This window comes from Canis lupus, chromosome 3 (genome assembly GCF_048164855.1).
Source record: "Canis lupus baileyi chromosome 3, mCanLup2.hap1, whole genome shotgun sequence".
NCBI lineage: Eukaryota > Metazoa > Chordata > Mammalia > Carnivora > Canidae > Canis > Canis lupus.
The window spans coordinates 23,021,686-23,093,774 of NC_132840.1; the positions used below are offsets into that span (position 1 = coordinate 23,021,686).

Consider the following 72,089-nt stretch of genomic DNA (forward strand, 5'->3'; position numbering starts at 1 on the left):
CTCCCCACCCCATTCCTCCTTGTTGACAGGATTCTGGTTTTATTTGGCTTGGCAGTGGACCCAACTAAAAATATGCAGTTTCCCAGACTCCTTTGCAGTAGAGAGTGGTCAGGTGACGCTGTGGCAGCCAGGGAGACGGAGGTGACCTGCCCAAAAAGGCCCTTCCAGAGTGACAGGACGGCACGCCTCTCTGCGGTGTGGGGCCGAGGCTCACAGGGGTGGTGTGCACCTGGTGACCGAGAGCCCAAGAGATGGGGGGACCCAGGGCCCCTGCCCAGACTGCCCGCCTCCAGCCCCTCAGGCCTCAGACAACCCGCTCTGCGGCTGCCAACCACCGTGGTTCCAACCGGTGTGCCATCTGAATGTGAGGAGCTGCCCCTCAACCCCTGCTTCCAGGAAGGGTCACCTGAGGCAGACGGGCCATCTCCATGGCAACCACTCCCGCCCAGGCCAGGACCCCCTCCCCCTCACCTGTCTGAGAAGATCCTTGGCCAGGCCACCCAGGTCACCACATTCTTACTCTTACTTGGGGTATGGAAAGGCAGGCTGCCTCTACTTACTAAAATAAATGTATTATTTATTTGTTTATTTTATATTTATTTCCTTGGCGAAACCAGTTTCCCAAGACATCCATGCGACACCCAGACTTGCCGTCTCCTCCTGGATTGTGACCGAGGGGATCCCCTCTCAGGAGGGGCCTGGTGCCTCTGTCGGTGAACCAGAGAGGCCAGACTCGCCCACCTGCTTGTGGGCAGAGGTGCTGAAGCTAACACAGTCACCCGCCCTGGCCTCCATGCTCTGACCCAGGTCGCAGACCACAGCTGCCCCCACAGGGAGGCCCTGCGCCCCTCACCAGGCTGAGCCCTCATATGTCTGTGCAGATGCCCAAAACCCCTTCCTCCACAAGCCCGTTGCCCTGTCTGACACTCCCCCCGAAGCCTGTGGCTGCCCACACAGGGCCGTCCTCCCGATGGACTGCGGGCCACTGCAGACACGACGACGCTTGTTGTCCACGGCCATAAACTGGAGCTGCCCATGCACCCCACACAGAGAAGCTGCTCCATAAAGAGCTGCTGCTGGGGACGGGTGCCGGCTGAATGAAGGAGGGAGGGGAGTAGAGTCACAGGGGGCTTGGGTTTCCAGCACGGGCAGGGCAGAGCTTCGTCTTGCTGCGTGGACGTGTTTTTCTCTCACGACACCATGTCCTTCTATCTTGTACCTCAGGGTAAACATGACGGTGAGAGTCTTAGCACATGGTCCCTCTGCCACATGGGAGAGATGGCTAACCCACAGTGACCCCGGAGCTGAACGAAGAATACGCTCTTGCATGTAACCGCCCAAAAGGAGTAGAGGAAGAAGGAAATATCTCGATAGTTACCCTGAGCTCTTCACCCACTTCAGTGGGGTCTTGAAGAGATGAGGGGACCTGCTCGTTGGAGAGGGAAACGGCAGTCCTGGGGCAGGACCAGTTTGTGCAAAGGCCCTGAGGCACAGGACAGTATGGAGCCTCTGAGGAGTGGCAAGCCGTGAGCATGGCTGACACCTCGAGGGCAGATGTGTCAGGCAACGGAGAGAGGACAGCAGAGTCTGGACCGCATATCCCACTCACAATATTGACAACAGTCATTGGCAGCTATGTTCTGTTTGCCTGACATGGTCACCTCAGTTCCCACATCACCCCCTGAGGTAGGTCCTACTGTCATCCCCACAGGACAGCAGCCATTCGGAAACAGCTGAGCTGAAACCCTGTCTCGCTCAGTCTGGCTGCACAACCTGCTCTCAACGGCCACGTTAGACCACGAGAGCGGCTCCTTGCCCTGTAACTGTGTAACAGTCAGCTTTCAAGACACCCAAGCCGCAGGACAACAGCACAAAGCGTCGTGACACACGAGGACAGCATTTATGCCGGTGTGTCTGGGGTGGTCCGTGGGGCTACCTGCTGACAGGGCCTGACTTACATGTCTGGGAGTTCCACGGTTCCAAGTGGGGCAACCAGGCTCTGCATTGCCGTGGCCTTCCTCCGTCCTCAGGCCAGCATGGGCATTTCTCACACTGGCAGCAGGGTGCCGGAGCACAGCTGGAAACAGGTAAACGCTTCTCCAAACTTCTGCTTGTGTGATGTTTGCTAATACCCCACTGGCCAAAGCAAGTCAGATGGCAAAACCCAGATCCAGCGTGACAAGGAAATCCACCCGCCTTCTGGCAGAAGGAGCTACAGATCCTCAGCAAAGGGCTTGGACCAAGGGAGGGGTGAAGACCTCAGACCACTTATGCATCCCACCTGCTGTAGGTGAGGAGGGCGGGGCGAGGGCACAGGAAGTGTTGGAGCAGGAGAGGAGCAGGCCTCACTGAGTCAGTCCTTCCCTGAGTGTAGGAAGGAGACTTGTCTGGGTCTGCAGCACATGTCAGTGGGACAGCTGCAACCCTTGACCAAACCTGACTTCAAGAACCCCTGCTCCTTGTGTTTGACACCTGGGTGGGTCACTAGATCCCAACCAAGGAAAACAAAAACTTCACTGAGTACTTGAAACAGAACAAATTCGATACTTGGAACTGGTTTCTGTGGAGATGGAAAAGCCCAGAAGCCCACGAGTGGAGCTCAGGGCATAAGCAGGCCCAGGAAGCTGCTAGCAACCCTTGACAGGGGATGGATGGGAAGAGCCAGGGTTGACAAGGGCCTGTCCTTGGAGGCAGCACCCTTGCCAAATCCACTGCAGCTCCTCCCTCCTCCCCCACCCCTGCTGCCTCCCCACACTGCCTCACTGTCGGACCAGCCAGAAGCAGGGATGCGGGAGCCTGTTCCGGGCAGCCTCTCAGCCCCTGAAGCACAGGGCGAACAAGGAAGGGAGAAGGGGGGGGACACGAGGGCAAAAGGCTGGCAGACGGCCAGCCTCGGGCCATCTGCCCCTCCCTGGAATGGGGGCCTCTGTCTCCTATGTGTTCCAGGGCAGCGCTTCTCCAGTGGCCAGGACTTGCACATAAACCTGGGTCTGATCTGAAGGTCTAGGTGGGGCCTGAGACTGTATTTCTAACTGACACTGTTGGTCTGTGGGCCATGCTTCCCATGGCAAGGCACTAGCCTGGGAGCACTGCCAGGATGTGCAAACACCTTCACGGAGACCATGGCCCGGCTCTCCCACCTGTGAGGCTTTGAGGCAGGAACAGCAGAGAAAACCAAGACCCAGCAAGTCCAAGGGACTTACCCAGGGTGCCCAGCTGGTAGGTGGCCAAGATGTGATGCCAGGCAGCCCCTCTGCCCACTCATTTTGGGGCTCCAGCGACTGCCCCAGAGACAGTTGTGATGTGATCCTTTATCCAGCACATTTTATGGGTCCAGACTTTGCATTCACAATCTCAAATCCTCACAACCTGAAAAAGGAAGATTGCTAGCTCCATTTTATGTAAGAGGAAATAGAGGCTCTGAAAGTTTAAGGAATTCACCAGAGGTCAGAGCCCCATGCAAGCCCCAATGTCCTGCTCTAAAACCTCTGTTCCAGGCATCACAGCTCCATGCCTCTGAAATCTTCCTGCTCAACAAATACTGATTTAGCAGTATCTGAGGGCCTGCTTAAGTACGTGGGGTCTGTGATCCCACTGGCCTGGATTCAAGCCCACAGATCTCCCCATCCCTCCACAGCAGCTTTGCCCCTAGAGTTCCACTCGACCTCCCCAGGACTCAGTTTCCTCAACTGTCAAGTGGGGACAATGGCATTCCCTACCCTGTCCACCTGCTGGGATTCAGCATCCAGTTATCCCAGGCGGTACCTGGCATGTGGCCAACTCTGGATTAACACCCACCCTTGTAAGTCTGCAACAATCCCAATGCTTAGATTCTAAGCAGAGGAGACAGTCAACTTGCAAACCGAGAAACAGGAATTTGTTAAATGACTGAATGTCCAATGTTAGGACTCCAACAAAGTGGGGCACTGGGTCGTCAGGGAGAGTAGGACGGCATTGTCCAACTCCCTGTCCAGGACGGGTCTGTGGCCACATCTGCTCATGCGATGGAGCTGGGCACTCCAGAGAGCTCCTGGTCTGTGGACAGGCGACAGCTCCCATTGGGAACGTGCTCTATCTCAGTCACCAGCAAGCCCGACCACAAACAGGAGCAACACCTGCATGCCCAGACCCTCTCTCCAGGAGAGGGTCAGCACAGAATGTCACGACCTAGGGGCAGCTCCTGCTGGACGCCTCCTGTTCAGAGGCAGCAATGGGAAAACTGCTGAAAAGGTGACCCCCAAAGGCTCGTTTGTCCAAACCACGCAGAGACGCTGGGCGAGAGCATTTCCAAGAGACAGGCAGGGATTTGAGTTTCTAGCATGTTTCTGCACAAAGGACCTCAGCCTTCTTTCTCCTGACATGTAGCTTAAACATATCAGCTGAGCCCGGTATGGAATCCCTATGACTCTCCATCTTCTTCTGAGACAACTCTCTGGGGGGAACGAGGAGGAGGTAAACGCATGGTGTCCTGGGGGCTTTATTCCCTCTGCTGACGGCTCTCTCCACTGACGTTGAAGACTGGATGTTAAGTGGGTCTTCTGGTTTGTTTGGGTAGATTTTTCTCTTTTCTTTTACCTTTTAACTAAAACACAACACAAAATAAGATCTCTGATTGCATTCAGCTCTTAAGAGAGAAGTTAAGCTTCCCCACCTCTACTGGCAGAGATCAAATGTGACTTTCTCAAAAAAAAAAAAAAAAGAAAGAAAAGAAAAGAAAAAGGAAAGTTTACAAATATGGGACTGAGACCCAGCAACAGTGCACCATCACTCGTAGGCAGTGACTGCCTGAGGTGCTTGCTGGCAACACAGGCCTCAGGGTTTCTGTAAGCTCACGTGCAGAGATGGTACCCAGTCCATTTTCTACCCTTCCATCAAAATAAAACAGTAAAGAATAAAGCATTTTTAAAAAGTACTTAAAAAGTAAAAAATAAAAACAATACTAGCCCAGAAAAGAAGAAGCAATAATCTTTGTATCAACTGAGGTCCCATCAGTCTGGTTGGCAAATTGAAACATAAAAATATTTTAGGCTGAAAAATTGGACAAATAGTCTGGTTGAATTCATTTTCTAAAAAAAAAATAAAAATAAAAAAATCTTGCCCCAAAGAAGTTTATTCATATACACAAAGTCTGAAAGTGCTTTTCCTTGCCGGGTTTTTGAAGCCTAAAATATTTTCAACTAAATGAGAAAATGTTTGCTGTTGAACAGCCCAGTAGAGCTGTCACAAACGTGATTTCTGAAAATAAACAAGATGGTAAGAAGGTTGGCTGGAGCAGAAATGTAAGTCAACATTAGTAGTTGGTGTCATTAAATTATCCTTAAGGGATAAGGTGCCAAGTGACACAACATTTTTCATGTTAATTCTAATCTGATCACCTCTCTGGGTCTGCACAAATCTGAACAGATCTCTCTCCAGAATCACTAACTGTATTTTCTTCAGTGTCCACATATCAAATAGCTCTCTCTGTTCTGCTAGCAGACCAAAGTATTTGGGATACACGAGTTCATATGTTCATATTTTCTCTGTATCAACTTACAAAGGTTCACTGGATACAAATGTGGCTCGATAAACAGAGTTTATTTTTTATGGTTGGTATTTTGCTCAAGAAAATTAGAACTAAGTTTCAGGAAGATTTATTTTCATTTTAACTATTGTTAGCTGGCCACTGTCACTTAATACTTAAATGACTTTCTTCCCAAAGGGCAAAATCTTTAAAGCAGAACAGAATTTATTTAAACAGCTGGATTTCTTGCACGATCATCGTATTAATACATAGACTTACAAGCAGTGGGTAACTTGCACAGTTTGTAAATATATACAGGTTAAAAAAAAAAAAAACCAACCCGGCATGTCATTCAATTAAATTTTTAAAGAACAATACATGATTAACCACCAGTAACACGATGAAGGTGTCATACTACCCTAAATGAACATACTTCTATGCCTTAAACAGCGTTTCACACTAGGAGTCCAATGAATTCCCTTGCCATCTTTTTATTTTTCAAACACAAATGATAACATCATTTTTAGGAAAAGAAATAAGCTCTCCTGTTGATGCTGTTAAGTTACAATTTGTTTCAAGTAGGTGTCAATGTGCCCGCTATTTCTTTTCAAATTAAACAATGTGCAAATTATTACCTAAAACAAACTAAGGAATCAGGCTATCCCGTGAAGAACCAAAACACCGAAACCATCCAAAATTGTCTTCATTTTAATTTTCACATTACATATGTTGGAAAATGTGCTTGTCAGGTTTAGGGATTCTCTCTAGCAGGAGATGGTGACAGAAAAATGTTTGTTTGTTCTTGAACTAAAGTGGAAACTTTTCTCTGTGGAAGAAGAGTAGCCGGCCAGCCTGAGATGGAAGAGGAGGTTGAGAAGCTCTAAGAATCTGGTAGCACCATTTCAGCAGGTGCTGATAGCGGAAAACCCACAGTCCAGGGTGGATATTCCCGCACGTATTCCTCACATCAAATGGAAAGCCTTTTTTGAGAAGGTGAGACTCTGACCGTATCACCAACGGTACATGCCTGATTTTACTTGTCCATTTGCACGCATATAAAATTCCTCACAATGTTATGGCACGTACACTTCTTGTGAATATTACAGGAGTATCGTTAAGGGTATCATTTTTTCCCCTAAAACATAAACAGGCGATAGATCTGATTTTGAGATAGCTGCTAAGCTTCTTCCATTTTTATCTTGAACGTTTCCAGGAAATAGTTCTCTGAACGTAGGCTGAGCACTGTCTTAGACCATTTCAGGAGGCCGAGGCTTTTGCTAATTAACATGTGGCTTAAATACCTCAAATACTCTTTGACTGCTTGGCACGTTGCAAGTGAGGCCTCAAAAACTTTTTATTTCTTACGTTCATCACTGGCTGGTCGGGCTCCGGGAGAAGGGAAGGGGGACCTGACCAGGGACCTGCCCTGATTTCGGGCTGAACCTCAGCTTTTTCCCCACCCCCACCCCTGCGGGCCACTCCAGAAGTAACATCGCCATCTGCTGGGCAGCAAGGGAAGCTGTGTAAGGCCGCCAAGCTTTCTGCTCCAGCAATCCCAACTAGAAAGCTTGCAAAATATGTCGAAGTCGCGCAGCGCCATAGCCCCACGGCCAGGAGGATGAGGACAGGATACTCTAGGCAGACGCACAGGACAGCGCCGCAGCCTTTCGGCACACCTCTGGTCTGCAGCAATTTCAAAAATTCTCTAGCCCATCGCCCTGCGCTGCAACCCCCAAATTGAGGAGGTGAAGGAAGATGAGAGCATTGCTATGTTTAATCTGAGAGTTTTAGATTAATTATGAATTTCTGGGGTGAAGGTTTACTTTTCCAGTGGTCAGCACCCACCTTTCCCTCCCCACACCTCCCCGAGTTGGGGACATAGGGGAGACATACATATGCATACTCGTGCCCCCCTTGGGGTTCTTTAACCTGACAAGGCTCCATGAACACAAGAGCACAAAACTGGGATAATCCAAATATTATTCTGAATCCTTTTTTCAGGCACTTAAGCAAAACAACGACCATTTTTGAAGCTTATATAACTTTTCCTTTAAATATAATCACGTTCCGATTGTACATCTGTACGATGTTGATTTCTGGACTTTCTTATGGAAATAGCAGGCTTGCTTTTCTCCTTCTCCATGCCCCTAACTGATCAGTGGATTTGCCTTGAAATTTGAGCATTAATTGCTTTTAATTAAAGGCAGGGTATTCCTTTCACAAGAGAACTGCATTGCTTTACAATTGTCCACACGCATTAGAATAGTTTCATGGAAAGAAGTCAATTGTGGCCTAGAATATTAACATTTTTTTTACAGTCCTCCCAACATTAGACAAAGACGTTCAGAAGATTTTAAAAAATAAACAATTTATGTTAAATGAGAAATACAATTGAATTTATTATTGCACCCATTTTTAAAAAGAAACATTTTTACCAAACCTAATTTTTCTTTATTACACGTCATAAAATTTTTTAAAGTGTCCTAGGAGCCTAAAATCAGGCTTGCTATTGCATTACAGTCAGGAATTACTTCATTTCATATATATATTCATTTCATATATATATATGGGGGTATAACCAAGGTATTTACATTTTGTAACTTAATTTCTCACTCCATAGAGTTCGAAAGATCTGGACATTATAAAGGCAAACTCATTTTCTGCTGGAATGAAATGAGAAAATGAAAATTTAAAAATTCATTTTATGAGGTAAATTCAGTAGGGACTCACTGTTCGCCCTGAAATAAACCAGCCTGCTTCTGTTGGCTTTCACCATCTTTCGGAGCCTTAAAATGAGAACTGAAGTCCTCCGTTGGTAAGCACACTCCCCTCCCCTTCCCATCCGAGGTTCCTACAGACATGGTAGGGGCTCCCTTCCTGAAAGTCAGAGTGCTGCTATGGGCTGACGGAGGGGTTCGCAGGGAGCCACACAGAAAGTTAACTGGTTAGAGAAAGATTCGGGAGGCAGGCCAGACGGACAGACAGGGTCAGAGCGAAGCTGGAAGAAAGTTGGGGAGTACTCACAATTTCCAGTGCCTGCTGCTCTGTCTCCTGGTCCCAGTTCCAAAAGGAAATGTGGCTCTTTTGTGCAGGACCAGAAATGAACATCCAGGAAGTTGGCAAAATCACTAGCTAAACAATCAATAGAGGAAACACAACAAAATAAATTGCCAAATTTGGGGGGGTTTTTTTCTCTCCAATAGAGGAAAAGAAAATGAATAACCGGGAGGATGGTGGGAAAGAGCCTATTTTATTTTTCCCTGTGAGACCGGAGAGGGGCCCCGGGCGGGCCTAAGTGTGAACCTGGGTACCCGCTCTCCTGTACCCACATAATGTGGAGGACCATCGGCTGACTCAGTGTTCGGGCTCCCTGCAGACCCTGAGACTCTGTGCGAGTTGTCCGAGTCCCTGCTGCAGATCTGAAATGAGTTTTCCTATGAAAATACACTTAAAACTCAGCGACCCCCACCCCTCACGAATGCCTTCAGTGACAGGAAATGTTAACCATTTTAAGCACTTTTTATTTGCATTTGCTGGGAGGCTGAAGGAGCCAGGGAGAAATGTACTCTTAATGGTTGGTGGCGACAGAGCTGGAGGGGTGAGCCAAGACGTGTGTTTCTGGGTGCGGGGCAAGCATCCTGGGTCCTGAGGTGGCAGGGATGTCGCCTTGAATTCCCACAGAAGGAGAGGGCTTGCATGTTGCAGTGAGTCGTATTCCGAATTCTCCTGTGTTGTTGATAAATGAGAAGGCCGTACCCTTCCACCCTCCCGCCGTCTTGCAATGTTTGTGGGGCCGAGATGTGTTTGTGAGAGTGTTTTCTCCATGGGATCAAAAGGCGGGGGGGGGGGATTTTTTTTCCCCAAATCAACTAAACACCGCAGCTCAGAAACACAAGGAATGTGTACCACATTGTCCTTCAGAAATCCATCTTGAATTTTTTTAAAAGTCCTCGCTTTGATCAAAAGCCGACAGAGAATTACATTTTTCTCCATTCTGTTGCATTTAACATGGCCTCGCATGGGGTGAGTTTAAACAAACAGATGGCCCAAGCATGAATGCTCCTTTCAATGTGAGCAGCTTGGGGTGGGCTGGTCCAAGGGGGTGGGGAATGCAGTGGGGGATTAGTTACTGAGAAGGGGCAAAAGCTGCAGCATTTTGGGGGCAGTTGAGACCAGAAGGAACGCGTGATGAGAACCCCGTATGCTACCTCTGCTTGCTGGGCTTTTGCCCCTTGCAAGTGCACAGGATAATGGGAAATCCTTCTGTGGGAAGGCCAACAGCCTACTTCATTCAAGGGTGTCGAGTGGGGAAAACAAAACAAGACAAAAACCCCTCAAAGTGTATTTCAGGAGACCTCGAGTGCCCGGCGACAGCAGCGGCCCCTTTCCAGGAGAAATCCTGCACCAGAGCCATGCTCTGAGTACCTGGAAAAGCAACGGGAAACTGAGAAAGCCCGGCCCTAGGTTGAGGGGCTTCAAGGGGTGGGCGTGAGCGGGGCCCACTCCCTCCAAGCCCCGTCAGAACAGCTGCTGTGGTTGCTGTGGTCGTCCGTATGTGGACTCTGAGCCCCCAACACATGCCTGACAGGAACCAGGAGGATGCATACAGCTGGGGCACACGGTCGGGGGCACGTGGACACTCTGATGTCACTGCTGAGAGCCACGCAATCGCGTCTTCCCTCTGTCGAAGAACGGAGGTGCTGGCTGATGCTGGTGCTCCCCCTGGCCTCAGAGACCCTCCACACTGCTCCTCCACGAGTGCACAGAGACTGCAGAAGAGGGACCTGGTGTTACAAGGGAGTTGAGTCCCAGCCAATTGTGTGGATGAGGTCTGTTAGCTGCCATCGGGGCCGGGTGGGTGACAAAGAGCAGCTTTCCACTTTGTCTTGTCCTGCAGGCACCGTAAGCATAACCGCCCCTCTGCGCTCCTGCTCTTCTGGGCTTGAGGTGGGCGGCTGGAAAGACGGGAAGAAAGTTACAGGTCGTAGGGAGTAATTTATTAGCGATCATGCACGCCCTCCAGAGTGTTGTTAATTAAGGGCCATGAGTTTCCTGGAAGCTTGAACCAGAGAAGAGAAGCTGGAACTCCCAGTGCAGACACTGACAAGGCCGGCTACCATGAGCATGTGCGGGGGCCTGTGGCCCAAGGACCCCCCAGCCCAGGGGCCACCCCCCACCTCCACCAGCGCCTCTCCCGGCTGTGTCTCCTTCCCCCAGGCTGCCGAGCTGACCTGTGTCCCCGAGCTCGTGGGCTCAGATCCCAGCTCTCCCACCATGTTGGGGCTGACGGGGTGCCACGCCCAAAGCTGGCAGCGTCCTGACAAGCTGGCGAAGGCAAGAGAGCCTGCTGGGGGGTGGGGCGGGGGGAGGCGACAAAAATTGTTCCAGAAGAGGACAGAATCCAGACCCTGGGCCAGAACACTAGCAGCACCCACTTCCCCTTGTACTGGTCCTTCTCTGAAACACAGACAATAAATCAGGGGCGGGAGGCATGTGTGTGTAAAAACAGCGTGAAGACTGCACACACACACACACACACGCACACACGCACACCTTCCACTTGTCACTCATATACTTGAATCCCCGACCATTTCTTCTTACTAAAAGCCTTTTTTTCACATGATTTTATCCCCTACTCACAGAGCTTCCCTGCTTAATGCAAACGGAGGTATTTCCCACAACCCTGGTGCTGGAATGTTCTAAAATGCTAACATCGACACATTTCTGCTTCGTTTTATTACAGAAACATTATTTTATGGCACAGAGTGCGTTGTGTGTGTGAAGAGTAGGCAAAGGAGAGGTTCCCCTACTGAAGGGAGCTGCCCGCCATGCCGCTGCCTCATATAAATCCCGAAAAGTGACAGTCAAGCTGGCAGGAGAATTTGGGAAACTAACAGACAAAATATACAGTGCAGCCCGTGGGCCTCACCTTTACAAGGCAGAGAGAGCTTCTGGAATGGACGGGCCGGGACCTCCGGGGCCGCTCATTAGGCAGTTGATGAATTGGACAGGGGGCCCACTGCCCTCCTGGGGCAGCGAAATGCTGGAAAACCAAGTTTTATTAACCTAATAAAATGAAAAGGAAAAAAAAAAGTCAGGGAAATTTCAGCTGGAAGAATAAATGCAGGAAGCATAGTAAGTTAACCTACTTTTAATATATTTAGAATGATTCTGGCGGACAACAGCAGTTCCCATAAAGACCCTGCGTTCCTGATGCTGGGTTTCAGCTGACTGGCCGGCAGTGAGCCGCGGCAGTCCAGAGACACCCAGCAATGCCCGGTCTTCACATTCTTAGGAATGAATTCTAAATCGGCACTTTTTCATCTTCTTTGACACCAAAGCCAGGGAATACAAGAAGGAAAAATGGCAAAGGGACATCTTTGGGGCAAATACAGGGATTCTGGAGAATAAAGCAGACGCTGCCGGATCCTAGATGGGACAGGAATGTATCAGCATCCAGGAATCTGAGAATGCCCTGCACGCAGAGGAGAAATATAAGAATTAGAGCAAATAAGTTAAGTTCACACGGACGTGACAAGGTGTCCATTACCCCCAAACACCGTCAAGGACCCTCTGCTCTGGAACTGGGGACTGGGAGGGTCTAGTTTAGGAAGAGGCCAGCACCAGGCGGGGCCTCCTACCTTCCCAGAAGATGTGCTCGCGGTGGCGAGTGGCCAGGTCAGTCGGACCTGAGAACACGCTCTGTCCGGGCACTTGGCCTGGCCCCCTCACTCACTTCACTTGAAACTCCAGAAGGCAAGAGAGCTTTATTATCTCTGGAGCCCAGAGGCTCCTCTGTGCTCACGCAGGGTCGGCGCACGGGAAGGAGGACACGTGTCAGCAAGAACGTGCCAAGGAGAGAAAGCTGCCTCCCGCTGGATCCCCGATTAGGTGCACTTCGACTCAGAGCTGGTCTCGCGGCACTGTCCCCTGTGGGGCAACATGTGGACAGCAAATGTTCCATAAGCTAGTGCACCCCAAAATCACCATCCTAAATCCAAGGGGGAGGTATAGCCCAACTCAGTGGGCTGACGCACACTCCCCAAGATCATGCCTTCCTTTTTAAAGATTTTTTTTTTAATTTATTCACGACAGACACAGAGAGAGAGAGGCAGAGAGACAGGCAGAGGGAGAAGCGGGCTCCATGCAGGGAGCCCGACGTGGAACTCGATCCCGGGTCTCCAGGATCACACCCCAGCTGAAGGCGGCGCCAAACCACTAGACCACCGGGCTGCCCCCTTTTTAAATATAAAATATGTGTACACACTAACATTATGTATACATGTGCACAGGAACACCCATGTTGTCCTCACTCCTTTTGGAGCCACATTCCAGCCCCTGGTGGCTCTCCCGTTCCTTGGGAATTTATGCAGCTCTGAAAGTTATAATAGCTCTGTTTCTTTAAAAGTGGCTTTAACATTTTTCGGCTATCGGGAATTTGGGGGACGATGCAACTCTCCTGTGTGATCCTGTGATGGTGCATATGTGACATGGTACATTTGACAGAGCCTCGAGAATGTCCACCACCAGCAGTGACCCTCGTGTAAAATACGGGCTCTCCACGATGATGATGCGTCCACCTTGCACCGAGTGTGCTGTGCCGATGCACGATGTTGGTAATCAGAAAAGAGGCAGGGGCGGGTAGACACAGGCACTTGGCTTGCCACTCGATTTTCCTGTAAATCTAAAACTGCTCAGAAACCTGCAGTCTACCAATAAAAGAACCTCACAGCTGAAGTGACAGAAGGAATTTCCCTTTGCCTGCTCTCTTCCCGTTTGGTATTTCCTGGGACAGGATTTTCAGAAAGTAGAAAAGTTCAGAACAAAACAATCCCACCAAGGCACAGCGATTTTGGCCACCCGTGCGTGGGCCCTTTCAGGAGGGGTCTGATCTCAGGGATGTTTCCCAGGTAGGTTTCAGCGGACAGAGGGGGCGGCCACGGCGACAGGAGCCAGGCTAACTTCATCGGCGTTGCCATTTATCTTTTATTTTTACAGTAACGTCCCATTGCGCTGAGTGTAGTGACAGGATCACTATAAATAAACCAAAATCCTGTTTTCTGTCTGCAGTTGGTTAGATCCAATTCACAGCTGAATGTCAGCCTGTCAGCTGGGATTACCAGAAGGCCTCTGCCCCTGCCCACAGAGGTGAGCGCACCCGCTGAGTCTGCCTGCATGTCCGAAAACCTGGCACAGGTGACAGAGTAGGAAACCACCCTGGGGTGAACCTCCTGCCTCAACGGGGCCTCCCTGCTAGGCTTGGCCAAAAAGACAGGCCCTATCCCTGGGAGACAGACACAGAGGAAAACAAAGAGGGGCCAGCTGTCCACCTGGCGTGCTCACAGGGAGCTGGTATTGGCAGCCGTGACCCCCATAGTGAACGTGGATGCAGCATCCCCCCACCCCCACCCCACCAAGCCTTCTGGCCCCTGCAGCGATGGCTCCCCCTGCAGCGACGGGGACGCCACCAGGTGGCGATGGGACAAACTCAGCTTCCGGCCCTTTGGCTCCTCTGCAGGCTGAGCTTTTCGGGGGGGGGGGGGGGGGTGGGTCTCAGGATCTCAGATACCATGCACGGATGGAGACACCACAAATATGTCCCTGCCACTGGTTTTGGATTTGCGTGTTCCACCGCACCACATGAACGCCAGCATGGGGAACACATCCCATATTTGATGCCCCAAGGAAAGGGGCTCAGAAGACCTAGCAATGAGAACCATAGCCTGTCTCCTGCCCCTGACAGCTGATTCCAAACATCTGGCCCCAGTCCCCCCCTTTTAAAATTATACCTACTCCCTGGGGCTGGGAGGGCAGACGGGTAGGATATCTAGCAGAAAAAACATGCTTTCCCCAGAAGAGCCTCATTAATATTCAATCTTCAGACAGGACAGAGAGGATGAAGCAATGCCCAGGCACCCAGTCCCTCCATCCCCATCCTTCTTCAGAGTGATTTTCTAGACTGAGCCACGGAGGTTTCTATGGTACTGAACAGTAAACTTCTAGTAAACAGCTAGTACGATCATAAACAAGCAGTAATTGTCAGAGTGTTATGGGGGCTCCTTATGTTTATGGGGCTTCCCAGGCCCTGGCCCCTCTCACAGATTAGAGGGCTGAGTCACAGTAGCTGCGCTGCTAGGACGTGGTTGACCTGGGATCTGAAGCTCACAGCCTGGCCTGTCTCCACTTGCCTCCTGTCAACCGGCCACATCAGGGCTGCCTCTTGCTGAGGAACCCCAGAGCAGAGGCAACAAGTTTCACTGTACTCTTGTCTTCACCAGAACTGGCTTAGGAACAGAAAGGCCAAGGGAATGAGCTGGAACCAGAGGGGAAGTATAAAGGTAGGCTCAGTGGGCCCCAAACCCTACGAGGCTGCTCTCCCATACAGCCACTGGGTGTAGGGACCTGCCAGCCCAGGGGACCACCAGCCTTGGGAGCTGTCTCCTGAAGCCACCTTCGCCCACGAAGCCTCAATGAGAAGGTGAACAGGAAATGCCCCAGTACCATACTGATAAGTCATGCCAACAGGCAGGGTAAGATAACAGGCAGGGTAAGCATGCAGCCCTTGGGGTCAAAGGGCTTGGGCTCTTCTAAGTGCTTGGGGCACACTGCTTGACCTGGAGGGGCTTCAGCTTTTTTATCTGCAAAAAGGGATCATAACTAACAGCTGGGCTCCAGGCTTGTGTGACACCAGGAAGAGAGGAGCCACTCGGCCAAAGCCATGCCTCAGCAACAAGCACACCTCCTGGCCTGGTGTCTCTTAATACCTCCCTCTAGCCTGGTCCCTCTGGGACCCCAAAAGGCTTTCATCCTGACAGCACAGTACATGGTCTCTTCAATGGGAAAATGGGTATAAGGAAATGCTTACACTATAAAATGTGTGCAAAATTATGTAAAATAGCCAGATGCTTACCCAAAGCCAAGAAAGAAATACACCAGAATGTCTAACCCTGCCTGGTGGATGATGTTGATAAGATTACTGGTAACTCCTTTCCCTTCTACAATGTTCAGTGTCCTTACTACTTTGGTGATAAAAAAGGCAAAATTGCAAAGGACAAAGAAATATAAATCAGAGGTGAACAGATGTTGTTTGCGTCTGATCCACACTCATCTCCCAAGTCCTTGGTGATGCTGAGGCTCCACGGTCATGCAGTGCAGACCCTCAGAACCCCCGGCCCCTCTAGAAGGGCCCCCTCCCATCCCTGAAGGTCCCTCCTCTACCGTGGCCAGGACACGGGGCCCTGCAAGACCTGCTGGGGAATGCTCCTTGGACTTACACAAGCTGTAACACCTGCTGGACCATCTGCTGAAGCCCCATCTACCCTGCCCAGCCACTGGAACATCCATGTTTTTCCATACCTTCTCTTTCTCTTTCACAATTATCAACAGCGATACAATGAGTATGCTTGCACACAAAGTAGCCTCACTTTGCAGATGAGCACACAGGGAAGGATAAAACCTGAACTACATGCCACACCCCAACTCAAGCTGAAGCCAGAGCCTGGTGGGCCTGGGGGTCTCTGCTGTTTTGCTTTGTTTCATGTGTCTTGGGTGAGGATGAAAAGCTGTGGCACCGGCAGGCAGTGCAGCAGACCCGGCCTCCTCACATTGGGTCCCTCTCCCTCAGCCGCCAGGGCCCCCCGGCAGAGCCGCAAGACTAGAAATAGCTACCACCACAAACAAACAAAAAAGCGAAACAAACAGCATTCCAGCACTGAGAGGGAATTCACAGATGGAAAACCCCAGCCCAGAAAGCCATGATGTGGCATAAAGGGGGTCGTGTGGAGGCTGCAGAACGCACTGGAAGACTTGAGTTGTGTGGGGAGCCAGGCCTGCGCTCTGTCCACTGGTGTGGTCAGAGAAGGCCCAGGATGGGGCTAGCCCCCCAAGGCTGTGAGCAGACAGGAGGAGAGTCCAGGGCTTCGGCCATCAGAACAGAGGCGCCAGAGAGGCATAGAATCTAATTTTGTTCTTGCCCAGTGAACCATTCCCCTCTAGATTATCAGCCAAATAATTTTGATCAACAATAAAAGCGCTTTTCCCGACCATACCTCTGGTTATTCTTCTTTCATTTTATCAGAATATGTCTCTGCCTCTCCCCCAACTTGAAATATTTTTGTTTGCTTCCTCACTCTCCTTGTTGTCCGAGAATTCCCACACACTCTCCCCGACCATCCCAACGCACCTGTGGGCTGAGTACTTCCTCATCACTCTGCTGACCAACTCGCTGTCTAGTGGCAACCTGTGCGCCAAACAGATCCTACCTGCAGGGCCATGCCCTGATCCATCCCACAGCTGCCTCTGGCTAGGCCCTCCATGTCCTGTACTAAGTGGCCTACTCTAGGGTCCGTACATCCTGGTGCTTTCCATTTGTGGGAATTAGAGAGCTCCAAGGTGGACTGCAGGGTCAGATTTTATGTGAACTTCAAATTTCCAAATCACTTGCTAGATATTTTCCCCTCACCAACTTACAGCAATTTTCACAACCACAGCCATGTACAAGTGGCCATGTCTGTCCCCCCCGACCTTAGCCCAAGGGGCTGCCCATTTTTATATTTTTATCCATCTAAACCAACTCCGTATCTTTGTTGCACCTGAGCCCAAAGGAAGCACGTGCTGACTCTGATTAACTCTGGCTCCAGTGCCCTTCCCAGTGAAGTGTGGAGGGTACCAGAGGCCAAATGGGGCTCCTGGGAAAGGAATTTCATCAATCGGTCCCATGTTTATCTGTTCTCCCCATATCTCAGGCCACAGAGGATGGAAGTGGCTGTAGCACTCTTCAGTGTATGCCCTGATCCAGCCCTGTCATCTGCCTCCGGATCCCTGAGCCAATCCATGAGCTGACTCCTGACACACCTGCCCATTTGTGGCCCACTAAGAAGGCAGCTGCAGGCCACAGGAATATACTTATAACACCATATGCTACACACCGGTCAGCAAAAGCAGGCCCAGAGAACTCTGCCTGGTAACAGAAATAGATACTAGTAAACTCATCCCACAGAAGTTCCAGCTGTAATGCACATTAGGAAACCGAGAAGAGATGGGGGTATTACAAAGCCTAAAACAGTCAGAGCTGACCTGGCCTGAGAGATCCAGACAGCTTCCCAGCCGAGGAAGCCACACGGGAAGTGCAAAGTGACACTGAAGGAGTATGTCGAAGGACATGGTGACTATTCAAACCATCGGAGCGTGGTGAGCAGAGCCCCACGTGAGTTCAGGGGGTCGGAGGAAGGGGGCATGGCAGGTCTGAGGACACAACAGAGCAAGCAAAGCAAGTTGGAACAGGTAAGGCTGCAGATGTGGCTAGAAAAGAACTAGGGCAGAGAGCTCGGGGACACTTGTCTCCCCCGACCCCCCGCATATGAGCCATTTTGCACACTATCGCGTTCAAGCCCCAAGCCCAAAACCACCAGAAACATGGCTTCAGACAACCAAGTTAGATTTATTAGCTCGCTGAGCAGGGACAGCACAGCATGAGTAACCAAGAGCAGGTCAAATTAGAGGCAGGGAAGGGCACTTGTAGGGTTGCATGTGGCAAGTTAGTAGCAGGATGGCCTGTGAAGGGAAGGGTCAGGGTTTGTAAGCTACGCAGGTGGCTAAAAGAGCCAGGGGTGGTAGGGTGGGCGGGCGGGGGGGAGGGTATGGCACAGGATCAGATTTGCATTTGGTGGAAGAAGGCCAGGTTATAAATACATTTTTAATTGATGTGTAGATATTCAATTTCCATTTAGCTGTGAAACAAACCTTCCCAAACTTTAATGATTTAAATCGATGATAATCGTTTTGCGCATGAATCTGCAATTTGAGTGACTCACCTCCACAGCATCAGGTGTGGGGCCTGGAAGGCTAGGGGCCCGGGGCTGCTGGTCAGGACATCCACACAGGGCCTCTCCATATGCCAGAGGCCTCCTGACCACACCGCAGCAGATCTAGGCACACATGTCCCAGGAAATAGAACCCAGCAGAAGCAGTGCCACCTCATCTAGTTGACAATCTAAAGATGCGAAACATCATTTTTGCTACAATTCTTTTCACTGAGCCTCTCACAAGGACCAGGCCATGTTCAAAGGGAGGAAAATGAGATCCCATCTTTTGTTTTGAAGCCACAAGTAGAAAAGTAGGAAGAAAGGATACAGAATACCGTGATTTGCCTTTTGAAAAGATGACTGGGTTGCCATGTGGAGCCTGGGCAGGAGAGAGGGGCGCATGCAGGGAGGCCACCAAAGTAGCTGGGATCACAGCCTAAGGTGCAGATGAGGGTGCTCTGGCCTAGGGCTGGAACCTGAGACACACAATGATGAGACTTTCCAGAGCCAAAAGTGAAGAATAATCCCTAGGTTTCTGATGGACTTTACAATCACTTTGCCCTCACCTCCTTTTCCTCCTCTTGGCCCTTTGCATGTTCCATCTTCTCATCCAAGTACCCACTCAGTGTTGCCTCTAGAAGACTTCCCTGGTGCCTTGGCCAGCACAGTCACACCCACTGATCCCACCCATCAGTGATCCTCACCCGGCTCTCATTCTCTTTATGGCACGAACACTTAACCTGAAATTATGTGGTATGTTTGTTTCTTTACCTACTTAATGTCCGTCTCTTCTGCTGCAGCATGAACTCCATAGGACAACAGGGACCTTGTCCATTGCTCATCATATCTCCAGTGTCTTATACCAAGTGCTCAATAAACATTTTCAAAGTCAATGAATGATGGCAGCAGTGATGTTGGGAGTCCCGTCTTCCGAGACAAATAACCCTCCGAGAAGACCACTTTAAGGGAAGAAATGGTGACCCTTTTGGGAACATGTTGAGATTTGAGCTGACTTTGCAGTGCCCATAGGAGTTCAGAATACAGACTGAAGCTCAGAGGAGAGATCCAGGATGCATATGATAAGGAAATAAGGAAAATAAGAGTGTGGGTATAAGGGTTTGCTTGGGGAAAAAGTGCTAAGTATGAAATAAAGCAGGCCTACAAACAATTTTTGAGGAATCCAAACGTCTCTTGGTCAAATAGAGAAGAAATGAGCAAGCAAGGGGAACAGAGCAGATGCAATCAGAGAGCAAGAGTAAGATCAGGGGGTGCATGTCACAAGAGCCAAGAGAGGCAGTGTTCAGGAAGGATGGGGTGGCCACATGCCAAAGGCTGCCTGTGGTCTGAAGGCAGGTGTGAAAATTGTCTCTTTGGATAGCGATGTCTAGGTTGCTGGTGACTTTGGCAAAGTCGCCTGAGTGGGACAGTAGAAGTGGAAGCCAGATTACAATCTGCTAAGGAGCTGAGAGAAGGTTAGTGGATGGAAACAGCAGGTATAGACAACACTCCTGAGAGACATAGCATGAAAGGAGAAAAGAGGAATGATGGTAGTTAAAGGATGGTGTGGGATTAATATGTTTGTTTTTTCTTAATGTGAGAATGGGTCATGCTTATACACCTTTAAAAAAAATAGCCGTTACCTGGAATTTATAATATAGATCTTTATGTGACCACAGTCCACCTTCAAATAATGTTATGTAGATTCTTAGGTAGCTTAAGATTCTTACAAGATGGGACGCCTGCATGGCTCAGCAGTTGAGTGTCCCTGTTGGGTTTTAGAAACGTGAAGACTCCATGAAACTGTGTTTCCACAATTCACTTTGTTTTTTGTTTTTTTGTTTTGTTTTGTTTTGTTTTGTTTTTTTATGATAGTCACACAGAGAGAGAGAGAGGCAGAGACACAGGCAGAGGGAGAAGCAGGCTCCATCCACCGGGAGCCCGACGTGGGATTCGATCCTGGGTCTCCAGGGTCGTGCCCTGGGCCAAAGGCAGGCGCCAAACCGCTGCGCCACCCAGGGATCCCACCACAATTCACTTTGAAGTAGAAAACACCCATCCCATCCAATTACCAACGTGATTTTTTTTTTCCTGTGTCAAAACAGAGAGGAATTTGTCTAGGTTATACTCCAGGTGAGTGGAAGCTGGAAAATCCAGGCAGCTGACAATTCTGTCCAGAACTGCTTCTGACTGGCCCTGATTCTGAGCTTTGCTAGAATGTTCCAAAGGTCATTTCATCATTGTCAGATGCATTCTGGGGCTTACTCAGCCTTCTTCCTTCAAGTATTTAGGTGCCGTGATATCCAGGAGAAATTCAATGCCAGAGTTCAATCCATCTCACTTAAATTGTTAAAACATCTGTTTTGGACTGTAGTGAGAGTTCTTCAAGCCATCCCCTTTGACCGAGGCCGTATTCCATATCACCAACTGCCCTGTCCAGAATACGAAGGCCAGCCAAAAGATCATCTCAAAACTCTCCTGTTGATCTTGACTAGACAATTTCCCAGGTCTACTGCCCTGCTAGGGCAAGGAAACAGGAGTTACCACAGCTCCCTAAATGTCACATTCAGTTGATCAGAGCATAAGTCAGTCACAGGATGTGTTACCATGTGCAACCGTGTTCTCAACATGCAGTCCTCCTAGCCATGACCTACTAGGCTAACCCTCTGAAAGCCTGGGATTCAGGCAGGGTGATGATCTGCAAGTGGGATGCAGTGAAGCAAGGAGCCTTTCACCACTGCTGTGCACGCACCCACCTGATCCTCCAGCAGGTTCCGGGATCAAGCTGGAGCGCTGTAAGAATGAACAGCCAGTGTGCGTGTGGGAACCAGGAAGCACCAGGTGCTGCTGCTAAATAACTGGGTGGATGGCTCGTTAAGGCAAAAGACTGCATTTGAGCAATCTGTGAAACTGACTTTCCTGGTCTGGACGCTGATGTCTAACCCTTACGACTCTCTGAAGTGAGGGTATATCCATTTCCGTTTTGCAGAGGAAGAAACAGAGACTCAGTTATGGGACTCGTTCCAAGTTTCACAGCTACTGGCAAGTGACTGCTGGGATTCAAATCCAAATAGCTTCAGGATCATGACTTCTCCCACCCAAAATGCTGATAAATAATAAATTACAAGCTCCCCACAGGACCAGTGTGGATTCTAAAAACGTGAGATTTAAGGGGGAAATGGACTTAAGATGTTTCTGACTTTCACAAAACTAATTCAACTCTCACAATGGTAATCCTTTTTCCCAAACTTCTCAGCAAAACTTTTTAATCAAGCCCTCGGTAATTAGGGATAGATTACAGATTAGGTGTGAATTGGTATTACACATCTGTGTGGCAATTTAGCAATGTGCATCACAAATTTCAAAAAGATCCATACTAGTTGGTTGAGGGGACCTTATAATTAATTCCCCAGGGGGATCCCTGGGTGGCTCAGCAGTTTGGCTCCTGCCTTTGGCCCGGGGTGTGATCCTGGAGTCCCAGGATCGAGTCCCATGTCGGGCTCCCTGCATGGAGCCTGCTTCTCCCTCTGCCTGTGTCTCCGCCTCTCTCTCTCTTTCTCTCTCTCTCTCTCTCTCTCTCTCTCTGTCTATCATGAATAAATAAATAAAATCTTAAAAAATAATAATTCCCCAAATCAGGACACTTGAGAGCAAAGGGACTGTATGGGCAAACCTACCTGAGATCAGGGACAAGGAACCACCCTGAAGAAATTCATTTGTTCAACCATCATTAACTAATTCATAATTATCAATTGTGTACCTGCTATATGCCAAATAGTCACAGCATGTATACTGAAGGACCATCAGAGCAGTGTCGATTTTAAGAGCAATAATGAGAAAACCACCTAAATGCCCATCACTAGTGATATAGTTAACATTCTGGAAGATCCAGATGATAGAAGACTCTGCAGATATTAAAATTCAAGTTTTCTCATAATGAATCAATAGGAAACATAAAATATTAAATAAATAAATGTATGAAACAACTTATATTTAGCATGATCCTAATTTTATAAGGATATATAAATATTGTGTGTTTGTGCACAAATAGACAAAAATTACAGGCAGTGTATCAAAAGGGTGATGGTAAGTTTCTCAGGATAATAACATTGAGTGATTTCTATTTTATTCTGTGTGGTTTTATTCTTTCTGTATTTTTTAGTCTTCCACTGTGTTTTAGCTGGAGGACCAGGACACAAAGTACCACTGGCTGGGTGGAGAGAGATGCATTTTGCGGTGCACGGGGCAAATGCTTCCACCTCAATCAGGCTTGCATCTGTAGTTTGTGTGTGGCCTTGGACAGGCGATGCCGTGCCTCTGAGCCTCTGTTCCTAACCAACAGACTGGGAACAATGACCGTGCCTTCTCATCGATCTGCTGAGCAGCACCTGTCACCACTCCTCCCCAGCCTGTCCTTGTCCCAGTGTCGCCATCTTGGTCACTGGCTCTCGGATCCAGGCTTTCCATCTCACAGAAGAAACTAAAGCAGAGGGAGCTGATGTCTGCAGTTCCTGCCACATGACAACTGCACGGATGTTCCACTTACTCCAAAAGTGGCATCTTCCTGCCAGCAACAGTGAGCCCTCAGAGCCCCAGGCCTAGACTCCGCTGGGAACTGCCTCTCTTCAGCATCAGTCACATGTCAGAGATCTTTGTTGAGTGGACTTCTGGTTGAAATCCAGTTGTGCAGCCCACTACTTTACTTCTATGATCCAGGGAGGCATAATTTACTTTATTTTTCTCTGCCTTGGTTTCCTTAGATGTAAAGCGAAAATAAAATATGAACCTTCCTTCTGGAGCAGTTGTGTGGATTAAAAAAAATAGTACATGAGAACACTCAGAACCATACCTGGTGTGTGGCACATGTATGACCCGTGTTCACTACCTGTGGCTGGTGCTCCCTCTGTTCATTTGGGGTGCTCGTAAGTCTAAGGAACCCAACTATCATCAGGATGCCCACAGCAAGCAAGTCTAAAACCATGCATTTGTGAATGGAAAAATGCTCCTTTGCAGTTCCCACTCTGATTAGAATTATTTCTTTTTAAAAATTTTTAATGTGCTAAAGCACACATAACATAAAATTTAGCATTAGTGTTATTTAACACATCCACTACATTGTGCAACCATCACCACTACTAAGTTCCAGAACATTTCGTCCCACAAAAGGAGACCTTGTACCCATCAGCAATCACTCCTATTCCCCTCCTCCTGCCCCTGGCAACCACTGATCTGCTTTCTGTCTCTGGGCTTACCTATTCTGGACCTCTCCTATACATGGAATTCTACAATATGTGGCCACTCTGGCTGGCTTTCTTTACTTAGCAAAATGCTTTCAAGGCTCATTTACATCATAGCATTTGACAGCATTCCAATTCTTTTCCTGGCAAAGTAATATTTCATCATACGGATAGATCACATTTTTATATCCACTCACCTATTGATTAACATTTAGATTGTTTCCACCTCTTGCCTATGAGGATTAATACTGCTGTGGACATCATTGTACTCGTTTTTGCTTGAATTCCTGTTTTTGTTTCTCTTGGGTAGATACCCAGGTGGAGAATGATGGGTTGGGGAGTAACTCTGTCTCTAACTTGCTGAGGAGCTTGCAGACTGCACCATTTTACACCCTCACCAGCAATAGATGAGGGTTCTGATTTCTGCACATCAGGACTGTTTCCAGACAAGACCCTTTGTAGGGCAGGCCCTTGTCAAAAGCAGCGTCCAGCCAGTCTCCCTTCCAAAACCTCTGCTCCCCCACAGAAGACTCTGCCTTAATGGACTGTGGCATGGCACCATTTAGAAGAGCCGTGGAAAGGTTCACATGGTCACAGTGTGAAGATATTTCTGACCTGCCTGGCAACACACCTGTGAGGAGAACAGCAAATCCCACCAGCCCCCAGGATGACCAAGTCTCCACACCTCAGCCTCGGGAGCAGCAAACACACAAAGGGCACTGGACACTCCCTGCGAACACATGTGGCTCTGATCAGACATGCTGTGTGCAGTGTCCTGTCCATCTACAACTTCTTATTATTGGGATCCCTGGGTGGCGCAGCAGTTTAGTGCCTGCCTTTGGCCCAGGGCGCGATCCTGGAGACCCGGGATGGAGTCCCGTGTCGGGCTTCCGGTGCATGGAGCCTGCTTCTCCCTCTGCCTGTGTCTCTGCCTCTCTCTCTCTCTCTCTCTCTCTGTGTGTGTGTGTGACTATCATGAATAAATAAATTAAAAATCTTAAAAAAAAACCAACAACTTCTTATTACTGACAAAGCATCCTACCCTCTGAGCTTGCTATGCCTGAATGGAAACAGTAGGTTCGATGGAACTCAGTTTGGGCTCTGTCACAAACTCAGTAGCTCTGTTCTGTGGCAAAATGTGTGAGATGTGTGAAAACAGCAACTCCCTCAGGCCCTGGATCCCCCCCCCCCATCTCAGAAGTGGGTTTTACCAAACTCACAGAAACAGAGAATGGAAAGGTGGCTTGCCAGGAGCTGGGGTGGGGGCTTGAGGGGGTATGCTGGACAAAGGGAAGGGACTTCCTGTTATAAGAGGAGCAAGTTCTGGGGGTTTAGGAAACAGCATGGGGTCTACAGCTAATGATACCACATTGTATAATTGAAAGTCCCCAATGCCGTAGATCTTAAATGTTCTCACCACACACACGTAACTATGTGAGGTGACGGGTGTTAACTAACCTTATTGCGGTGATCACATCACAATACATACACACATACCACATTATCACACTGTAAACTTAAACTCACACAGTGTTGTATGTCAATTATATCTCAATAAAACTGTAAAAAAAATAAAAGTGGGTTTTACAATTCAAAGGAAATCCAGGTTAGCGGTGGAAGTAGATTTCTCCATAACAGGCCAGAAGAGGGCTGCATGGCACACCAAGCTCGAGGTGGGAGTCTGTTAGAAATGCAACCTCTTATGTCTTGCGGGATCAGAATCTGCATCTAAACTTGGCACCCAGGCAGGCCCTGTGCATGACAGTTGGAGAAACACTGTTGAGGAGTATGTGTAGGCTCTGGAGTGATGCTGAACTTGAACCCAGACCCCCTGACCACTTGCTGAGTGAGTACGAGCAGGTTCCTCAATCTCACCAAACTTTCCTTTTCATCCATCTGGTAAAAGGCATCCAGGAGCATTCAATTACTTTGATAACTTTCTGCTTCAGATTAATCTCACGGCATGTGTTTTAGTTCTTATTGCTGCAGAACCAATTACCTCCAAGTTTGCAGCTTACATTGATAAATGGTCCTATATCCCACAGCATTTTCAAATACACCCTGGAGGGCCATAAATTTTTAAATCCTACTCATAATTATCTGAGCCCATCTGACTGTATTTTGCACATAAATAAAATGTTTCACTATGCGTTAAACTTCTCAGGAATGTGACTACTGTGTACATGACAGGGGTGGTATTCTACTTATTGAAAACTTTCTCAGGGCTGATCACCAAGTCAGAAAAACATATCACCAATGGCAAAGTCACCAACACACCTCCAATCCGCATTTGTAGATATTGCTTCCCCAGTGCCATAATGTATAGAGTAAATTTTCATCTCAAACTTAGAGCTGCAATTTTATGAAGCCCATTCAATTTAAGAAAAATGCCTGCCATAGTTCTCATCCAAATTAGTTCTACTTTCTAACTGAAAAAAAAAATGTCTTCCTTATGTCCATTCAAATGTGTTAGTAGATGCCTCCAAACACAATTTTATATTGGAATTTTAATTCTAAGGTGGAAAGAAGACAGGTGATGAGTTAAATAGGAATGAAGAAGGATGGATGGATGGATGGATTGGAGGATGACAGGATGAATGGATGGTTGGATGATGGACTAATGGATCAATGGATAGATGGATAATGGCTGGATGGCTAGATGGATAGGTAGATGATGGATAGATGAATGAATGAATGATGGATGGATGGATGGACAGATGGATAGATGATGGATGGATGGATGGATGGATGGATGGATGGATGGATGGATTGGAAGGTGACGGGATGGATGGATGGATGGTTGGATGATGGATGGATGAATGGATGATGGGTGGATCACTGGATGAATAGATGGATAGATGGACAGATGATAGACTGATGGATGAATAGATAGACAAAGAATATACCTTTACCTTAATCTTGTCATTTGGATAAAAAAGGCTTAGATAAAACATCTTAGGGAAGCTCTCTTTGCTTTTCTCCCCTGAGGACCACCCTTGAAGACCATGTACTCTCAAAGGCCCCTTTTGTCTTAAACCATGAGATAATTTATCATAATATTATTCTATGCTTTTCTTCAATAAAATAGAAGAGCGCTATGAAGGAGGAGGTGAAAAAAAAGAGGAAGGCAGGCCAGCTCAATTCTATGGAAGTTGATTTCTTAAACTGTCCATATTCAAGTAACATCTAGAAACCTTGTGTACCCCTGAGGGAGCTAGAGCTTTCGTATAACATCCTATTATGTGTTTGTAACATCCTGTCCTATGGTATCCCTCATGCTCCACAGGACATACTGGACAAGCCACTGATCCAGTTCAGCCCCATTTGCTATTCTCCAGGACACAGAACCCTCAGACTCCATCTTTCCCTGTGCACACACAGCAATCACCTGAGAGGCAGATGCAGGGCATAGCCTTCTCCCAAGAAGTGCTCAGGCACTGAACTCCTCCTCGGGCCTCCCCACTGAAGAGGGGCTGGGGCCAGGGCAAGGCAGCCAGGGCCAAGGAAGGAAGAGCAGAAGGCTGGTACAGTTGAGGGAAGGATTTGGACAATGATCTCCACCCTCCCAGGTCCATGGCTCTGGAACCCAGGCCTCGTCTTGAGGCCTCTATCTCCAAATATGCAGCCAGTCCCAAATCCTGCTGGCTACAGCGTGGCCTGTCCTGGGATTATCACACCCTCCAGGGTCAGCCGGTCTCCCTGCCAGACTCAGGAGAAGAAAAGACCAGGATCTGTGGGCTCTTGCTACAGAGGATACATAGTGATGCTCCACCATGAGGCCAGGGCACAGGTTTTATTGTGCTCTGGGGCTGCCAGGCTGTCTAAGGTTATGGGTTATGGCCAAGGCTCCCTGCCTTTCACCAGGACCCCCTCGGAAACTAAACAGATGCCTGTGGAGGCTGTTTATGCTGCATGAGAAATAACAATTAGGCAACCGGGAGGAAGAATGGGTGCTTGGAGAAAGTCTGACTGCAAAAGGCCAGAACCAAACAGAGCTCACTAGTAAACTTCACCAGGGAAGGGGGTGGGGAGCAAAGAAAGAATCAGTCAGATTGGTTTTTACGTTGCAAGAGCATTTGCTGAGGGAGGAAGTCAGAATGTGTTTGCATGTGCTCCATTTACGAGAGGAACCTGCACATTTATAGGCCCCTGTACGATGCTTGCCGAATATCGTGGTTTGTTTTGTTTTCCCAGCTACATTATAGATGTGCTTTATTTGGTGGAATATATGGACGTGGTTTATTTGCTGGGGGGTATGGCACCCTCAGACGTGAAGGCTGGGGGACACCTAAGAGATTTATTCGTTCCCTCTGCCCCCCACCGACCTCAGACTGAGGAGCACATAGCTGCCTCCCACCAGCACATCACACCTATGCTGAACCACCAAGTATTTTCTGTTTTTTAAAAAAGATTTTAGTTTGGAAAATAGTTGCAAGTCAAATGGTCTTTCACCTAGATTCACTCTTTAACACATTGGCACCTTAGCGTTCACACACAGCCACATACCCTCACATACACTTGTGCACACACCAAGTGCACACACTCACACACACACACACTCGTGGGCACACCATACGCACACACACTCGTACTCATGTGCACTATACTCACCCCCACACGGCCAAACACCCACACACCCACTCCTATGCACACTACACACCCCACACAGCCACATACTCATACACACTTGAGAGCGCAGTCCTTACTCCCACAAGGCTACACACTCACAGACTCATGCACACAGTGCTCACACACATCCCCACATACACACTTGAACACCCATTACACACCCCTACATGGCTACTCACTCACACGATTGCTGAACCTGGAGAGAGTACTTTGCAGACATCATGACCTCTTGCCGGCTCTACTGTAGTGTGGGGTGAGCACAACGAGAGCCTCTGACAGAACCGTGGCACAACTGTGAAATTCAGAAAGGTGTCACTGACATGCAGCTGCCACGAAGTGCGTGAGGCACTTTCAGATTTCCCACAGTTCCGGCGACCTCCTCTGCAGCAGTGTTTTCCAGCCTGGGGTGACATTCTCCACGCTGTCCCATCCTGTCAGCCTCTTTTACCTGGAGGGAGACACCTCTCTATCTTCCCGCCTCTCATGACATTGGCACTATTGCAGGGTACAAGCCAACTATCTATTCAGAAATATAACTTTTAAAAGTCAGCTACATTTGCATTCCTCGGACTCTGAGCTGAGCCTTGCTCCCTGGTAGAAAGGAGACCTTCCCAATGTGGTTGGGAGTTGTTAAGGACCCATCTGCATCCAGCAAAGACATTCTCTGTATTACCTTAAAGAACTAACCCTATAAGTGGATATGCTGTAGTGCTGAGTGTAAGGGCTTGGTCCTCACCTCCCTGCAGCTGCCACTCATGCCTGCCCTTCAGTACAGGGTGACCCCCAACTCATCAGCTGATGGGAGCTAACCCTTCACTGGAACACCCAGCCATGACTTTGTAAGGACGTGTCTACGCCAGACCTCCTGCATTCTGTCTGAAGTTCTGTCAACTTCAGACTCCTTGTTGCTTCCAAAAGGAGCAATCCTGAGGACTACCCAACCCACTTCCTACCACACAATACAATCCTGAGGTCTTTTGCTCAAGCAGATCCTGCTACCGAGGCAGGATCACACACACTAAGCTTCTGAAGCTCCTGCTTGCTTGGAAACTGGATGAAAACGGGATTCCATGTCCATATTGATCTAGCCTATCTTACTCTTGGGTGTAATCTTGACCTTGTACCTGGTTCATTTTCTGACTCCAGTGACTCAATGCTCATAAAACATGTCAACTCTGTAACCCAGGAGCAGGGTATTTTTTCCATAGAATATCTCCCAGGGTATGAAACAAATATTTAAAACAGAGCTTTTCTGTTGGAGATGAGGAGCCCCCAGCCCACAGGCCCTTTCCTCTGTTCCCTCTGTGACCCTCCATCACTGCCACAGAGTGCCAAGTGCTGCGTGGGAAGAACCCAGCTGAAGAACCTTTTTTCTAGGACACTTTTTTCTAGGATACGCCCATGCGTGGTATAGGACAAGGCATGTTCCAGAGCCCAGAGAGGCCAGCATGTTTTCCCAAGTTCATTTACCTTTACTCTTGCAGATTTACCAACCATTTACAAGAAAAGGCATTTATTAAGCAACCATTCCTCTTGGACCAACCTCAGGGCTCACAGACCCAGAGGAAGGGAACCCAACCTGTGGTGCCACCTCCTGCCCTGTCAGGATTCCCTTCCCTTAACTCCTAGGAAGGAACACCGGGGAAGCAGATGCAGACTGCAGACTGCGGGCCATATTTGCTTGGAATTTGGTTCTTGGTTTTGTTTTTGTTCTGTTTTGTTTTGTTTTAACATACCTCTCTGTGCACTAAAGTCTGTGAAGATGGTGCTCTCTAGGGAAGCTTACAGAAAGCACTTCCCAGGTAGCATGGGTCCCAGGAAAAGCCCAGGTCTGAATGGTGGTCCCAGCACATTACCCTGTAGGCTGCTCCAGAGCTTGGCGAGTAGTCAGGGCCCAGCCCAATACTTCACATGTGACCACAGTCAGAGAGCAGTGGGATGAGGAGATAGAGGGTCTAAGCCCCACAGAGGAAGCAGATGCCACCAGCCTTTTCCCCTTCCCCAGGGACTCAAGCAGAGAACGTGGCACACAATGGCAGCATTTCTATCCTTTTAGCAAGTGCCAAGAGCTCACGAGTCAGACAAATTTGTTCAAGTCTCCGTTCTGCGAATGACTAGTTGTGTGATCTTGGGCAAGTTACCTACCCTCTCTGAGGCTTTGGCTAAATAACACACCCAAGAGCAATCACACAGGTTTCTTGGAAAAGATTAAATGGGATAACATATATAAAAAGCTTAGGAAAGTAACACCCAGCCCTCAATCAGGGTCCACTGGTATTAAAACAATCAGGAACAATCAGGGAGGGGGAAATGCACATGAGAGAGGAACTGCTATGTTTCCGTGATACACTGTATATGCTGGTGTGTTGGTCAGATACACACCATTATGGAACCTCAGCTTTCCAGATCTGGAAGTGTGTTCATACACAGACATTGTGTCCATATGTTCAGATATACACCAGTCACTGGAGCCCCAGCTATCCTAAGATCTAGTAAGGAGTTTTCATCCATAAACACTGTATACACATGTTTGTATCTACATTGCATTACTGAAACCCCAGCTGTTTTTTAATCTAGGAAATACTTTTCATACATATACAGTGAATATATAGGATCAGATCAAATTGTACCATGTGAACCCCCAACTATTCTATGGTTTAGGAAGCTTTCAATTACATAAAATTAACATGAAATGTAAAATATAAATATATTTTAATAGTACAAAATACAAAAATATAAAATTTCTATATGTACAGATCTAATTGTATCATTGATCCTTCCAAGCTGTCTTACAATCCAAGAAGCACTTTTCATATCCACTCACTGTAAATATATGATTGGACACATCCTGCATTGCTGGATATCTCCCCATGTTATCCTATGACCTAGGGAGAACTGTTCATTCGTATATAGTATTTCTATATGTTCAGGACATAAACACACGTGTCATTCCATGTACTTAGGCCCTCTTTAATATCTTTCAACAATATTCCATAGTACAAGTTTTGTGCTCCTTAGCTCACGTTATTCCTAATTATTTTATCTTTTTTGATGCTATCGTCAGAATCATTTTCTTAATTTCATTCTCAGATTTTTCATTGCCACTGTATAAACACAATTGATTTTTGTTTATTGACCTTGCATTCTTACAGCCCTGCCAAACTCTTTATTATTATTAAGGCTGAGCTGAAGATCAAAGGATCCCGTGTTCCAGAATCACCATGTGGAGAAACCCCAACTGATCCACAGTTAAGTGCGCATGAGCAAGAAACAAACCCTCACTGTGTTAGACCCTGAGATGGGAGCTTTCGTGCACAGCAGCTGCCATCACCTTTACTGACACAGCCTCCTGCTCAAATGCTACTTCCTTTCTGGGTAACCCTCTCTAAATTAGGAAACTCCCTTGGTTCTCTCTTTTATTTGTTTCCTTGTTAGCTTTATTAAAAATTGTAATTCTTCAGTGATTTGCGTCATTGATAAAATGTCTTTCTTCTCCTAAAGGAGCTATGTTTACCTCATTCATCACTCTACTGCTTGTGTATAACAAACTAAGCAGGAGCTCAGCAAATATCTATTGAGTTGCATGAATACATGTTTTTCTCCTCTTGTTTGGTCTTTGCTGCCTGTTGGGAGCACTTCGAGGTGCCAGGCAATGGCTGAGGGCTTCATGGGCATGGCGAGCCCCCAGGCACGCTTCTAAGACAGCAACCTTTATTCTCTGCCATGATCCAGGAAAGGCAGCATGCCCACTGGTACTTCCTAACGAGAGACAGAGTCAGGATTTGAACTGGAGTTTGAACACACTCCTCCACTAGACATCCTCTCTGCAAATGAGACGTCCTGACTGTTTTCACAAGATCTTGTTCTGCAGGTGGCCCTTTAGCTATTTCAAGTCCTTCTAGGAGAAGTGCAGACCTAAAAGTTTGGGGGTCCCCACAGCTGTTAAGACTCCAACTAGGAACCATTCAGTGGTGGCTGGAGTGTGGAGGGAGTGCTGGAGGACTGGGAGTTTTGCTTTCTTTGCCTGACTCCCCTGTAAGGCCTTGGTTTAGCTTATACATGAGCAAAAGGGCTGAGAGGCTAAATAACACGCCCAAGCTACTAGATGGCCGAGCTCAGACTGGATCCCAGGTCTGACCTGACTTTTGTCTCCTCCACCCACAATCCAGTGTAAATGGGTGTGCCTGGATGACAGCGCATCACTTGGCAATAGCAGGAGCACATTCAGAATGTCCTCAGAATTTACTGGCCGCCAGTCTGGGAAATACCTCTTGCAAACATGCATTTAAAAGTTTTGCACAAAAAATAAAAAATAAAAATAAAAGTTTTGCACAAGAGTAAAATATAAAACACCCACATATAAATATCTACGTCTCTCCTCTCAGTCTCTAATGCCACACTCACTCTGATTTATAGAAGCATTTCCTTGTAATAGGATATGCCGGAAAGTTTGAGCAAAGCTCAAGAAAAAGTGAAGTATGTTAATTTCAAGGCAAATTAATTAAAATGCAATCCAAGCTCTTTGGAAATGACACAGAAACAGTACTCAATGCTTGGTGTCTGTCCAGACAGAAACAGACCCTCCGGCCTTCGCCAGCATGGAGACAACCTCATTTTGTCTCATTTTCATCTGGGACTTTTGATTTCATCGTTCAAGGAGCTCAGTGTGGGGTATCACCTAGCACTTTTGTTGTTAGTATTCCAATCCTTTCATCCTTTCAATAAATATTAAACTTACAGAGTGCTGAGTCAGGTGGTATTTCATTCAGAGTCCCAGCAAGAATCAGATGGCACATTTAAAAGAGGGAATTTGAGTACAGTTAACAAGGGGACTGCTGAAGGTATGGGCAGAATGTAAGGAAACCACAGGGACAGTGCAGATGCCCCAGGGCTGCAGGGAGGGGAGGCAGCAGGCACCAGAACCCAGGCAAGGTAGCAGCAGAGTGAGGGCCACCTGACCAGATCTGTGGCCAGGGGTAGAGGAGCTTGGCAGAAGAAAGCTAAAGGAACAAATACCCCAACCTCTGTCCTTCTACCTTCGGGTCCCTGCCAGGCCTCACTGGCCAAACCCACCCTGAAAGTGGAGAGTAAGGATGCCACTGACACAGACCACACCATCAGCCTCCTGGAGCACAAAGCAGGGTGAGGAGGTGAAGACCGGTCCCCAGGGCCAAGAGAAGACGTCCAGCACAAGTGGTCTCACCTCTGCCTCTCCTTAGATGTGTGCCCCTGACATACCACCAACCCTGTATGTGCCTCAGTCTGCTCTTCTGGAAAATGGAGACAAGACCATCCCAGCACTGGCAACTTTGTTGTGAGGATTCACAGTGAGCCTTCAGCCAGTCATGGCTGCTGGTGTTTCAGGATGTCATGGGCTTGGAGGCATGCAAGTCTCAGTTATTAAAACAGAGCTCACGTCTTGGTCCTTTCTCCCCTGTGCTCACCTAAACACACTCTGAGACCTCAAAGCTGCATCACGCTCCACATGCCATGAGGATAATAATAATGATGAGGCATCAGTAATATAACCACCTAAGAGGATTGTTGCAAGGATAGAATGAACTCATGCGTGTCAAGCACTTAGAATAGCACGTGAATGAGAGTGAATCTAACAGGACCGAAGAAATGGCCCCAAGTTTTCCCAGCCTCCGAAATGAGATGTAGCTCCTTCCACCATGGGGCAAAGTCTATTTCCCTGTTCCTCGAATTCAGGCTGGTCAGCCACGGCTTTGGCCAAGAGAGTAGCCGAAGTAGCCACAGCTTTGAATGCGGGCCCCCCAGGGTCTTGTGCTCTTCCTCCAGAACCTGTACCCATGGGTGGGCAAGGGAGCCCCAGCAGGGATTAGCCACCCAAGGTGAAACAACACGCAGCCACAGATGCTGAAAGAGCCCCAGCAGGACAAGAAGGACCTGCCAGCTGAGGCCAGCCCAAACTGCTATACTGAGTGAAATAAACAGAGCTGTTTGAAACTGCTATGTTTGGGGTCATTTGTTATGCAGTGAGAGCTCACTGACAAGGGAAGTGATCAACCATTGCTAGCGGGCACTGTTATTGCTACCCTGGTAGTGATATCAGTCAGGTTGCTTGGACCCTGAGTCATCTGTCCCATCAATATTGGTACAGTTCTCAGGGCCACCACCTTCTCACACATTATCTCATTAAATCTTCATCACAACCCTTCCAGGTAGTGTTGTCTGCATTTTACAGCTGAAGAAATGACTTCAGCAAGAGACCTGACACTCATCCAGGAAGCAGAGAGCCAGAACAGGGGCCAGAGCCTCATGTTTACCACAGTCATTGCTGGGCCTCTTGGGTTGGTCACTGTCCTGATCTTTCCTAAAGTATGGCATTATCTGAACACTTTAAATTTTATTTTAATAATTTTGTTATTATAAGATGAAAAGTGACAGGAATGTCTGTATGGTATACTTTCAACCCTTGGCTCAACAACCCAACTCCTACCTTGTGTTGGCCTGCACTCTTTCAGTGACAAGAGACTCACATGATGTCAAGATCCCATCTGTTCCCCTGCCTATGGCTCTGCCCTTCTGTGCTGATGACGTCCCAGTAATGCCAGCAGAAGTGCTACAGCCAGCTCTGACTGGTGACCTGGGTTGCATGCCCATCCCTGAGCTGACCCATATGCTCTGGGGGTGAATAATGGTTATCGATAGGTCTTGGGAAAGTGTCCAACCCTGGAACGTGATAGAGGGCCAGCTCAGCCCAACTGTAAGGAAGGAAATTAGAGAAAAGGGTCTCCTCTGGGAAAGTCAGGATGCCATTAGCCAAATACAAGGGATAGACCTACATAACACCAGCTCTGGCCTCTGGACTTGCCCCCATCCAAGAACAGTCTGAAACTCCCAGAAGAGGAACAAGCCAACCACTTGACCACATGTAATTCTGGAACCGTGTAGGTCAGAAGATATCACACTACAAAGGATCTGATTTCTGGATTTATTTAAGTCAATCACAAACTATTTTAGCCCCTTTTCACTGCACTAAAGGGGCGGTAGGTCCCTCAGTGAGCCACAAAACTTCCAGGAGCTCAGTTTCCTTGTCTACAAATTGAAGATTAGTTACAAACTCAAGAAGAACCGTAGACACAAAATGACCTAGACAACCGTCTTGGCCAGATTTTTCATTTCTTTTTCATTGCTTTTTTAAATGTAGCATTTCACAAAGTGGAGCAGAAAAGATACAACATTTTTCTGGTTTGCTTAAATTCCTAAATAGGAATCCTTCTCACACCTCTGCTTACATGGTGCTAACCTCCACTTCCTGGTCACTTCTCAACACTTTTCCTGTCTTTGGAAATTGGTATTTCTTGGAGGACAGTCTGATTATTGGGAAGAATCATAAACAGATGGCTTTGGTTCATTTCTCTAGATCAAAAGTACTTCCAAGAATCAGTAGGAAAGTGTCAAGTCAAACGTTGGCCTCTTGATTAGCCAGCCACAAAGCTCCAGTAGAAAGGATAAATTTGTGTCACAAATCAAATCATTATAGTGTATCATTTGAAAAGGCATCTGGAGAGACGATGTCCCAAGGTTCACTCTTCCCTAAAGCAAAGCCAGAGCAGGAACCGCAGCCCTGGGACAGCTGATAGGTCTCGGCCACCACTCTGGGCCCTCCAGCAGCCCCGGGACATGGCACCATTCCTGTCCCCACCTTGAAGGGGACAGAGCCAAGACTGGAGGCCCAAGGAGGTAACCCAGCACAAAGGGGATAGGCAAGGAAGGCAAGACAAACGGGAAGGAAAGCGGGAAGGCAGGAAGGAAGGAACTAAATTGCCTCTAAATTTCCAGTCTCCCTTCCTTACTTTCCGTTTTCCCTTTGGAAGGGGCAGACGCAGTCACTGCGGAGGAGGAATGAGCACTTCTGCAGCAGGAAGGGAATTGCTTCGTTTACTTTACTCTCTTTAGCTCTATGATTACAGAATGCTGGGTTCTCACATAGCAAAGTCTTTTCCTTGAAAAATTTGTCACTGGAATAGTCCTAGGAGGGCTGCCATCCAGACCTGCCACTGTGTGCATGGCTGGCAGCTTCACTGCCCTTTCAGTTTTGCAAAGCAGGGAAATACAAAGACCGCTCGCTTGTTGTCCCTCCCAGCCACCATCATATTAATATTCATTCCCTCCTTTCCTCATTTTACTGTTTGTTTTACAGAGACACAGTGTCTGAAAACTCCAGTAACTCTAGGACACACTTTTCCAGTGAAACCAAGCTACTTTCCAATTTCATATCTGAAAATGAAGTAAAATCCTCCTTCAAAAGAATTCTCATCCAAATGGAGAGTGGAGGTGGAAACCTCACCCACTCATCCAAGATCCATAAACACATGCCTCTTTCCCAGAGCTCCATATGATACAGCTCTTCCTCTGAGGAAGAATCCAGGAATGGACGCTGGGGCCAGGGAATAAGCAAGCTATTCTCTCCTTCAAGAATGCCAGCTGAACTCACACCCTCAAGGAAAATCCAGAGGCATTTGGGGACCATTGCTCTAAAGATCAATGGAGAAGCAAAGATTTCTTATATAGGACAGAAAAAGCACTAAAAAAAAGGAAGATCACTAAATTGTACTGCATCAAAATTAAAAACTTCTGTTCATCAAAAGATAACAATTTTTTAAAGTAACCTCTACACCCAACGTAGGGCTCAAACTCACAACCCCAACATCAAGAACTCTGGGAAACGAACAAGGGGTGGTGGAAAGGGAGGTGGGTGGGGGGTGGGAGTGACTGGGTGACGGGCACTGAGGGGGGCACTTGACGGGATGAGCACTGGCTGTTATGCTATATGTTGGCAAATTGAACTCCAATTAAAAAAATAAATAAAAAATAAAAAAAGAGTTCCACACTCCACCAACCGAACCCACCAGGCACCCCTAAAAGATAACAATTTTATAAGTAGAACCATAAGCTACAAATGGGAGAGTGTGTTTGCAATTCACATATGTGAGAAAGGACTCAATATAGAAAGAACGTCTACAAATCAATAAGAAAAAAGACAAAGCAGTTGAGTAGAAAATAGGCTAAAACCTTGAAGAGGCAACTCGCAAAGGATGTAAATGGTCCATAAGCATGTGAAAAAGCACTAAACATGCCTTCCCACTGAGAAAATGCAAGTAACGAGATAACACTAACGCCCACCAGAATGGCTGAAATCCAAAGATTTGATGTCAACTGCCTGGAAGCATCGAGTTGCTGGACCTCCCAGCCGCCAGTGAATGGTGCCACCATTCTGGTTAACTGCCTGTCGATTTCTACAATATGAAATACACAGCCACCTCATGAACAATCCTATTCCTGAGTGTGTGTGCATATGAAATGAAGGCACTCAAATCCTTGATTCAGGGTCTGCTCCTGAGAGCTCCCGAGTCATTTCCAAAAAGACTAGCAGTTAGGGAAAGGGTTCCAGGGTCAGATGGACTTAAAATTAAATGTGAGTTCTTCTAATCCTGGCTCTGTAATAACAAATGGGGTACTTAAACTTTACTTTCTTCACCTGTAAAATGGCCATAATATTGGAACCAACTACAAGGTTTCTGCAAGGATGTAGTGAGCTAGTGCAGCCAGGGCACATTTCACTATGCTTGCCATACCGTCAGCACTTAAAAATGCTTAATAATATTGCATCATCAAAGTTTGGACTCCAGTTATGTTCATTGTACAATACAGAAAATTCAAGTTCTCTCTATATTATATACACGGCTCTTGTTTTTGTTTTTGAGAGTTTAAAAGAAACTCATCTGTAATTCTACTTGGAACAAAGGATGTTGGGGAAAGTAGTTCTTGGGACATCTGATTATAACATAATAACATAAAAAAAAATGCTAAAACACCGGTTTTCACGGACCACAGGCTGTGAGAAATCAGGTCATTCTTAGAACAGCAAATTCATTTCGTCTCTCACAAGAAGATTTATTCCAGACTAACTTGAAGCAGAACTAAGTTCCTTTCCATTAACACTTTTCAACTTCTCTGATGAGCATGTTTCGTGTTTGGAGGTTGGTCACCTTGACTCTACTGTTATATTCTTGCCTCTTCTGTTTATTGGCATAAGGGAGAGACTATAAACCTACTGAACATTTTCTCTTTCTTATGTCTTTCATGTGTTATTTTGAGATCAAGAATGTGATGTGTCCATTTAGAAATGGCCTACCTCCTTTCGGCTGGAACCGCCATCTTCCAGTAATTTGTCAAAATGACCAACACAAAGGGAAAGAGGAGAGGTACCCGCTATATGTTCTCTAGGCCTTTTAGAAAACATGGAGTTGTTCCCTTGGCCACATACATGCGAATCTATAAGAAAGGTGATATTGTGGACGTCAAGGGAATGGGCACTGTTCAAAAAGGAATGCCCCACAAATGTTACCATGGCAAAACTGGAAGAGTCTATGATGTTACTTAGCATGCTGTTGGCATTGTTGTAAACAAACAAGTTAAGGGCAAGATTCTTGCCAAGAGAATTAATGTCCTCATTGAGCATATTAAACACTCAAAGAACCGAGATAACTTCCTGAAGTGTGTGAAGGAAAATGATCAGATAAAGAAGGAAGCCAAAGAGAAAGGTACTTGGGTCCAACTGAAGCGCCAGCCTGCCCCACCCAGAGAAGCACACTTTGTGAGAACCAATGGAAAGGAGCCTGAACTGCTGGAACCCATTCCCTATGAATTCATGGCATGATAACTGTAAAGAAAATAAAAGACCTCAGGATTGTAAAAGTGTTTCTCTTAAAAAGAAAAAAAAAGAAATGGCCTACCTGCAGGAAAGAAAAACTTACAATAGCTAACATCTTTAATGCAGCCCCAAATAAGTAGTAAGTAGCCTGGGAATAGGTAACAAGCATGTCCTTTGACAGAGGGTGGATTAGGTCTTCTCTTTTTTTCTTTTCTTTCTATCTTTTTTCCCACATCTTCCCTGGTGTTATGTGCCAGCTTCATTACAAAGACTCACATGAAGCTTGGGTCACAGAAGCATGAGAGGCCAGTGGTGGCAGTCAGGGTTCCAATTTGCTCACTACCTGCCATGTGACTCTGGACACACAATGTCACCCCTCCAAGCCACGGTTCTCTCTTCTGTAAAGGTGGCTCCAGTGCCTACCTCACAGAGTTGTCAAGACAATTAAATGAGACACTGCTGGTCAAGGGTCACCAGGCCTGGCCCCAAGAAGCCATAGCTGCTAGGGCTATTCAAGTTCAGATTGGTCAATACTTTGGAAAGGTAAGACTGTCGCTTTCTGCTTCGATGGAAGCATTCATTTATACTACACATTATGGTTAATGCGTGAGTTCTTTTTCTCTGTGATAATGTGGAGTGCATACCAGTTAGGAGGCATTCTGGTGTAAGGAACAGAAATGCTCAACTAAAGATGGTTTAAATGATAAAAACATGCAGTTATATCACATTTTTAAAAATCTGTAAGTAGGTAGTCCTGGGGTTGTTTTGGCAACACAACAATGTCATCCTTGCCCAGGACCTTTGTGTCTTTCTGTTCTGCCACCCTCAACTTCTCCCCCTCACATTATCACCTCATGGTACCAAGGTGGCTGCTGCAACACCAGTCACCTCAACGACATTCAGTGGCAGGGCCAGGACAGTAAAAAAAAAAAAAAAAAAAAAAAAAAAATCTCTTCTCATGACTCTTCACATATCTTCTTTTCCTTTACAAAGGAATAAAACTCTTCCCTAAAATTCTCTGCTGACTTTACTTTCCTCTGGCTTATTGAACCAGAATGGAGTCACTTGACACCCCCTGGCATGAAGGGAGGCAGAAGCAGCGCATATCTGACTCATGCAGGCCTTTGTGGCTAGAGAAAAGCACTGGTGGGGATCCTGATGCCCCTAACCAATAGTTTCTGCTATTGTGTGTGGGACCCTGGTAAACAGATGGGGATATCCAGCCCTATGCAGCTGAATGAACTGAGTGTTGGGAAGAAGTGTGGCACAACTCACTGGTTCCCCCACTGGGTTCTGACCTTCCTGCTCACTTTCAGAGTGAGCCTGAGCAACAATGAGAGACTGAGCAACCTCCTAAAGAAATAACAAAAAGTCATGCCATTGCTTTTAGCCCATAAGAGAATAAAGACTATTGATGAGTGAATTATTGATTTATCATATTAATTATTGGGAGAGCAACCTTGTTAAAACTTCTAAGAAGGAGAGATTCTCTGTGGAGCTGAGTGGAAGATATAGGACAAAGAATACTTTTGACAGTAACGAAACTTAAGCTGTGTGTTGAAGGATGGGTTGGCTTAGAATAGTCAAGGGAAGTGGAAATTCCCAGCAGAACAGGGTCAACAAAAGGGTGGAGGTAGGCCAGCCCAATGTTTGTTTGGAGGTCAGGAAAGATACAGGCTTTACCTAAAACACTTTTTTCAGTAGCTTGTTTTGCCCAAAACTAGTCACCCAAGATGTTATAGGAAGGACATAGTTCTATGGTCTATTACATCAGATCTATTATCTGCTCTACATTATACTCTAACCCAATACACCCAATAAAAAAATATATAATGCAAGCCACATAAATAATTCTAATGTTTTAAATAGACACATTAAAGAAATAAATGAAATGTATTGGGATGTCTGGGAGGCTCAGCGGTTGGGTGTCTGCCTTCGGCTCAGGATCTGATCCCTGTCCTGGGATCGAGTCCCATATACGGCTCCCTGTGGGGATCTTGCTTCTCCCTCTGCCTGTGTCTCTGCCTCTCTCTGTCTCTCATGAATAAATAAATAAAATAAAACCTTTAAAATAAATAAATAGGGATCCCTGGGTGGCGCTGCGGTTTAGCACCTGCCTTTGGCCCAGGGCGCGATCCTGGAGACCCGGGATCGAATCCCACGTCGGGCTCCCGGTGCATGGAGCCTGCTTCTCCCTCTGCCTGTGTCTCTGCCTCTCTCTCTCTCTTACTGTGTGCCTATCATAAATAAAATAAAATAAAAATTTTTAAAAATTAAAAAAAAATAAATACATACATACATACATAAATAGATAGATAAAATCTATTTATTTAACCTACTATCCCCAAAATATTGTCATTTCACTATAAAATGAATCTAATAATTAATGAGATACTTTGAATTCTTCTTCATACGAAGTCTTCGAAAACCAGTGTGTGTTTACAACTACAGGACACCACAGTGCAGACCAGTTGGATTTCTGGTCAGTGGCCACAGTGGCTGGGGGCTGGAGGGAACAGCTCCAGCACTTCCTGGAGATTGGCCTACAGCAATCTCCTCCTCTCGGCTCCCTTCCATCCTCTCTCTCTTTCCTTTCCTCAGTACTTCTTGCCCCAGGAACTAGTCTTGTGGAGAGCTCACACACAGTAGGAACTGTCAGCTAGTACATGGCTTCTCATGCTTTTCCCCCGAAGTGTCCCCTATGACAGAGAGCAAGCAAGGACTTTGTAGGGGGTGGATGGGAGCTCTCCATGATTTTCCCTCAAGCCAGGCTGCTGCCAGTATGGAATTTCTTTGAAGTTTTCTGTTTAATCCTTAAAAATTATGGAGATTCTACATTCTACTCCAAAATATATCCATGTTTGTTTGAATACTGAAAACGTCTTAGATTGCTTGGCATCCAGGGAAAACCAAAGCCTAGTATGTTTATGTTGTAATTCTCTCACCCATTCTGTCGACCCTTGGGGTTATGTGCACCCCAACTTAAGATGCACATGATTACCTAATCCTCAAGCCTCCCTCCAGTTCTGGGTGTCTACGACTTTCTTTAAAAATTAAGTTGGATTGTCATTCTCTGTTTAGGCAATCCAGGAGCCTGTGTAAAGTTTTTGGCTTTTTTACTTGTCTTAACCATTCTAACCTAGGATAACCCACTTGCTGGAAACTTTAGGTACCAATGTTCCAACTGCTCCCTTTTCACTGCCATTAACTCTCCTCACTTGTGCTGAAATATCCCCAGAAATACTGCCTAAAAATACCCTCAGAAAATTCTTCCTCCTGGAAGAGACATGATTCCTAGGGAAACTACCTGTGAAAAGCCAACATTCTGATAGATACTCCCAATATGATCATAAATTTCTAGTCTTTATTAGAGGATCACCAGTAATTAAAGTGGTAAATCTTATAATCATTACAAAATGTTTACATATAAGGGCGCCTGGGTGGCTCAGTCTGTTGAACATATGCCTTCAGCTCAGGTTATGATCTCGAGGTCCTGGGAACAGCCTGCATTGGGCTTCCTGCTTAGTGGGGAGCCTGCTTCTCCTTCTCCCCACTCCCTGCTTCTCCCCAACCCCTGCTCATGCTCTCTTTTGCTAGCTCTCTCTCTCTCAAATAAGATCTTTTAAAAAATGTTTATATATAAATAAATATATTTTACATATACAAATGTGACTATATTATATACAATATGCTACATGTAGAAAGTAAAAGCAACTGTGTAAAAGTAATAAAAATACAGTAATTGTATAAAATAAATGTGGTTTCTTTTGAAAGAAAGAGAGAGCACAAGTGGGGAGGGGTAGAGGAGAGGGAGAGAGAATCTTAAGCAGGCTCCACACCCAGCATAGATCTCAATGTTGGGCTCGATCTCACCACCCTGAGATCATGACCTGAGCTGAAATCGAGAGTCAGATGCTTAACCAGACTGAGACACCCACCCAAGCACCCCTATAAAATAAATGTTTTAAAAAATAAATAAGGGCAGCCTGGGTGGCTCAGTGGTTTAGCACCGCCTTCAGCCCAGGGCCTCATCCTGGAGACCCAGGATCGAATCCCACATCGGGCTCCCTGCATGGAGCCTGCTTTTCTCCCTCTGCTTGTGTCTCTGCCTCTGTGTGTGTGTGTGTGTGTGTGTCTCTCATGAATAAATAAATAAAATCCATAAATAAATAAATAAATAAATAAATAAATAAAAAACAAATATCTATTATAGATATGGAAATGCTATTATAAATACATAATAAATAAAAGTATAAAATAAATATCTATGTTTATAAATAAATATATTATAGAATTATATCTAAATTTTTTCAAGATTACCACTAATAAGGATACCAATAACTATCTTTAGCTTAAAGGGTCCTGAGACTGGAGGTGGCCACAGGCTCCCAGGCAGCACACAGTGGTTTATGCCTTGGCAGGAGGGCTGTCCAGACTTCGGACACCTGAGAGACTCCCAGAGGGCCTTCCTGTGGCAGGCAGGTATTTTTCTAAGATTACCACCATAACTGATCCCATGTCACATGCTCTTCTTATGGATGTGATGCTGACACTCCTCCCATTCAGTACTGGGATGTCCCCTCCTCTTGAACCTGGGGGGAACTTTACAACTGTCTCCACCAGTAAAGTATGATGGAAATGACCACCAAGACCAGACCATAACAATGCCATTCACCTCCACCTTGTAGGTCTAGACCGCTGTTCCATGCTGAAAAGAAGTCCAAGCAGCCACAGGAAGACCAAGTGCAGTGGGTGACTAACCGTGCCCTGTGGTCCCTGGTTAACGGCCAGCATTACCTGCTAGACATGTGAGTGAGCCAGCCTTCAGATGATCCCAGAACCCAGCCATCAATCACCTGCGGCGTTCAAGCCTCCACGCAGAGATGAGCTGTCCCCACAGTGCTCTGCTTAAATGGCAGACTCATGAGCTAGAAATGTACCAAAACAACAACAAAATCAAAGAGACACCACACACACACACACACACAAGCACACTCACGTTGTGATTATGAAGATTATGAACAGTGTGTCCCTTGTATTTGCTCTATGAACTCTTCATAGATAAGCTCATCCATCTCACAGTGGTCTGAAGCCATGACCTAACCTTGTATCACCAGTTCCCAAATCATACAAGTTTCTTCCCAAATTTGCAGCACACTCATTTGGCAGTGGAGCCATCCCTGAAGAGAGTGGTGAGGCTGGTCAAGGCTCCAAACCCATACAGCTTGCTGCAGAAACTCAGTGAGTTTCATTACCCAGAATGCCCAGGATCCCACGGGGCTGTTAATGATATACAATATAAGCAATGATTTAACGTTCTAAAATCCAACAAATTCTGAAACAGATATGCCCCCCGGGGTCTCAGATAAGGGACGCAGATAAGGGACCTGTGGGGTAGATTGCTCAGGTCATAAGCCCCAATTATGAACAATGGAAAACAATAAGCCAGCTCACATTCACTGAGGCTGTGCTGGCATTTCACGTGGGTCATTTCATTATTGCTCACATCCACCCAGGGTCAGCAAACCCAGCCCATGAGGCCAAAGTGAAGCTATCCAGCCTCCAGCTGCGCTCAGCTGGGGGATCAGCAGGCTGGCTGCCTGGCGAGGGCCAGATGCACGCTCCTAGGCTTGGCACCGATCGTGTTTCCCAAAGCCGGCGCCCTCACTCGCTGCTGCCGACATCAGGCTCCACATTAAACACCAGATTAGAGCGGTTTGTCACAGGATTTGCAAGGCTTTCCCCCAGCAGCTGAGAGAGAGCCTGCATTTCTCTGGAACATCGAATACAGCTGTCAGGGGCTCTCTCAGGCCATGAGCACACAGCTGGGCTTGGGTGAGGACAGAGAGAATGGAGAGTGTGGAATGGGCCAGGCATCCCTCTGCCAGGGAGGAGGAGGGGAACTCAGACAAACTGCCCATGCTTCACAACCCTGGAGTCTTTTGCCCCTTTACTCCTGAAGTGCTGTGCCTTTTGCAAACAGCGTGGCTCTCCAGCACATGGGTCTGGCTGGAATCCCAACCCTGCTCTTTACTTTGGGACTTTGGACAAGGTGCTAAAACTTGTCATCTCCCAGGTTCCCCATTTATGACGTGGGGACAGTAACAATGTCTGCACACCATGGGGCTACAGTGGCACAGAGACACCAAAGGACCTACACAAGAAGGCTTGTGGACGCTTTATTCAAAGTGTCCAAAAAAAATGGAAATGATCCAAATGAGTGTCAGCAGGGGGATGTGTAAACACACTGGGACATGCTCTCACAACAGAATTCTGGGTAGCAAGAGAAGAGCAGACCTGCCACACCGCACTACCCGAATGGATGTCAGACAAGTGAGAGAAGCCAGCACAGAAGAGGACCTGCTGCATGATTCCACGGACACGAAGTTCAAAAGCTGCAAAATGAATACTGTGGAAGTCAGGATCATGGTGAGCTGGGGTGACGGGCGCTGCTGAGGAAGGAGGTGCTGGGGAGCTCTTTGTGTCTCAGGGACACATATGTAGTAACTCACCGGGCTGCACCCTTCACAGGAGTGCACTTGACTGTATTTACACTATGCCTCAGTTAACAAGAAACAAAACCAGTATATTGTAGGTACTTAGAAGATGGCAAAGTTTGTGTGTGGCCCTCAGGGCAGGGACTGCCTTTCTTCCAGCCGGTAAACAGAAGCTCCTATAAAGGTGCTGGTGATGATTTTATGCCTTTAAGCGTTTGTCACTTTTCTTGACCAAGTAGGGTTCTCTCTGGTTGTTTTGGTTGTGCTTTCTGGCATCTCTCTGGTTTTGATATTTTTTTCTTTTGAAGACAAAAGAGAAGTTGGGGAGTGGGAGGGCAGGAAGGGGAGAGCAAGAGTGCTGGGACGGTGCCAATGTAACCAGCCGCCTTCCAAGACACGTCCATCAGCAAACGCACCCTGGAATTTCCTCTGTCAGTGCTTAGGGACTCAAGTCTTCCACCTAGCACCGTGTTCCAGGAGGGGACCCAGAGCCTGCCCAAATGCAGCTCCATAGTCAATAGCCACCTCCTGCTGCAGGACCTTGGCAGGACTGAGAAATGACAGAGGATGATGGCTTTACTCTGCCCCAAGAATGGGTGGGTCCTGGCTTGGCTCAGAGTGAGGCCCGGAACCTTCCCTCCCTCCAGGCCAAAACACCTCCCTGCGGATTCTTTAAACACTGCTGTGTTTATGTAGAAGGCTGGCCGAGGCAGTGCTGAGGCGGGTGGTTTTGAGTGGACTTGCTTCCCACCTCCCAAGCGGGAGGCCTCTGTCCCCTCTCTGCAGGTGGCCTTGGCAGGGGTACAGCAGGGACGGGGGCCACTAGACCTGCTGCCCTTGGCCTGAGCTCACAGCAGTCCCAGGAAAGGGAGGCCTGTCTGGACCCGGCTGACAGGGGCCAGCGCATCAGCGTGTGGCCCGGGACAGCCCCTGTCCCCTCCGCTCCAGTCGGGCTGCTACAGGCCTCTGATGGATCCAACACAACATGATCATCTTATTCAAGGAACCCAGACCCTTTGTTAGCACTCGGTCCTTGCTGAAGAGACCAAAGGGCCCTCATGGACCCCTTGGGACCACTGATTCGGCCCAGGTCTCCCTCCCGTGACAGGGAGTAGTTTCTGGAGCAGAGGCAGGCTTTGCCCACGTCCACACCACTGTGCTGTGTACAGAGTCTTCCATCTGGTATTTTGAACGTTCACAGTGAAATCTGACCATTCTGGGATAGAAGGGAGGGGAAGCACCCCTCCTGTACTCCCCAGGCAGCTTCCAGAAGCTTTCCAGCTCAACTTCCCCCAGCCTCACAGAGCCCGGTCCTTTCTATTCTGGACCTAACAGCATGTTACCATTCTCCATCTGGAGTCACAAACACCCTTCTATCCCTGTACCCAGCTCCTGCTCCCTCCACCATGGGGGGCCTTTTACTGTGCTTCATATTACCCACAGACTTAAAGGTGTTCTTGAAAGGTGTGTGTTGCTGTTTTGTGTATGTGATTTTTTTTTTTTTTAAGTGTAGAACTTTTAATGGAAGGAAAATATTCATATGGAGAAGTGCACCTGCCCTAAGTGCAAACTGACCACGGCCAGGGTATTAGCACCTGGACTGAGATAGCAATATCGCCAGTTTCTGAGCAGCAGGCCCTCCCAGGTGCCACTCCACCACTCCAGTGTGCCGCCGTGTCCCCCTGGTCAGCACTGGGGGTCCCCCACCCCGTGGCGCTCTGTGCACAGCTGGTCTGCCATCTCCAAGCCCTGCAGCCTGCTGGTATGCCGCTCCCCCCACCCCCTACCAGCCCACCACTCCCCACGGGTCTCACCAACCCTCCCCGGCTCCCCCTCCACCACAAACACCCTCACCCGCACCCCCATACAGACCTCGTGAAATGCACCGAAGCAGAACCACTGGCTACACTCAGTTCCCAGGGTTGCTGTGACAAGTGATCTCAAACTTCATGGCTTTCAGACAACACAACTTCATTACCTGCAGTTTATTCTGGAAGGCAGACATCTAAAATAGGCCCCAGGGGATCCCTGGGTGGCTCAGTGGTTTAGCGCCTGCCTTCAGCCCAGGGCGTGATCCTGGAGACCCAGATCGAGTCCCACGTCGGGCTCCCCGCATGGAGCCTGCTTCTCCCTCTGCCTGTGTCTCTGCCTCTCTCTCACTCTTTGTGTCTCTCATGAATAAATAAATAAATAATCTTTAAAAAAATAAAGTAAAATAAAATAGGCCTCAGTGGACTAACATCAAGGTGTAGGCAGGGCTGGTTCCTTCTGGAGGCACCAGGGGAGAATCTGGTTCTTACCTCTCCCAGTGTCCAGAGGTCCCACATCCTCAGCTCTTGGCTGCTTCATCCTGACTTCTGCCTCCTTCATTAAGGTCCTACTCTGACTCTGGCTCCCTTGCACCCTTGACAGTGACCCGTGTGATGACACTGGGCTGGGATTATCCAGGATCATCTCCCCGCCTCCGGGTCCTTAACTTGACCACATCTGACAAGTCCCTTTTGCTGTGTAGGCTAACACATTCCCAGGTTCTGGGGACTGATGATGCCTGTCAGGGAGGGGCACACCCAGTGCAAGTACACACAGGTGGTCCATCAGAACAGAAAGAACCAGCGTGAGCTCCCTGAGGTCTGCACCAGGTTATACTTTGTCCAGCAGAGCACAAGGGTCCCTATCTTCCCACCTTCCTTCGCATAGGCTCCCACCTTCCTTCCAAGAGCCCTGCTCAGCCTGAGACCTGGGAGAGCCCAGTCCTCGCATCTCGGAGGATAACCGCCTGTGAGAAAAATTGACCTCCAAAGGGTACATCTGGTAAAATATGAAAACAATATAATACCCAGTGCTGGCGAGGACATGGTAAAAACAGCAGCCTCCTGCCCTACCCATGGGAACAGAAAGCAATAGGAATCAGTCCCAAGAACCTTGACAACACTTGGACATTTTGATCTCCTGATTTGTTCTGGCAAACTCTCCCACGGAAATCATCCCAAATACTTCACGTGGGAAGTGCTGAATAAACAGTCACTCAGCTGAACTGAGCTGGACCTCGAGGCAGCAGGGGGCTGAGGGGGAGGAGAGGCAGAGGTGAGCTTCTAGCACCACTCACACACCCTTCAGGAAAATAAGCAAATGTTAGCTCATCACAGGACAGACAGCAAGTCCGGGGCTGAGGAGCGACGCTCCTTCCTGTCTGGTGGGTGGCCGCCCAGCATCACCCCCCCTCCGGCTATCAGAGCCCCCACCCCCAGCTCTCCTCTTCCCCGTGGGGAAGGGTCAGGGCCACTACCCTCTAGCAGAGCAAATCATAAACACCAGAGAAGGGCAGAGAGTGAGGGAGAGAAGAGCCTGAGCGGCAGATTGGGAGAGGGCCACCGGTGGGAGTGTGGGAATGGGGGAGGAGGAGCTCTGGGGTGACTGGGGTCACTGGCCCATGCCAGGAGCCAGGGGCTCAGACTCTCCTGAAGACAGCTGCTATTCCATGTTCCGAGATGGAGCAGTCACCTCCCACCCTGGGCCCACAAAGTAGACGTGATCAAGGTTAACTGCCCTTCTAATTAAAATCAATGGAGGGGGATCCCTGGGTGGCTCAGCGGTTTAGCGCCTGCCTTCAGCCCAGGGCATGATCCTGGAGTCCTGGGATCGAGTCCCACATCGAGCTCCCTGCGTGGAGCCTGCTTTCTCCCTCTGCCTGTGTCTCTGTCTCTGTGTGTGTGTGTGTGTGTGTCTCTCATGAATGAATAAATAAAATATTTAAAAAAAAAAAACAATCGAGAGTGAGGCCCTCTGGCAGAGGAGCCAAAAGAGCATCTTCTTCCATCCCATTGCCGAGAACTCGGACAGGCTGGCCATCTTGGTCCACGGGGGCCACATCTGGGAGGGCAAAGGGGTGAGCTGGAGGGCCTGATCCCCGCAGGCTATGCAGCAGTGGCACCCACCAGTCCCGACAGCCCACGACTCAAGAGAGAAATCAACTTCTCTCATCGTGAAGGCACTATTTTTCCAGTCTCTACCACTCATAGCTGAATCCAATCCCAACTAATACAATAGCCAATAAATCACAAAGATAATACTTACTGACATAAACATCAGGGATCTAATAAAAATTATTTTAATTGTATAATTGTAATGATATACAGATAGAACATCATATCACTCTTAAACTTGAATAGGTAGGACTCTTACCCCCAAGGACCCACCCCAGGGAGCCCCACACTTTGGGGCACCTTCCTCAAAATTTCCTAAACTCCCTCCAGTGTCTGGGACCAGCTCACTAGGCAATGCCACCCAAGCTAGGAGGGGATTCATTCAAGCCTCTATCCTCATTCCCTCCCACCCTCCAAACCTCCACAGGAGAGGTCGACCAGATGCCCTAAGGAGCTTGGGGATTTGCACCTATGAGTTATCCCAGGCCTGTGCCATTGGTGATGTAGTATGTGTCAGCAGGACTGCATGAGATTAGGCCACCAGGATGGTGTTGACACTGATGTGGACTCATTAAGATAGTTTATTAAGATACAAACCCAGGAAAAAATAGCTGCCTGGAGCCCCACACATCCTACAAGCAGCCCCACCATCATTATTATTGAGTGCTGATAATCACTACTAATGACAAAGAGTCTATATCAATCCAAATCACCATAGTAATAAAGCTAACCCCTCTTCCAAAAGGTGATGGACCTGGGAACCAACTTCCCATAGCCAAGTGGGGGCCACCCCATCAGTGTCCCACAGCATCGCACTCCTGACAAAGTTGATACCCATGATTTCCCTCTTCATCTCCCTCTTGCCCAACCTACCATCCAACAGGCTTCTCAAAAAGGTGAGCATCTGCTATATGACCTGTATGTCTGAGTCTCTCTCTTTACATCTCTGGTAAAAGTGACTGCTTGGAGATCCGGAGCCCAGATACACCATGAACAACGGGGCTTGGTGTCATGAACAATGTGGCTGCACACATTCATTCATCAGCCACACAGCCAGCCTGTGAGTGAGCCTGCTGATGTCCCAAGTTCACAGGTGAAGAGCCCACATCCCACCTATAGGACGTGGGAAAACCCCGAGTTGGTAGGAAGCAGCAGCCACGTCCCAAGTAGAAGGCCACAGAGGAAGGAGGGAAGGGAAGGTGCAGGGAGCACGGTGAGCCAACAAAATCATGCTGACATTGTTAAAACGTTTCAGCTATGCAGCAAAAAGCTGATTCAGCCCCTCAAACTGGCTCTGCCTTGAGTCTCCAAGGGAGGGTGTCTGCGTTCCATTCTCAGACCCCAGCCCCCAGCCTGCCGGAGCCTTCAGGAGAGAGCCTGGGAACTGGTATTTTAACTCCTAGGTGACTCAGCTGTGCAGTCAAGGTGAGGAACTACTGGATTAAATTCTCTCTAAATTGCTCCCTTCTTGCATTCTGGCCCTCCCACCTCCTCTTGGGAAGACAGCTCCTCCCTGCCTCCTTCATGCAACACAGTGTGGCTTCTCGATCCTGGCTTTATGTTATCGGTAAGGACCGGAGACCCGGAGCAGGAGAGGAGCGAGGCCAATGCCACACCGTAGGTCACTGATAAGGCTCAATGCCCCCGGTTCCCTATGTACTGACTTCCAGTCCCAATCTGAACCCCCTGGTGCCTGCTTCCCTCTGCCACTGAGAGCAGCCTCTGCTAGAAACATAAGCATCAAAACATAAAAGCAGACAAGACAGAAAAGGACGCTGTACTGGTGGGAGCCCACGTCTCCCAGGTGAGGCCAACCTGACCACCGCAGGCTTGGCTGGCCCGGCAGCAGGGGTGTGTTCTCAGACACCCCCCAGGGAGGGTGACGGCAGCGGTGCCCGGCCAGGCCCCAGGAGAGGCCACCTGGGATAGGCTGGCCCATCCGGCAATCTGTTTCCAATTCCCTGACACAGGGGGCGATTTATCCTCCTCCCTCGGAGGGCCGCGCCGCAGGCTCCGCATGCCTCGAGGATTACACGCTGAGTGAACTCTGCCGGCGGCTGAGTCAACGGGAGGCAGGACAACGCGCTCCATTGTTTCCCACCCGCCTTCCCAACGCCCTGATTGGCAAGAAATGTCTCGGAGAGACAGATGGAAAGAAAACATTCCCCAGGCCGAGGCCTCCCCATCAGGCTGATCAGCCACCATCACTGAGGTGGCTTTGCAGGGGCTGGAGGGCTGGGGGCACTTCTGTCACCAAAGTTGTCTTCTCCTTCATCAGGCCCTGCTCCCCAGGAGTTAGCCTCAAAATCGGGGGTGAGCCCAGGGTCTGAGGGCAGGCCGACCTGCAAGTACTCCATCTATCACCATTTATCAATATAATTGTTACTGTCACAATTTATTGAGCATTTACTATGGGTCAGGCACAAACTCCACAGAATCATCACGGCAACAGAGGGTACACGTGAGACACCTGCTCCGTGCCGGGCACTGTGACGCACGCCGTCTTCTCATTTGGTCCTGCCCACACAACTGGGAGGGAAGGGCTGCCGTTCATCCCGTTTTACAGATGACAGAAGTCAGCTAATGAGACCAGCAGATCTGAACCCAGGCCTGTCTGCTCCGAAGCCCATGCTTCCATCCATTTTGCTGAGCTCGCTGTCTCCTCAAGGAAACACAAATCCCTTCCACTCCTGAGCTCAGAGCCCTGGTCACACCACACACGGTTGGGGGTGGGGGGCCTCCTGCAAGGCCCCAAGCTGAGCCCCGGGCCCCGCAGTAACACTTTCTGCACGTTGCATTGTCTTCTCTGAATTGCGTGTTTAGAACCCTGGAAGTGCCAGCTGGGTTGGAGGGTTTTCAGCCTTGGGCTTTGGGGCCAAATGCTGCCTCCCCTGTGAGCCATTTCCTTCCATTAGAAAGGTGTGCGTTAAGTCTCCCTAAAACACAGAAGCCAGGATGCTGCTGCACAGAGGCCGGAAGGCCCGGCGCCAGGACAGACAGACCTTAAGCCAAACAGCCAGGGGCCGAGGTGGTTTGGTGGACACACACCCCTGAGCTGGACCTTCCTGAGGTCTCTGCCAACGTTGTCACTGTGGGGTTACCCTTGAGCAGCTCCCCTGAGGTAGAAGAACCAGCCCAGGAGAGCCCCAGCCCACCCCCAGACCCGGTCATAGGACCCGTCACTGCTTTCTTGGTGCACCTCACACAAAGCCACTCCAGCCAGCATACGCTAAGAAGAATAAAAACAGTACAACAAACAAGGAAGCAGAATTATGAGAAGATGGAGGGGGCTGCGGTGAGTCCTGAGCAGACGTCCGGGTCGTGCTTGGCTTAACACTCTGCTTGCTGCTGCATGTTGAAATTCTCAGCTTTATCTTTGAGCAGCTGGGTCCTGCTGGGAACCTTGGGGTAACGGTGCAGGACTGTCCTTGGCACACCCCCGCCCGGAGTGAGGAGTCTGGGGTATCTATCCTCCCGTCCCATCCCTCACCGACTGCGTCTCTGGTCTGCCTGGGTGGGCTGAGAGGGCTGTCAGGTGGGAAATATGGGGTCCTCACAGACTGTCATCAGTGCTCCCTGGGAAGGTGAGTGCCAAGGGTATGAGGGCACTGCGTGTTACAGAAGGAGAGTACGGACAGTGGGAGGTTTTACCTAGAGTAATTCCAGGGAAGCCAGGCCTAGCTACATTAACCCTCGGCAGCCTGGATGCTGGTACAGCTGAGAATCCCGGAAGCTCAGGCCACCCTCCCATTCCACACAAGCACAGACACTCACAACACAGCAGCCCACCCCGCAGCACTCCTTCGGATTATGCCACAACCCTGCTTCAAACTTGTAATGAAATGCAAACTTGGCCCCATGATCTACAAGGCCAGATACTCTGCAACCTCTGACCCCCGACCCGTACCCACCTCCCTCACTGTGCTCCAGCCCTGCCGGCCTCTCCCCACACCAAGTCCTTTTCTCACCTCCGGGCCCTTCTAGAAGCTTTGCCCTCTATCTGCAGGGTTCGTCCCTCCTCCGCCTCCTCCTCCTTCTATGTCTGGATGCTTGTCACCCTCCAGGTTATAGCTCAGGTATCATCTGCTCCAAGAGGCTTTCCCAGGACGTGCCAGCGCCCCTTCCATTAATTTCCAGCGTGGTACCCTGTCCTCTGGAGCACTTGTCACCACTGATGGTAAAATTTCCTTTCCAATCATCTGTCTCCGTGAGGCCAGCGCTGCCCCTGCTTCTCTCACTGCCACATTCCTGGAGCTGGACACCATGCCCTCAGGCTCAGTATTGGCCAAATGAATAAATGAATTTGGTTTCCTGAAGTCTCTGCCTTCAAAGGGAACCTCCTGCTCATCCACAGTGAGGCTGTAATAGAAGAATCATGGGCTTGGGGCCAGTGGCAGAAGGCCTGGGGAGAACTTGACTGGCACCAATCAGCCTGTGCCCTTGGCTGTGTCATGGAGATCACTTGGGAAGGCACTCTGTCCCTCCTGGCACACAGGAAGTGGGCGGCACAGTCTTTGTTCCTCTATGCTGAACTGACCTGTTCCCCCATAAACCTCCAGGGCCCCCAGGGCTTCCTGCCCCACAGCACAGAGGCAGGCGAATCACCTCCTGAATGTGGAGGAGCTGGGGCCCTCCTCATCCCCTCTGGGGTCTGTGCATCCCCCCATCCAGCCCATGTCCAAAGACACCAGGACACGTGGACGTAGAGATGAACCCTTTCCTGAAAGCATCCCTCTAGGAGGGCAGGCTCGGTGCTGTGAGAGCCAGCTGTGTACGCATCCAAGGGAAGGGCAGACGGCCACCAAAAACAGCCCTGCCCAGCTCTCTCTGTGGCAGAGACATCCCAGTATCTGCCTTCCCGCTGCCTTTCTCCCCCGGAACCTGGCGCCGGGTTCACCTTTGGCCCTGAAAAATGAGAATGGGCTTGGCTGGGAAGCGGGAGGCAACTGTGCTCTCTAAAGGGGTCCTGAATTTTTAAAAATTAAAAATTGAGAGTAAATCATCAGTGACTCAGAAAAAAACATTTCTTTCCAATCCAGAGGCTCTTAACCTTTGAGGGAATTTGGACCTCTTTGGAAGTCTTATAAAACCAACGAACCACTTCACAGAATGTTTTTAAATACACAAAGCTTGCAGGATTACAAAGGAAATGATTACACTGAAATACAGTAAAATTAAACTAGTTTTAACTGAGATATAGCCCCATATGTGCTTTCTCAGGAGCACGGATCTCACAGTGTAAGAGCTTCTTTAACTCAAAGTGACCCTGCACAGATCAGAGTTCAAAATAGCAGCTGTGACTGTACTACAACAGGAAATGTCTGTGATTTCACTGGTGACGAAGTCACAGATTCTGTTAGTGCTACTGACTTGTTACCTTTATCCATGATGGGAGGAAATGCTACATTTCGATTAGCAGTTGGGGAAAATATGCAATATTTTTCCATCCAGGTGGTTAGGTGCTCTGAATTCTCCCCATGGATACCTAGGTTAGGGACCCCGGTGAGGTCACAAGGCCCCTGGCTGCCATTTGGGCCCCGCTCACAGAGTCAGCAAAGAGAAAGCACTTTGGGCTAGCTCCCACGAAGTGTAAGATATCCAAATTTCACGTTTTTTAAAAAATAAAAGGAACACCCCCAGGGATGGGAAGGAATTTGAACTAGATTTGGTGGTTCAGCCCAGGTACAGGATTTAGGGTAAACTTTTCCCCCTGTTTTGGCTCATCTGTCTTCTACATATGTATATTATTTTTAATTGTTACTAAATTTACATAATGAAAGGAGACATGCACCAGAGATAGATGGCTGCAAACAGCTTTCATGCTAACATTCTGCAAGCTGGCACTGTCTGCGTTTCCCACGATAGGTGCATGTTACCTCTTAAATTATAAGCTACTACACAGGGACACCTGGGTGGCTCAGCGGTTGAGCATCTGCCTCTGGCTCAGGGCATAATCCCACTGTTCTGGGAACAAGTCCTGCAACGGGTTCCCTGAACGGAGCCTGCTCCTCCCTCTGACTATGTCTCTGCCCCTCTCTCTATGTCTCTCATGACTAAATAAATAAAATATTTTTTAAAAATAAAAAATAAAAGCTACTACACAGTCGCTGGATTGCACACTTTAAATGAGTAGCTCATACAGAATGTCAGTTATATGTCAATAAGAGCTGCTAAAATTTTCAATTCATTAATTAACTAGATTTTGTAGACAGCCTGGATGTACATGATGAACTTGGACAACTAATTAATTAAAGTTAACCAATAAAACACACTTAAAATGAGAGACAATAAGCCATTTGGGAAATGTAAATATGAGCATACTGGATGATATTAAGTAATGAGTGCTAAATATTTTAGGTGTGATCATAATACCATGGTTTTGCCTAATAGAAGAGCCCTTGAGTGTGCAAGGCATCTGTTTTATTTCTGGCAAGATGTATAAATCCACTATTATCACAACATAAAAATTTTATTTTATTTTATTTTATTTTATTTTATTTTTTTATAAAAATTTTATATAAGAAAGAGAATGCTCAATATCTTTTAGAGATTCAGAGATTCTGAAACAGTGACAGATGAAAAGATAAAGTGTTGGGAATTTGCTTCAAAGTAACCCTGGCTGGGGGCAGTGGATGGAAGGATGGAGAAATCACTCCCACTGCTCCACCAGCCACTGCTGGGTAGCAAGTTCATGGAACTGCCTCTTACTTTTGTAGACATTTGAAATTTTCCATAATAAAACATTTTTAAATGCTCATCTTTCCTTTAACTAATAAGACACGTTAAGTAGCAAATCTTTTTTTTTTTTTTTTAACTGCATACTGGACAGGGAGTAGCAATGAAAATCACACCAGGAAATCAGATTTCTAGAAAAATCAAGTTTTGTGTTTTAAAAACTCAAGAATGAAAAATCATTGTGTTTTCCTTTTGTAAGCTGAAGGAATTTAAAGTACTAAAACTCTAGTCCTTCCTCCCCCCACCAACATACCAACCCAAAGGCGAAAGGAGGCAGTAGGGGCCCAGTGCTTCACTTGCAGGGAGCTAGGCTTCTGGAATGCCCCTGGAGGGGCGGGGTTGGGGTGGGGGGCAAGGAAGTCCTAGAATGAAGATCCAGGCCCAGGGTCCTAGGCCTACCTCAGCTGCAGGAGATCCCTTCCCCACTCTGAGCCTCAGTTTCTCCACCAACTGAGGAAGTTTGAACTAGAAGAGCCTCTAGGCTTCTTTCCAGCTGGTGTGCTCTGGGATCATTGGAGCCATGTTTACTTGGGCTCTGGTTGAGCAGGGCCTGGGGCCTGCAGGCTGCCCTTCATCATGCAGGCTCTGACATGCCCCTTGTTGGGACCCTGGGGAAGTCACATGCCCCTGCTGCTTCCCAAAACATGGGTGTTCCATGTCCCACTGTGGGCCCAGCATGGAAGGCTGGGTGGAGGCATCCAGGCATGTACTCATCCTGCCTGGAAAGAGCCAGGCCTGAGGGTGTTTATAAGGACCCTACGAATGAGGACAGAGGGTGTGAGCAGTGAGCCTCTTTCTGGCCCGGCCTGTGAACATCCCCCTTTCTTTAGGCCTTACTCCCTTCCACCTTCTGGCCCCCTCTGAGCATACACTGGCCTTCCCATGTTTTCCCTGGGTGTGATTCAGGCAATTGCAAACAAGGACATAGAGGTGGCCATGAATGACAAAGACTTCATGGCATCACTGGCAGCAGACGAAGCATGGACCAGGCATGGACCTCCTTCAGAGGCCCTTGACTCTCTCACATGGCCCAAATTCACACGCAAGCCCTACAAGTCCCAACTTCTTAGCAGCCACTTAGATGGCATGGCTTCTCTTCTCAAAGTACCTGCAGAGCCCCCCACCCTATGTTTGGGAGTCTCAACTCACTCTGTCGTTCAGATCTGCTTGGATTCTTGTCCTGGTGACCCTTTCTTATGGTTATAGCTGGAGCCACATTTGTTCTCAGAGTGTATATTTTCTGACCTTCCAAACTTTCAAGCACCATGTGCAGGACAGGAGCAGAGGCATATGTGCAGGACAGGAGCAGAGGCATCCGGTGGACAAAGCTGCCTATGCATGTTCTACCAGAGTGAAGGAGTCCCTCTCATGGGTTCACACCTCACAGCCATCCCAGCCAGCAGGGCCACAGCAGTAAGTTTAGAAACCGGAGGATATTTCACTAAAGTTAGGAGTTTGATCTTACAAGTCCAAAATCAGGGAAAGCAAATAGAGGTAACAGGAAGAAACTGCTAAAATTCTCACCTACAACGACAGCAGCTGTCATAGCACAGAGACAACATGGAGAAAATCCAACTCCCAAATCCAGCTCTGTTGTAAGCCTCCAGGTAATGGTCATTGATTGCGTACGGAGGCCCAAGACATTCATGCACACTCTGAGGCATGTTCAGCTTTAGACATCTCCTCAACCCTTAACAGGCAAGCAGTGTTGCTTGGGAATCCAGCAGTTGTGCTGCCAGGGGGCACCCTCAATTTAGGAGTGGGAGTCAGCTAGTGATGTTGAGCTGCAAACCTGCAGGGGAAGCACTGGCTCCAGGGACCAGTGGCTATGGTTCAGTGGGATGAACAGTGAAGATGCCAGAAGCTGAATAGGGATTCTGGAAATGAGAGTGGCATAGAAGGTCAAGGTAAGCTTTCCTCTCATCCCTGCCTTTCTGAGAAATAAAGCCAAGAAGCCCACTGGACAGTGAATGCAAAGGCAGCTTGAAGACAGATCCAGCTGTGAATATAGTCCCCAGCCACAGAGACCCACTGCACACAATGGAAGGCTTGGGGCTCAAGGTTTTGTGCACATCCTTGGTCACATTCACTGGCTAGCTGTGTACACCAATACTAGGGGACTACTGGGAGGCCAGGCTGCAAATTTAAATAAGAATCAAATAGGTCTGAGCAGAGACAGCAGTGGCTGCACACTGTAGGGGAGACAGGTTTCGGAGCTTAAGTCCAGGAAAATGACTAAAATAAAATAAAATAAAAATAACTCTCAGAAATATAATTCAGGATCCGCATTTGCTGTAATATAGTATCTAAAATGCCCAGTACTATGGAGGGGCCCATGTGGCAAGACATTGAGACCTCCTGCCTACAGCCACATGAGGAGCTGTCTCTGAACCAGACGCCAATCCCAGTCGGGCCTTCATGTGAGACAGCCAACCTGACTACCATCCTGATTAGCCCCTCATCATGAGAAACCCTGAACCAGAGTCACCCCACTAAGCTACTCCCGAATTCCCTCAGAAACTGTGGTAGACAGTAAATGTTTGTAGTTGTATCAGGTGGCTATGCTTGGGGATAATTTGTTAAACAGCAATAGATAACCAACATGTCCAGCTGCTATGATGGGGACGTGGGGGAGGAAGTGTAGGGGACATGGAATTTCTAGAAAAATCTCAGTTCCATAGACATGCATGAGACCCCCTGGACCCACAGATATGGTTTGTAAGTGGCCAAAAAAAACTCTAAACACCAAAAAAAAAAAAAAAAAAAAAAACAAACAAACAAACAAACAAACAAAAAAAAAAACAAGAAATAGGAAGTGTTGGTGAGGATGTAGAAAAAAAACGAACCTTCTTGCACTGTTGGCAGGAATGAAAACTGGTGCAGCCACTGTGGACAACAGTATGGAGCATCCTCAAAAAATTACAAATAGAAATATCCTATAATCCAGGAATTGCACTACTGGGTAAATACCCAAAGAATACAAGAGCACTAATTTGAAGAGATACATGCACTCCAATGTTTATAGCAGCATTGTCTACAATAGCCAAGATATCGAAGCAGCCCAAGTGTCCATTGATGGATGAATGGATAAAGAAGATGTGGTGTGTGTGTGTGTGTGTGTGTGTGTGTGTGAAAAAAAAAATATATATATAATGGAATATTACTCAGCCATTAAAAAGAATGAAATCTTGCCATTTGCAAGGATGTGGATAGAACTAGAGAGTATTATGCCAAATGAAATAATTCAATCAGAGAATGACAAATACCATATGATCTCATTCATATGTAGAATGTAAGAAATAAAACAAAGGAAAATAAGAGAAAGAGAGAGAAAATCAAGAAACTCTTAACTGTAAAGAACACATTGCTGGTTACCAGGAGTGGGGATTGGGTGGAATAGGTGATGGGTATTAAGGACAGCACTTGTCATGAGGAGCACCAGGTGATATGTGCAAGTGCGGAATCACTAAATTCTACACCTGAAACTAATATTACACTGTATGTTAATGTAGTGTTAGACTAGAATTTAAAATAATAAATTTTTAAAAAGTCACCTCTTGTTAACTCAATTTTCTCTTTCAACTGGAGGAACTTTTTCTTCCTTTCTACACAAAAAAGTAACAGCAGAATCTCCTAGAACTCTCTTCCCGTGGATGGAGACAGTGAAGTGAGCTAAGGATCTATTCTTGGTGTCTATCAGTGAAATGAACACAGCTCAGCTCTGAAAGGATTCCATGCTTGGGTGGCAAAAAGAAAATCAAACAAAACCACACCTGTTCCAAAGAAGAGGCTGCCATTAAAATGTGGTGCTAATTAGCTAGGTCCCTTGTGCAATCATCCAGGAGTGAGCAGGGATGGAGGGCAAGAGAATTTGGGCTCTACTAGGCAAATATTTAGAACACACACACCAGCATAGCTGTGAAGAACTGGGAGAGATCCAAATAAGGTGGCTGAGTGAGTGGATGGCCAGAGAAAGAGCAGTTGTTCTGGACAAGACTGTGTGAGCACAACAGGAGGCGACCAGCAAGCACCACGTTCCCAATGAGGACCTCAAGGCCAGAGTGTCCCTTCCCACTCTTTGTCCCCTCTCCAACCACAGTGAGATCCAATGGACACTGGGTCCAGACACCAGCAGAAGACGCACCTGCAGGGACATGGAGTTAGCACCGCAATGGGTTTGATGATGACAGCCATCATCACCAAAGTCGGTGACCACGTGCCCACCGCCATCCTAATAGGCTGTACTATTATTCTTCCTGTATTGCCAGTGAAGAGCCCCACGATCAGGAACATTAATTGGCTGGTCTAAGGTCACACAGCTGGTGAGTCTATTAGAACCAAGCCTAGGTCTGTCCGCTCCATCTCTTAGCTACCCTGGTATACCTTCCACGATGGTTAATAAATAATGTGCCACCAAGAAAACCCTCGTATTTCTATTGTACTCGTGCCCACAATTCTGGGGCAAAGTCTTAGTTGCTGAGTGCCATGCTGCAGCCCATTAAAAAGTGCTTAGGAAAAAAAAAAGTGCTTAGGAAAACAGGGCTGGAGACTTGTGAAGGGTTCTGTTTCTCTCTACTACCTCCATCTCTGTCTCTGTGTGTCTCTCTCTCCCCCTCTCTCTCTTTATTTCTGTGTATGTTTCTCTCCTACTTCTACTTAAGGGAAAACAGTTGGCTTGAAAAGGAAGGTGGCTGCTGGGGTCATAGCATCTTCAGGATACCTGCTTTTCATACAGTTCTCCTCCAAAGCAATAGTTCATTCAATGGTCTTTACTTGATTTCTTTCCATTTAATTTGATTTTTTTTTGAACAGGTAAAATTTTTACAGGACAGAATAAGCAAAAAAAAACAAAAAAAACAAAAAACAAACAAACAAAAAAACAAACAAAAAAAAACAGGTATCCAGTAGCAAATTCTCTCCCCACCATTCCCCAATCACTCCACTTGCTCCCACTTCCAGAGACACTTTCTGGAAAGCTTTTTTTCTACCAAATCATCACTGATCATTCACCAAATCTATATCCAGATTTGTTCACTTTACAACCTAGCTCAGATGCGTGAGGTGCCGCACGAAGAGAGGGTGGCACACGGTGGCTATTTATTCCATGTCTACCATCACCACCATCTTCACCGAGTCTCCCACATCAGGACACAAAGGACACCTCTCTGTCATGTGGATGACTCATAATTCAACTAGTCCTTTTAACTGACATTTTGGTTGATTCCCATCTCGTAAAGTTGCAGACCAATGACTCTGTGCACGACAGCTCATATGCACACAAATCTAATCAGAGGACCAAGCCCAAGTGGGGTGGCTGAAAATAGGGTACGACATCTATAATTTCTATAAGTATGGACAAATTTCCCCCAGACAGGTTTTACCAAGTGTCACAGCAGCACAGCATGGCAGGAGGGTCCCTCCACTCACCTGCATCACATGCCTGGGCACCCTTGTGAGTGCCTCAGCCAGCACCCGCCTCCCCCCACCCACCCTGCCTCCTCTATCCCCAACACCTCACAACCCAAAGGGCTGGCTCTGGCCCATCACTGCACCTGCACCAGCTCTTCTCACCCTCCACTTCTGTCCTCAGCCCCAACACTGTCCCGCACTGAAGCTCATGGGCACCAGGTATCTGCAGTTCTTCCTCCATGGCCCTCTCTCCTTCCCCTGCACCTCCCATTGGCCCATTTCAGGTCCATCCTCCATTCCTCTTGCCAGGACCATCCCAACACACAGCACACCCTCAACAGTGCAGGCCCATGTGGAAGGCTGAAGGGAGAAGCTCTAGAGGAGCTTTGCAGAAGCAGGCTCAGGAAGGTGGCCCTCCAGTCCACTGACAGAGCCCAGAGCACGTGCTTGCAGGCACTGGGACTGGGTGCCCATGTGGACTGCAGGGGGAACAGCTAACTGAGCTGGCTATGTACAGACTGTGCAATGCACAGTCAGCACCCATGAGTGGGTTCACCTCTGCTACCTCCTCTGGCCTCACCCTAGTCCCCACCTGGGACCCATGGCCTAATGAGGTTTCCAGAGGAGTCTCAAGGTATAATGAAGCCAGATCCCCTGCACAATGCCTGGGCACATCCCCAGCTGCTCTAGGGCGAGAAGTGACAGGGGCTCTTTCTCTGTCCTGCATCGTCAAGGATGCATGAGCTCTGGAGGCTGGGCTCTGTTCCTGAGAATCCCAGAAGGACAGTGTGGAAGGTTCTAGGCAAAAAGCCCCTGAAGACTGTGGGTGTGTTTTCTTTAGCAGGAGTGGGTAACATGGTGGGTGGGTGACATGGTGGACTGGAGAACTGTGGACCGTGGAGCTGTTCCTCACACAGCGGGAAATCTTGGGCAAGGTGCCTCTCTGAGCCTATTTCCCACCGTGGGGAGGGGGGGTGGTCCTGTGCCCCTCAGAGGGTCTCCTTGATCCGTGAGTGAAAGTGGATGGGAAAGCTCCGAGTACATGTGGCCCTGGCAGCCCTGCCTGGGTCCTCAGCTCCCACTCCTTGGCATGTCTTCCCTGCTCCTACGCAGGCAGGCACCGCCCCCCCCCCACCAGGGCCTGTCTCCCATGGCTGCCACAAACAAGTCACCACAAACCAAGTGGCTTCACATAACTCATAGTTACTCCCCTGTGGTTCTACAAGCCAGGAATTCAAACCAAGTCTCCCTGGGATACAGTCAAGGTGTTGGCAGGGATGGTTCCTGCCAGAGGCTCCAGGCAGATCCACTTCCTGCCTCTTCAAGAGGTGCCACACCATGGCTGGTGGCCATGTCCCCAGTCTCTGCCCCTCCACATTGAATGTCCCTCTCCCTCCGTCCATGACACCTGTGACTACATCTGGATCATCCTGTGTCAGCCCCATCTTGAGATCCTGAACTTAATCACATCTGCCAAGCCCTTCACAATATAAGGTCACACTCCCAGGTTTGGATTTGGATGGGTCCGGGGGGTCCTACTACACCCTTCCTCACTGCTGGCACCAGTGAGCTGTTCTAGAGAAAGGCACCCACCAGTCATCTTCCCTGGTGCTGAAACAACCTCCTGGCCTGGGACCCGCTGTCACCAATGGGCTCACACTCTGGGGCTACCGCCAAGATCCAAGTCTGGTTGAGAAGCAATCTAGCCACCGTAGGGTGGAGGGAGACACTGTGCCCCTCTCACACCACAGCTGTAAGGTGACAGCTTATTTTAATTATAGGAAAAGCTTGTTCAGACTCCATGTCTCAAAGGAAATCCTCAGGGCAAATAGAGCACAGGCCTTCCCAAACCCCATGTCTGGACCCACTCTGACCCCTACTACAGCCTTCCTTTCCTGAAGGCAGAAATTAGTCTCAAAATATCCGATTCCCACCAGGGAGCATGGGGGCTGAAGTAAAGAGAAGGCTGAATGAGGGCTGAGGAGATGGAAGGAGGGACCGGTCCTCCCTCCCTAGGCCAGAGCTCAGGTCACTCACAGATCAGAGCCGTTCCCATTGCATCCTCGCTCCATGGCTGTTCCCACAGGGCCAGCCTCCAGGACAGAGGGAGGGTGGCTAGATCAAGGGTGTCTTCCAGACCCCACAGAGGAGGTCGGCTCTCCCCCACTGGTGACCCAGAGAGTTCACAGCCAGCAGGCACCCGGCACTGGGCCAACCCTTCCATCAACCTTTTGGAGCTGTCCCACCCAGATTCTAGGTCCCCTGACCGCCCGGACAACCGCAGGTCGGGGCAGGGGGGCCTCTGCATGCCTTCCTCAGTTTGCCTTTCCAGCCAATGCCCTTTGTGGGATCTTCCCAAGCACTCCTTCAAGCATTTCAAGCCCAAAACCAGCTACCCCACTGGCACAGAAAACCACTCTCCTAGGGAGAGGTAGGGGGCTGCTCCCTCTGCTCTCTCGACAGGGGTACAGCCTACTGTTCAGATGCTAAATTGTTGGGCCTTCACCTCAAATCTCCCACCCTGCCCTGGGAACACAGATGGGGAACACACCAAGTGTGTGACATGGAGACAACAAGGCTGGGGCAAGGTACCATGGAAGCTTCTGGATGCCATGTGGATGCTCTTCCCACCTGCTGGACACAGAGCCAGCTTCTCCTCAGGATCACCCCATCGGCTCCTCCTCAGGCTCAGAGCATCACAGACATATCTCTCCAGCCATGCTGGGAGAGACACCAATGCCATCACCAAGGTGGCTATCCTTCATCCGGGAAATTCAACCTAGCACCCCCAGCTGAGGCAGCCTGCCTCTGTGAGCCTGGATCTCTGAACTTCCATCTTAGAAAGCAGATGGAGCTCTGGACCACACCATCTCAGGGTCCAGAGCACCTAGCCCCTCTCCGTCTAACGTGTCATCACTGCACTCCCAACCACGAACAGGATACTAAACTGACAGGTGGACGTGAGCACTAAAGCTGGGGACTTCTTCTGATGCCTGTTTGAAACACACTCATGAAATCCAGTGCAGAAGACTCAGGGCAGCAGCTGGCCAGTATGGTGAGGGAAAGCAGTCACAGAGGTGAGTTTTCACCGTGGAGCCACAGGTCGCTAGAAGCAGAACTCCAACCCAGTTAAAACATACGCTGAAATTCTATTTTATTTCTAGTCAAGTAATGAGTTGTCTTGAGGCTGGAAGAGAAGTGTTCCTCTGGATTCTTCCATTAGGGACAAGATAAAAGAGACAGAAGCTCCTGGCAGTGTCGTCAGTGAGAGAAGGCCAAGTAGACATAAAAAGCACGGAGGACAGAAAAGGTAAATCACATCCACAGGGGGGAGATTTTAAATCCTAAGTGCAGAAGAAATGGAAAGTGTACTAGGAAGTGTGAACAGCCCACACAGGCTGAAGGAGACTTCCTGAAGTTCACACCCACAGACATATCCTGTGTACCTCCGTCCAACAGCCACCCCGCCACCCCCGCCCCCGGCCAAGCCCATGCTGCTGTGAAGGCAAAGGAGGGTGTGTGCTGCACACTGCAGGCTGCAGAGCCACACATGCTGGCATCAGAGTGCGGTTCCTACCCTAGAATCCCCTCATGGAGATTCAGGAAGGGTTCAGGAAGCCCTGACACTCATTGTGCAAATTTAACAGTGTATGAGTTTCCGGTAGCTGCTGTAACAAATCACAAATCATGCAGCTTTAAATAACACAGATTTATCACCATCTAGCTCTGGAGGTCAAAAGTCCTAAAATCAAGGTGTCAGCAGCACTGTGTTCCCTCTGGAGCTCCAGGGGAGAATCTGTTTCTTTGTCCTCCCAGCTTCTAAAGGCACTGTCCCTTGGCTCACAGCCCTTCTGGTAATGGCTCACTCTGACCTCTGCTTCCAGGGTCCTGTCTCTTTCTTCTTTCCCTCTCTACCTCCTGTTTGTCCTCCTTACAAGGACCCTGTGATCACACTGGTCCCACCTGGACCATCCAGGATCGTCCCCCATCTCAAGATCCTAGACTTAACCAAATTTGCAAAGTCCCTCCTGCCATGTTAAGTTCACATTGTCAAAGGCTTTGGGCTTAAGGAAGGCAACATATTCAGGGGCCATTATCATGTCTAGCACAAAGTGCAACCACACACTTCCTTGGGAGAGACGCCATAATTTCCCCAGCTCACTGAAGTGGTCTAGGACTGAAATGTTGAAAGCCTTTGGGGTGATGACTGGATGAGCAAAATGTGGTCTACACACACAAAGGAGTATTTTTCAGCTTTACAAAAGGAAGTTGTGACACCACCCACAACGTGGATGAACCTGGAGGATATTATGCTCGATGGGATAAACCGGTCACAAAAAAAAAAAAAAAAAAAAAAAAAATACTAGAGGATTCTCTTATATGAGATACTGGAGTCATCAAATTCATCAAGACATAAAGTAGATGGGGGCCAGGCTGGGGCCACAGCCTGGGGCCAGGGCTGGGGAGGGGTGGTTCATGGGAATGGAGTTCCAGTGTGGGAAGATGAAAAGGTTCTGGAGGTGGATGGTGAGGATGGTCACACAGCATAAATGTACTTAAAGCCACCAAACTGTACACGTAAGAATGGTTATAATGGTAAATTCACATTATCTATGTTTTGTTCCAACTTAAAAAACAGAACAAGAACAAGAGGCATTTGGGAAGCATAACATGTGTCCCCTGCCAGCCTCTGCCCCCCAGACCACCAAGGACACAAGAACCTGACCCACTTACGATGAACCTGTAGAAGAGAGCGACAGTCGGAAGCTGGGGTGTGGGCCAACCTCTGCTGCCAGCTCCGTGCCTTAGGCAGGTCACTTAAACACTCTGAGTCTCCACTTTCCCTGCATAGAAAGAGACAAAACCAGCCACCGTGCTTGCTCGGTGTACCCGGCACCCGTTGTGCTGTTACAACATGTCAGCTAGGTGGGTCCCTCTGTGTTTTGTAGGAGACCCTCTGACCTTCTCCAGCCCACATTCTCAGTCCACACCCTCTTCCTTCTCAACCCTAGGTTGCCATCTGCTACTGTCCTTGGCAGCACATCGACACCATCTTGGAGCCTTGCTTCTGCTGAACCAGCAGCAAAAGGGCCACAGTTTCCTCGACTCCCAAGACAGGCAAACAAACCCAACTTGACCCTTGGGAGCCCACCCGAAGCCTGTAATGAGCAGGGTGATTTTTTCCAGAAACAGCCTGCCTGGCCACCCCCGCTGCTGAGCACAGCAAGCCCCGCCGGCGACATGGGTCACAGTGGCGACATGGGTCACTCTAATTCCCGCTCACCACAGGCTCCAGGCACACACACAGATCCCATGTGGGGGCCAGAGCCCCTCTGGGACGCCAGCTGCCAATTCCAAATGAGCCTCAAGGCCCAAGGGTACTGGGTCGGGCTGCCCCGCCAGGGGCTCTCTGTCTGGGATAGTTTGTCCCTGGCAGGCACTAACATCTCTGGGGTGGGGGGAACATCTTCCCCCTCTTCCCAACCCATCCAGGAATTTCTGCTGCTTAGGTGCTCAGAATTCAAAGAGAACCAGAACTCCTGTCTTGTGATCCAGGTCACAACACAATGTTCCTTGGGGCAACAGTGCTGACTGTGGAGACGGGTTTTGTGGAGGAGAGGGCTGTGACATCTGTTTTTCCTGCTTCTGAACTCACCAGTCCTCCCCCTCTGGCTGCCCCGGTGGTCTGGCTCCAGGGCCCAGGCCGCGCCCCTCCCTGGCCTGAGCCAAAATTGCAGGTTGGGGAAGTGATTGCCATTGGCCTGTCTTAGAAGCTAGGAGTGCTTGGGCTCTCTGCCATCCGTGCTGCCCTCACTTAAAGCCACCAACCCACTAGGAGGGCAGGCGGGGAAGATTCTTTCCAGAAAGACAGCGGTTCAGCCTAGACAAGAGGTGGGGACAGCCCAGAGGTCTATTGGCTGACAAGCAGATAAACATGGATATCCACACCGTGGAACGCTATTCATCAACAAAAAGAAATGGAGAGCTAATCACGCCACAGCATAGATGAACTTTGCAAACATCGTGTTCGGGGACACAGCCAGACGCCAAGACCATGTATTGTCTGACTCAGTTATGTGAAGCGTCCAGAACAGGCAAATCCACAGAGGCTGAGAGCTGGTTAGTCATGCTTAATGCTGGGGTAGGGGGCATAGCGAAGAAGCCGGTGGGAAAAGACAGGGTGACAGCTGCATGGTATGGAGCTTCCTTTGTCGGGATGAAAATGTTCTCAAAGTGACCATGGTTACCATTGCACTTACATGTGAATACACCAAAACACTGACATGTATACCCCGAATGAGTGACTGTATGGTATGGGAATTGTATCTCAGTAACACTGTTTTAAAAGAAGGAGGAGGAGGAGGAGAAAGAGCTAGGGCATACCCCGCTTCACCAGGTACCAGCTATGTGACTGAGGGGAGGCCACTAACCTCTCTGTGCTTTAGCTTTTCCCCTAAAAGAATAACCATTTTGAGACGCCTGGGTGGCTCAGTCAGTTGAGTGTCTGACTTGATTTTGGGTTTCGTCATGATCTCAGGGTCGTGATACTGAGCCCCGTGTCAGGCTCTGCACTCAGTGGGGAGTCTGCTTGAGATTCTCTGTCTCCCACTCTCTCTGCTCACCCCCGCCCCATGTGTGTGGTTGAGCTCTCTCTTCTCTCCTAATTAAATAAATCAATATTTTTTAAAAAAGAATGCCCATTTAATACCAACTGCTCTGTTATCCAAGGATTAATTAGACAAGGTGTGTAAAGACTTAGCACAGTGGCCAGGGGTCAATATGCACCCCCGTCTCTCCCACCCCAAGCAGGGACGGTAGAGACACGGGCACATGGAGATAGATAGCCCACTTCCCCTACTGATAAAGCCAACTGGAGAACAGGTTCTACCTCACTGGTTTGTGGCCCGGTTAGTTACACAGACTCGGCTGATGAACAAAATCACAGGTCCCCTTGGGATGTGGAGGGTCTATCCCAGGAGGACTCATGGCATGGAGGGCCAAGAAGAAGGGGGGCTTCCTGCTCCTAGGGGTCCCTCAGAGGAGGAAGGAAGGGACATGCCTAACAACAGAGGTTCAGTGTGTTTGCGATTGCTACAAACAGTGAGGAACACAGTCAGGGCCTGGCAGGCATCAGGAGCTCTGTTAGCTTGTTAGTGATGTGTTACTGTGGGCTCACATTTATACGTGTGTGAGTACCGGGGAGATGAAAGTGGAGCCACTGTATACTAGCAGCACATCACTCTGGGGGGCAGGATTATCGAAGACTTGGGTTACCTTATTTGGGCTTCCTTGCATTTTCCAGTGTTTTCTAATGAACACATATTTTTTATGTTACTTTAAAGAAACATTTCTTTGTGGGGCCTGAAGATTTGAGGACATTTTGCCTGCCCTCAAGAAGCTAAAAACTCTACCTAGGAAAAAGATACTGTATAAGGTGAACCATTAGCCAAGGAAACCGTGTATGGTTTAGACAAAGTGAGTTAACTGGAACTCAGAGGAGGAAGAGGCTCTGGGGCGGGGCTCTGCTCAGGGCAGCGTCAGGCCAGGTATTCGGAGTACCAGAGAACACAGGTCCTGTCGGCCAGTCAATGCAGCTCCTGCACTCTCCAGGTTGCATAGTTGGTTCAAAGCCCAATGGCCAACGTCCCTGGCCACCAACAGCACTTTTCCATTTGCTGTCCAAGCCTCTCAAGGGTGTTTCTAGCCATTCTGAGTCTTCCCTATGGTCCTATTGGTGTAGCTATGATTTGTTTTCAAATGCCAACGGTCAAGCTTATCGCTCAGGACACAAGTGGTGAGTGCTCAGCATCCATCCCACGTACACGTTTGTGCTGAGGAGAGCTCTGAGAAGTAAGGGAGAGCCTGAGGACACCGCTCCCCTGGTATTAGTGGGCGGACACATGGAAGGTGCCACAGGCCAGGTTTGGTAGCCGCTGCCTGGGGTTCCTGCCAAACACCAGCCTCGGTGCTAGAGGCACTATGATGCCAGAGGCCAACATGGGTGTGAGCGATCACGTGTCCTGATCCTTGTTCTTCCAGATTGCCAACAGCTGGGAGAGCTCCTCATCCTCTGAGTTAAATCTCTTCCTTTTCTGAGAGATACAAAAATGCTTCCATCTGATTTATTGGTAAAGAAGAGCCAGCACAAGATAGCTCTGGTTACTGTTACTATCCATATGCTGTGTCCACGCTCACAGAGAAAGAAAGAGACACACCCGGGACTTAGACTCAGGGCCGCCTTCGTCCTCAGCACTTTACCGGAGCCTCTGTCCAAGCTCTGCCTGCCCTGGGGCTTCTTCGTCTACAAACGCGGAGAATGTGGACAGGGTAGGAGACTCAGGGCACAGCATCACAGGCCAGGGGCTCAGAGGACACAGAACACTGAGGATCTTTGGCATGTTTAACTGGCATCTCCTTCTTTCCCTGGGGACCTAACAATAGGTCAGGGGACCAAGGGCAATGTCCAGTCTCACCTGTGTTCAAGACATGCCCAATGGGGTGGACGTTGCCTATTCATGGAGGCGTGTGTCTATAAGGGAATTTGAGAATACTAGCATCAGGAAATCCTTGGCCCGTTTTCAGGCAGTAATGCCAACAGAGCCATTTCCTGGGTCCTTCGGTACCCCTCACTACTTACGCCATCTCTGGATGGGTAAGACATCATCAGGTTTGTACGTTTCAATAGGATGTTGCTGATCTGACCCAAGTGGAAGGTCAAAGGCTCTTGGCACAAGTGGGGAGCTGCAGGAACCTTCTCTTTCTCTGCTTCTTTCAACCTACTCGGCTGTGGGAAGGAAGCAAGCCAATTCAAGAAACGAGACTGAAGTAGTTTCTGGTTTAGGATTATTATTTTTTAAATTGGTGGAAAATATGTATATATTTATTTTAGGCCCATTAGAGCCTTGAGACTTTAATGTCTAAATTGCCAAGATTATATGAATTCCCTTTCAAAATCACTGTAAAAAAAATCTGTAATGTGGTTTGGAACTGTCCCCCACCCAATAAAGCAATATCGCCACGTCATCCCTGAGCCTTTTCCTATTTCCTCAAAGCAGATGTGCTTGTCCGGTTCCGCAGACTTTGGAAAGTCCCAGACAAGACCTTTTCTCCATTCTGCCATGGCAACCAGGTGCTCCCACTGATAGAGTCCTGATCTGAAGGCCAGCTCAGGAGCCCCTTTCCATGGAAATGGTTCAGGGAACACTGGGACCACACGATTTATTATGCTAAACATTTCCCCCTAGTAAAAAAATAAATTGTGGTAGAGTAATGTTGGGAGCGCCAAGCAGGTGGTTCTGAGCAGGTTGCAGGAGCATCCCAGGGCCAACCAGGAAGCTAAGCCAAGTGGCCCTGGTTTCAAACGTCTTCAGCTTTTTCCAAAGTGAGAACACAGCAAAATTTTGAAAGTTCCCTGAAGAGTCTAGAGATTGGCTGGATCACATCATGACTAGAAGCTATGTAGGCCAGCAACAGCGTGCACACAGGATCCGCAGGGCCCCAGAAGGTCCAGGGCTGCGCCACAAGAGCAAGAGGGGAGATGGGCACACAGGGCTCTAGGCCCCCCACCTGCACCCCCTACCTGCAGCCGTCTGTTTTGGGTTCTGCAGTCGACTTCACTTGAAGGGAGCTATCTACCAAGAAAAGTTTAAAACCTTGTATCTTCTCCAACATTTTCACTGAAGAAAATGAAATTCAGAGAGGAAACATGACTCACCTCAGGTCAGGGCTAGACTCACGGATGCACAGGCCTGGAAGGAAAGGACAAGGACATTACTTGCTCTGTGCTGTGTTATCCATAGTAAGCTGGTCACCAGACTGTTCCCTTGAGACAGATTCCTGTCTGTGGTTAGGGATGGATGGCCTCACAACTGGATCCTGGCCCATCAGTGTACACCTGTCAGCTCTTCCCTTGTCTGGTGGCCAAATCCAGAGGAGGCAGCGAAGGACGCAGGGTCTGCAGGAAGGAGCCCTAGTCCCTAGGTGACCGTGTGGAGCAGACACCAAGAGAACCACTCCACCAATCACTTTTAATAGTTACTTGTGCATCATTCCAAAATTGTTCTACACAAGTATCAGCATAATTTTTTTTTCAAAATCTAGATAAGTGGGCTTATTCTAAACAGTCTTCTGCATCTTGCTTCTTCATCTTGCACCATGGAGGACATGCTGTACCCACACACAGACCGCCCTCAGTTGTCTGGTGGTGACCTGGTCTCAGTTTACAGACACGCACCATCTGTTATTTATAATCATCTACCCATAGACATTTCAGTGGTTTTCAGCATTTTCAGCGTTTCAATATTCAATACTGACTTCGGATATTACTTGAATATTTCAAATGAAATACATTCATTTCAACACTCATGGGCCTCGGGGCATATGTGTGAGTGCATCTGCAGGGCCGATTCCTGGATGAGAAATTGCTGGGGTTTATATTCTATTTTGTGTGGCCAACTTGTTCTCCCAAGAAGCAACCCTAACTCATGCTCCATGCAAACACATCTCTAGAAAGTTGACAAGTGGCCACAGAATGCGAGATGGTATTTTGGACAATCCAAAGGACACTGTCGGTTCAGAGTTGCTGGGCACATCTGTAGAATCCCCGACCCTTACCCACGAGATGCCAGGATGGCAGCTTTTGACCTTTTGGGTAATGGGCCAAAAGACATTT

General features: G+C 48.4%; 1 long non-coding RNA gene and 1 pseudogene across 1 annotated transcript; one reads left to right on the forward strand and one right to left on the reverse strand.

Moving 5' to 3' along the window:
* Positions 1-5,558: 5,558 nt before the first annotated feature.
* Positions 5,559-53,848, reverse strand: LOC140630024 (uncharacterized). The gene is made up of 4 exons (XR_012027830.1): positions 53,242-53,848; positions 11,433-11,569; positions 10,735-10,960; positions 5,559-10,458 (listed from the first exon to the last, which is right to left on the reverse strand). It is a non-coding gene; the product is annotated as an uncharacterized lncRNA (long non-coding RNA).
* On the forward strand, positions 38,359-38,897 carry LOC140630022 (large ribosomal subunit protein eL21-like; annotated as a pseudogene).
* Positions 53,849-72,089: the final 18,241 nt, after the last annotated feature.